Source organism: Stylophora pistillata, chromosome 5 (genome assembly GCF_964205215.1).
Source record: "Stylophora pistillata chromosome 5, jaStyPist1.2, whole genome shotgun sequence".
Lineage (NCBI taxonomy): Eukaryota > Metazoa > Cnidaria > Anthozoa > Scleractinia > Pocilloporidae > Stylophora > Stylophora pistillata.
Genome location: NC_142523.1, coordinates 30,594,159 through 30,652,695, shown reverse-complemented (window position 1 = coordinate 30,652,695; position 58,537 = coordinate 30,594,159). Strand labels below are relative to the sequence as shown.

Here is a 58,537-nt window from a genome sequence, read left to right as displayed (position 1 = left end):
AGGTATTTATTCATACTCGAAATTTATGGAGCTTGTCAGGCACCTAGCTTAGATAGCTAATGAATAGAGTAGAAAATAAATGAAAATATAATACTAAAAAGTTACAATAAAAGTTCAGAGATGATAAGTAAAATATAAGGTTAACTAATTAATTAATTAATCAATCAATTAATAACATTATTAAATACACTAATATAACTATATACATGCTACTGAAAAGATAGAGTACTAAAACTACATATAGAGTAAGAATTACTTTAATTCTAAGAACTACAAAGGGTACAATTACATACGTCAAAAGTAATTTTCCTGATACGTGTTACAAACTCTTTAAGTGTTCGTGAAGTTCTTAAGTCATTATTTAAAGAGTTCCAGATTTTTGGACCAAAGTACCTGAAAGTGTTTAGCCCATGCTTAGTAGTGTTGACTCTGGGTTGTACAAGAATCAGTTCGCCACGTAGGTTGTGTGAGTTGTTTACTTACAGGGACCAATGGGTACTGCTTGCGTCTTTGTGTTGTTGATCACCAGATGATTCTCTCGAAACCACGATGATGACCGCTCAAGACCATTATTCACTACAAATTCGAGAACCATGGGCGAGACGTCTGAGGCATACATAGTTGTGTCGTCGGCGTATAACCTCAGAGATACATCCGGTATGGCGTAGTTCAAGTCATTTATATAAATGTTAAACAGCAGCGGTCCGAGGAGGGACCCTTGGGGAACGCCCACCATTACTTCTGAGTAGTTGGAGTAAACACGGGACAACTTAACTCGCTGTCTTCGCCCCAAAAAGTAGGAAGAAATCAAGTTTAATGCAGACGGAGAGGAGCCATACGCTTTTAATTTAGCCAATAGGAGGTTATGGTTAATAGAATCAAATGCTTTGGACAGGTCCACTGTCACGGCTATAACCGCCTCCCTTTTGTAAAGGCTTCGCCTCCAGTCCTTAGTCATCTTCAAGAGTGCGGTGCAAAAAGAGCGTTTCTTCAAGAACCCAGATAGATTCGGAGAAAGATGTTCATGGAAAGCGCCGTACAGCTGGTCAAACATAACCTTCTCGTACACTTTAGAAATGGCGGTAAGAATGTAAACAGGACGATATTTTTCTTTGCGTGTATCCTCATCTTTTTTAACTATTGGTGTCAAGTTCCCACTCTTCCATTCGGTTGGCCATGATTGGTTCATAATCAGATAGTTGATCAGCTGTGTAATCTCCTCCGTTAGGATGGGAGCAATGAGCCTTAAGAGACGCGGTGAAATTCAATCTCCGCCAACAGCCTTCCGGGGATTTAGATTGTCTAAGATTTGACGAACATAGCCACAGCTCACAGGTTGGAAGACAAACTGATCTAGCAGCATTTTGCTAGCGATTAGATTTAAACTTGGATGATCGTTGAAGTCATTTTCACGGTGATTTGTTGAAACTACATTGGCGAAATAGCTATTAAACATTTCCACCACCTGCCTGGGTTCCGTCGTGACCACACCGTTCTGAACAAGAGTTATGTTACTTAGTTTATTTATGCCAAAGTTAGGAAGAAGAGGCTTCATTTTCTTCCAAAACTCACCAGGATGTTTCGCTCCCGATGCCGTGTCGTAACAAAATTTACTTATTCCTTTGCGCTTAAGTAAAATTACTTTATTACGTTGTTGCTTACAAGCAAGAGCGTTGTTGATTAACTACGTTGCTTTATTATGCTGTTGCTTATGATGAAATGAATTACGGCCGCGCTAAAGCACGGATGACATCAGATATCAGGGGGCGTGTCAAAAGTTCCTAAGCTAAAACTGGGTACTGAATGACATAATTATCGGTTATCTATTCATTTCCTGGTGCTCACGGGAAGAATTTGGTTAACAGTCAAGCGCTTCTTTTGTTTGAGATCATTTCCTTCACTCTCGTGACCTTAACATTTGATTCAAGAGTGGAAATATTGTAAATGTAATTAGAAGTTAGTCACTTTTAGGGATCGAAGGGTTAATTCAAGAGTGCTTTTTTGACATTTGATTCACTTTCCTTGCCAAGCTTCAGTTTCATTTTAGTTATGGATATCTCTTGCTGGTCCGCATTATCTCCAACCCTACCCTTTGCAGTCTGCAGTTTTTCTATTTGATCGTTATGCTCGTTGATCTTGTTCATTAAATTTGTTACACCAGATTGAAGCCAACCGCCTTCGTTGCTCAGCCTGGAGATTGCACATTTTACCTCGGCATCTTTTCTATTTCAAAGAGGAAATCAGAGAAGAAAAACCGGTTGAACTTCTTTGATCAAATGTTTGAGATTGTCAAACATGTTGCTGCGCATGTTCATAAAATGAAGGCTAGGCTACCCATTGATATTCACCTTGGCTCTGAATAGCCTTTTTAACCTTTTAAACTATAACATCAGAATACATATTCTCCATACTGTTTTCTATTCATTTTTTAAGACTCTGTCAAGGAGAATTTGCTCAACAATCAATTTCAAGAGCTTCTCCAAATGGTGACCATTTCCTATATTCCTGTGACGTTAATGCATAATTCGGGGGTGATACTGTAAGGAGAAATACGAGGCAGTCATTCTTAAGTTAGAGGTCCAAGGACTCAACGTTTTGGTTTTGTTTTTTGAGGGTCCCAGTCAAAATAGGCTCGTTTTCTATTCCGTTCACCGTAATATCGAGAGCGTAAATAATAGTGAGTGACTTATTTGTTAAACTTTATTCAGTATTACAAATCAAGAGGGGATTTAATAAAGGAACACCTACCGATCCCTTTTTTTTTTCTTTCTTCCTGAAGAAATAGAACAACAAGCAATAAATCATAATGCATGTGTACTAATAGCAAGGGGAACGATTTTATATACATTTTTATATTCGCGAACTTCAAATTTCCTCTAATTTTTCTTTCCAATACATGTTCTGTTGATGCTTCTTTCTTAAGGAATTGATTTGTGATTGATTTAACTGCCCTGGCTGCGCTCAGTCCACCATTCTTCAACCTTTAAAAGAAAGTGCAAAATATAGGGATCTAAGCGACGCATGCGCACCGAAATTTCACTGCACACCAGCATGTTTACAAATCCACAAGCCGTGTTCTTTGAGGAAGGGCTGGGCTTTACTATTCTGACACCAAATTCAATTGACGAATAAAAGTGTTACATTCCGCAACTTACACGTAAAGTTTGGTTTACTCTACTGCTTTCTTTTTGTACAACTTTAAACGTCGTACTCATCGCAAGCAGATTCTCTCGGTCTTTCTTCAACACAGATTATTAAACTGCTTACAGTACAGATTATTAAACTGAAAATGGAGTGTTAATTTCATTTACTCCATTTTCACTGCATTAGTTTGCAGTGGGGAGGGGCTAGAAAAGAACATACAAGCTATACGTGCTAGTCCACCCTCCCGCCCATCCCACCCCAGGGGAGGACATCCATCACACAGTAATCTCGTGAGTGGGAAATTAACGTCTCCTACCCCAACCCTGCAGGAGACGTGACCTCCATTTATTCGTCCCTATCCGAGAAAACTAGAATATCTGACCATTTCTTGATGTTACAGAAAGGTAGCAAATTCTTCTCAATTATTTTAAGACCCTGAGTGTTGGTCCGGCCGGGGCTCGAGCCCTAGACCTCCCGCACAACAGTCCAGCGCTCTTTTCATTGAGCTAACCGGGGGACGGTGTAAGGCGAATGTAAGGCGGTGTAAGGCGAGTGTTCGACAGACAATTTCGAGATAATTTTTGCGAACAAGAACTTTGACTGAAAATTTCTGTAGCCTGACAACATTACCATTGCTGACTGAAAATAAACGACAAAAACTTCACGCAACATCCATTGCATCTGAGGCTGAATTCATCTTAGATGGAGCATCATCATTGGCTACGAACTCGAGTCATGAAGGTCATCTGTACAATTTTTTTTTTTTTTTTTTTCACCTGGAAAATCGTCAAGTGAAATATCTAGAAAACAAATTAAGAAAGATCTGGGCCCCATTGTTCAAAGGGTAGTTAACGTATACCCACAGATGCAAGCCGTCACAATTATCCAGTAGATCACCTTATCCAACCTTCGAGCTGCGACATGAAGGTAACACAGAACGCAGATAACTAGGAATCGTTAAAAGCTTTCTCACTTCTTATTCATCTATTCTTCTGATTCCCTCGTTTCTTTCAACTGGGAAAGAGGAAAATAAGTCAGTAAATTCAGAGAACAAGGAAGGAATACTATCGTAGTAGCGAAGTTCATACCTCTCTGTTTAAATGCTTGGCCAAAATTTCGGCATCTCTTACTTTTCAAGACAGCAGAAGAAAACATATCAGTGCACTATAGCCCAACCTTAGCAAAAGTACTATAAAATCATTTTTTTTTTAACGAATGTCCGCTGTATCTCAAACCTTTAAGCTACGTGAGTCTTACAGCCAATAACATCACGGAAAAACTGAGCGACATTTTACATAAACTGGACTAACAACATTCTACTGACAACAACTGTTCACTTGAATCTGATGATCACTTCCGCACAGGTTGTCAAAACGTCAGTCACCACCACCGACAAACAGTCCTTCTCAGGACTACACTCTCCCGGATGATCGCACTACACTTTCACAATCCTCTAAATATAGTTTAACCCGCTCGCTCGTGTGATTGATCAGACCGTTTTGTTGTCCTTTTTTTAAAGTATTTTTTTCTACTCGCCCTCCTCGATGATACTGAATATTGGTGATAAAGTTTTTGTTCTTTAACCTAAATTTGAAATGACTCTGAGTTGGGCCTAAAACATAGGTATGCCCACGAACATAAACTATATTGTTTTATTAATGAGATGCAATGAATATAAGAAGTTCTTATATTTTGAACTGCGGTATTAGATACGTTTGATGCACGATCCTCGCAGTAGATAGCGCTATTTATGCAATAGCGAAAATAAACTTGACACTCACCGAGCTTGCCGAATAACTTTCTTATCAAGTTCAGAAGTGGTGAGTTCTTGTTCTGCCAAAGCTACTTTTGAAGCCCGGCAGTGGAACGAAGAAATGTTTAGATTCCTCGTCTTGCATCAAAGGAGACGAAAACCTTAAACACTGATCTGATTTCAAAAACAAGTATGCATTTAAGTCTCTTCTGAAAACCAAATAGTAGTTTATAAGAGTTATCATTGTCCAATGTTTGAGGAAAATTTAAAAAATTAGGAGATACCGCGGAATAAAATCTATCGTCTATTCAAACTGGCCGCAAAGGCGTGGGATTTATCTTAAGGGACCTAATCATATCCAAAGATATCCGAAGACTACCGAGGATGTTGCAAAAACTTCTGATATCCCGAGAAGTTCTGATGCAGCCTCATCTCTTACGCTCTCCACTACAATAAGCTTGAGGCCCGATTGTACCCGAAGACACCCATAGGTTTTCATGGACGTTTTAAAAATTCCAAAGACGTATGAGTTTTTTCAAGTGACTCGATCATATCCGAGGACACCCGAACACTTCCGAAGATATTTCCAAAATTTTTGATGACATCCCCAAGAGTTCGGATGCAACAACAACCATTGCGCTATATACTATGATTTAGCCTGAGACCCTATCATATTTAGAGACACCCGAAGACTTGCGAAGATGTTCCGAAAACTCCGAATGATATCCCGAAGAGTTCTGATGCAACCCTATCTCTTGCGCTATGTAATGCACCTCAGTCAAAGACCACATTATATCAGGAGACACTCGAACACTTCCGAGGACGTCTTATAATTTTAAGTTTTTGCAAAAACTGATCTCCAGTACTACTTCGTACATTACTTTAGCTTAGGTTAAGCCTATACACACGCGATTTGCTGTTGAAGATTTTCGATTTCCTTCTTCTGGTCTTCAGCAGTTTTTGTTAGATCCTTGTATTAAAAAAAACTTTAGTATAATCTCAGAGCTGAGCAAAGAGTTTCCGGCAATCTGATTGGTCGAGCGGTTCCTTATATGACGTTATATAAACCGCTCCACGCGGCTTATATAAAATGTTCAAATAAAATGTTAATAAATGTTACTATAATGTTATGATTTTAGAAATTTCTCTGTTGCTCAGTTCTGAAATTATACTAAAACAATTATTGCCTGAGGCTCGGTGAATATTGTCTAATAATCCCCTCGACTTTGTCTCGGGGATTATTCGACAATATTCCCTTCGCCTTCGGCGAATAATTTTTAAATATTAGAGCATGCTGTAGTTTGTTTGTTTGCTTGTTTATTATTATTTTATAGAACATTAAAAGCAAATTTACACAACCCGCATATAGCATTAGCTAGTCTTGGCGGGTATTAGTAATAAATAAGTAAATACTACACATTGCAAGCTAAAGAAGTTTCATTACCACAACAAACTAAAGAGATTTTACAATAAACTAAAGAGATTTCATTAATATAATATTATTGGGGTTATAAGCCATGCATCAGTTTACTACATTATAAGCTAAAAGATACGTACAATTGTCATACAAATTAAATGCAATAAAATTACTAGTGAGTTAAAACAAGACATAATAATCAAATACAGTTGGGGAAGTATTTGCAATGCTCTAACGCCAAGCGCCGGAATGCCTTTAACACTTATTGAAGGTTTCATCCTTTTAAAAGATACCGTAGAAATTGGAAACAGTTATATAAAGAATTATTTATGAGGAGAAAATTCAAGCGACATAAATGCAATGGAAACTACATTCAGGTACATGATATATCTCTTTCTGAAACAGGGTTGAACCCGAAATTCTTTAATATTCATATAAGCACCCACCAAGTGTCCCTATTCCTTAGCCATACAGCATCAATAACCTTAATCTTTAGATTGTCCTTCCAGGATGGCTGACTAGAAGATTTTGAAAAATATGAAAAAAGAAAATTAAACACCGGCTTAAGTATTGAAAAAGAAAACCCCGAAGATTTTGCATGAAAGGGAAAGAGTTTGTGTATTGCAAAGAAGAGACTTTGGTAAAGGGGAAAGTAGTTAATCAGAATTTTCCTTTAATGTCTTTAGAAGACTTAACAGAGACATAATCTTAGTCCAACGACTGCTGACCGGAAGTTTATGCCCATTACCGGAAGTGATTTTGTGTTACAGTATTATCCGCTGCATGATCTGTTTCTTTAACCTTTTTTCTTCACTTTTTCCGCAGCACTCTGCTAAGGGGCTGTCACCTCGCATTCTGTGGACTGAAAATGCCACAAAAAATTTAATTTCCACCTTACTTTTTACAACCTGCCGCATATCGCTGACTCATTAGCGAACTTTTACATTCAAAGAAAGTTTAAGAAACAAACTATCTTACAGACCTCGTTCTCGGCTAAGTCCTCCGAAAATAATTTTTTTTTTTAATAATAGCTTTGTTTGAAAACCAGTTACAAACTGTTTTGAGGAATTTTCCACTGCGTTAGGAATATGTCCGCGCTCGCTGGTTCAACAAACACCTAGGAATGTCTGTCGTTTTCTTCACTTTATTACAGTCATACTTTCGCTCATCTCAACCGTTGTAATCAGTCTTCCTTAATGTTACAAAATTACCTAGTTTTATTGCTATCACAAGTAAACGCCCTAGATACGTACATCCGACCACAAACCTAAACTGTCAAACATTCATCATTGTTTCTTAATTCGTGATCTAAGACTTGTGCACGACACTTATTTCCTTAGCGTTGACTGCTTTACCTTGTTCGACACGAAAATGACCGAATATAATCCGATTACAATCTTTAACCACCACTAGTGATTCGTGACAGGAACCAAAAGACCACAGCTGCTATTCGACACGGATGTGCTTGGAACACGCAATACACGTTTCTGCATGCAAGCGCACTTGAATTACAAGAAACAGACGTGCTTGAACCTTATTTAAAAAAAAAAACTGTAGGAAATGATACTTCAGCTTTTCACGACAAACTGTACAAATGTTAAATTTACCTGTTCTTTAGTAGCCTGGATCTCTCCTGAGAAATAAAAACGAAACGTGCAATTAATGAGGAGAAAAAAAGTTTTCTTTCGGCAAAAAAATAAACTTAAAAAAGAAAAAATCGGCAATAACAGTACAAAATTCCACCAACCTTCTTGAATTGAAGCCATTGTCGGTCAACACTCTTTGTTACTCTCCTTGATTTTAAATAACTTCGCAAAAATCAGAGAGGAAAATCTCCCAGCCCGATTCGCTCAAAACGCAGTCGGATTCTGAAAAAAAAAACATGTAGTCATGACGTCCTGGCGTTGCAATGGACTTCATATGCCATATTAGGAAAACGCAGGGCTTGCGCGAGCTTGTTGTCACGTCATCTTGATAAATTGCTGGTAACGAAAGGTCTCAAATATTACGATTTGTAAATTAATGACATTTTATGATCATCACCCCAAGCTCGAGGGTACTTTCCGTAGGGTACGTTCAAGATGGATATCCAGACTCTATTTCGCTTTATGCATGTCAGTTAAATTTCGACGCCTCTGTTAACATTTCCTTTACTTTGAATCAAAAGTTTGTGAGTTTTCTTGATGGATTTTATCGCGACTACATCAGTGCAATTTAAAGATTCTCGTTTCTAGAATAAAGTATTCGTATTTCCAACGAGCGCATATACATATTTATTACTCAGACGACAACACACTCCCGCACAGGCCTGTTACGTCAAACAGCCTCAATTTCAAGTCTGCCTGGAGTTTCACCTGGTGCTAAGGTTAATGAAAAGCTGAAAGATAGATAGAGGAGCTGCGAACACCATGGCCGTATTAGAAAAGATTATTCCTCTGTTTCTCACAATTTTAGCAACAGTGAAGGCTCAAGGTAAGGGTAAATGTGTATTAAGAACCCTATAATAATATAGTGGTGGCTACGAAGAAACTTTACTTGTCATGCGAGAACTTCTGAAACAAATCTCATTGTGCAAATGAAACTTGAGAGGAAAGCCACAAAAACATGCCGGTTTACTGAATGCAGAGCTGGAAATAACAGTCGGTCATCGGACATTGACCGACAAAACTTTGAATATGTCCGGCCAATTTCACATTATGATGGGACATGATGTCCGAACATTTCACCGACACAGAATGTCTGAGCTATATTGGAAAGGTAACTCATAAAGCAGGGGTATTGCAAATAAATCGCCCTTTAATGCCTTGCGTGCATCACGAAATGCTGTTAGCATTTGATATATGTACCCTCAAGTCTCGCACGGTAATGCCCTTTACAATGGCAAAGGCTGGTCAAAAAAATAGTTATAAGTTTAATGTTAACTAGTGGCCTGTTCAAATGATTTATAAAACAAGTTTTATTTAATGACTACGCAATAATTTCAATAGTATTAATTGCCTTTAAGCAGATGCTAGATGAATGCGCAAGAAAAACAAAACAAACGCTTTTCGTCGATCAGTCACGTTGCAAATATTGGCTGTCACTTTGTGTTCTTTCAAGGTAACGGAACTTTTTTCAATTGTGAAGGCGAAGAAAAACCCAAGCGATTTTATAAAGTTTTTGCATGTTTGGTCAACTCTGAAAACGATTGATGTAAAACAAGATGTGCGCGAATGACATATGAAAAGGAGATAATAATCTGCACGTGAAGTTGCACTAGCGATGCATAAATTATAGACTGCACTAGCGATGAATAAATTATAGTCTGCGGTAGCAACTCGTAAAAGTATTTTTAATAAAGGATAAACTTAGACTGGACAAAATATTTTCGGGGAAAGGATTTGTTTTCAAACTGTTTGCGAAATTAAAAGCTGAATTTCAGGTCGCCAACACCTGTAATGAATATTTCGTGAGGAAATAAAGTCTTGACCAGCCAGACAGCGCGTCGCCAAGTGTTTATTCATTAACATTTAAATTACTCGAATTTACGTCTTGTATTCACAAGTGAAAAAGGTTAAAATAGTAATGAACAAATCATTCGGACCGGTTTATTCATAACCAAATAAGGAAACACGTAACGTGACAAGTGACGTAGGACAACTTATCGTAACATCTCCCTCTTTTGGGGCAAGCTAACTTCCAAAAGTAAACATATGAACATAAATGAAATGTGTTCCAATTGAAAAGGAGATGAATAAAACAAAATTTAAAAAAAGTACAAAACAAAACAAATGGAACTTCATACAGGACTGAAAGTCGAAAGTCCTTATCAAAGTTACTGTCCAATAGTCAGTTTTTCTAACTGATGAAGACTTCGAGTTCGCTTGAGCTGAAGTCAATTTTCATACGATAAACTACTCAACAAGGTCACTGAACCTCGAGGGTGGCTTTACAACTCTGTGCGAGTTTTCTTCAATGGAACAGTCTGTGGTGTCAATATTGGCTTCGGTTCATGATTAGCTGAATTAACATCTTGCTTTGAAGGCTGGTTTACATTCTTTGAAAGCTGGCTGTCACTGCTTTCAACTAGTTTGTGCTGTTCTGCTAATGGTTGTGCAGCTGGCTTGAGAAATTCCCGATTTCGACGTAATATTTGATTGTCTGAACTAGTTTTTACTACATAGGACCTGTCTGAAACTTCTCAATACAGGCGCCGGTTTTCCACCTTTGATTCCTCTGAAGAGATGCCACTCTTATGTCTTGCCCAACTTGTAATTCTGGTAGGGTGCGCGACGTGCGGTCATGGTACCACGTAGCCTTTTGCCTTTTCAAATTAAGCTCTGCATTAACATTTTCCGGAATCTTGGGGTACCGTAGGTTAGAAGTTAAGGGTAGTAAGGTTATGGTGCGTCTAGACATCAATGTCTGTGCAGGGCTACTTTCGAGGGACTCTGTTGGTGTGTTGCGTTGGTTCGATAGGGCTAACTACGGGTCTTTGTTGTCGTTGAGAGGTTTTCTGAACAAAGACTTGAAAATTTTCACAGCAGACTCTGCCTTTCCGTTGGATCTGCGATGATGCGGGGAAGACGATACGTGAGTGAACTCCTAATCGACTGAAAACTGATGGAACTCATGGCTTGTAAACTGAGGAGCGTTGTCAGTAGTTAGTGTGTCTGGAATGCTGTGTCGGCTGAACTGTTCCTTAGAATAATTCAATCACGGAACTGGAAGTGTTTTCCTCCAATTTCGGCACTTCCTTGAAATCTGAGTAGTAGTCAACAAGCACGATGTATTCTTTGTCATGAAATCTGAAATGGTCAGCAGCTGCTCAACTCCACGGGCGGTTAGGAAGTTCATGGCTTTGCATTAGAAGCTTCTGATTTTTAGCATAAAATTCGTTGCAAATTGAACATTGTTTGGTTTGGTTACTACCTTTTGCATTCATACCATGCTAGAGTACAGTGTCTTTAGCTTTACGCAGGCAAGTTTCTACTCCTAAATGCCTGGAATGACTTCTGGATTTGACTTCAGGTCTCAGTAACTTAGCCGGGGATGACTACTCTCGAGCCTTTGAAAAGAACACCATTGTGTACTGAAAGTTCGTCGCGGAAAGAGTATTACTCCCGGATCTTGATTGGTACATGATCTTTCTGCATTGGCCATCCGGTCAGAATTGTGGTTCTTAGTGTCCCCAGAGTATCGTCGTGACTTGTGCTACGCTGCAATTAATCCAGTCTTTCTGGCGTGACCTTCAGGGCTTGCATAGGTTTATTTATAACCAAATAAGGAAACAGGACTTAAGACATTGCTTTTATTTTTTCCCGGCATATCAGTTTACTATAAAGTACTGATATCGAACGAAAAAAAATACTTCAGTGGAGAGTTTCCGTGCAGTATCATGAAGAAAAACTGCATAATGAAGTGATCATGCTCAAGACTGATAATGAGATAAAAAAATTAATTGCAGTTCTTGAAAATCATTATTCTAGTGAATTTTATCATGCTAAATAATTTTAATGAAGTTTTTGTTATATCCGGAATAATCAAGGTCGAGGTAAGTGTTATCAGATGAAGCCGAAGGCTGAGGCTGATAACACTAACCGAGACCTTGATTATTCCGGGTATCACAAAAACCGAATCCAATAATTGATTCATCATACATTCTTTTAGTATTTTCCGAATCTTTATCTTCAAGTAATTTCTCAATTTCTCCCTGGGTCGATGAAGCGAATGGAGAAGCTATTCTTACTTCGCTGTCCGTGAACTTGACATTGCTCCACCGGAAATCACGTATTGCGCGCGCAACCTACAGATTATTCACTAATCTGTAGGTACAGATTAGTGAATGATCTATAGGTTGCGCTGTTTCCCAGAATTAACTGTAGGCGTTTAGCCAATGAGAAGATAGATGGTGACTACAATGTATAATAATGCTAATTAATGTCCGGTCAAATCTACAAGATGTCCGATCAAAATAAAGATTTGAAAGGAAGTATGTTCTGTTAATAGAGAAAAATTACTTTCAGCACAGTGGATGTGTTGGTGAAGTTAAATCAGTGCATTCACCTCACCTGAGGCTGAAACCTTTGAAGAGAACCGAAGCTTTCGTCCAGATGATTTGCGATCTCATATCAGCATTGCTTTTTAATTTCTTTGAAGCTTTGTGAGCGTATAACTGTCGTAATGTACGAATAAATTTCGATCTCTCGATGCATTTTACGAGCTTTCTCTAGCGAAAACCTCGCAGTTTTTTTTCTTTTTTTGTGGTTACAAATGGAAGGTGGTGTCTTGAATCTTATATGTTGATTTTGAAGTTTTAAAAGTTTAGGATGAACTGATCGCAAAAATCTAAAAGCGTGACTGAGTACTATCACCACATACGTAATTGTGTTGTTTGTTCTACGAAATTTCAGTAGCTCGTTGGCCTTAAGATCGTATACATGAATTTGGAAGTGAAAGATGTTTGAGGTCGTATTTGTGAAATTTAAGACTGTTTTTATGCGCTAAGAATTTTTACGCCATTACATAGACTTTAAGATATACTAATTTGAAAATCACATTTTTTTGCTGTGCTGGAATTCTGAGATCGCAATATTTTTTTGTCAAAGCGTTGCTATAGTCTTGCTCAAACTTTTCATGTCATGATGGATTAAAATACATGGTTTCAGTGTGGCAGGGACGATTTTTAAAAAAAATTGTCATTGAAAATGACACAACTTGCGATGTTACTGTTTTTGGATCTGTGTTTGGGCAGTTACTAAATAACAATACCTGATAACGGAATGATCTAGAAATTTTTATGCGCGTTATTCGAACTTTGAACAAAAAGCAGTGTGAATTATTTGGAGTGATCTACTTGTGCACTTTGCCTTACAATTTTTTAAATATCAATTAGAGATAGCTTAGGTATGGTTACATTGTGCGTTACAGCTTCGTAAGGTACAATATGGGCAAAAATATATTACAGCTTCAAATTAACATCTGTCCGGCCCCATGCAGAAAAGCACCCCAGTTTCTCATTTCTAGATACAAATATACATGTACATGCAGTTTAATAGATGTAAGTGTACATTTTTTCTTTTTCGTTTTTTTTCTTTGTTTTCCAGGGGAACCACCATTTGCAATTATAGAACCTTTCCCAGAGAACATCTACCTACTAGAGTACAGCTCAGCAAGCGTTACTTGCATTGCATTTGATGCATCTGGTAAACTTCAACCAGATAGAATAGAGTTTCATAGGAGAGATGATCTTAACCGATACAGAAAGTTAGAGGGGGATAGATTTTTGTTTAATCAAAGAACAGAGAATATAAGTGAGTATATCTTTGTATTACAGATAATGTATCTGGCTCTAGAAAACAAAACAAAACAAAACAAAACAAAACAAAACAACCTCTGGATCTCAGACTTTACTCCCAAAGCAGGATTCTTAAAATCGTCATAAATAGTGTGAACGAGGTTGAGTCATGATTTCCCTCCTGAATCATATGTGACCCATGAATTTTATTTCCTTAAGTTTGTCAGAATATCAAGATTTTCCTGAAACCTCGCACATATAACAAGAGAGATTTGAACTTTTCCTTTCTTGGATACTTGATGCCATGATAATTTTTTATCAATTTGTGCCTGGAATGGGATCAGGACCCCCCTCCCCTCCCCTCCTCTTCCCTCCACCTTCCCTTCCCTCCCCCTCCCCCTCCCCTCCCCTCCCTCTCCCCTCCCCCTCCCCTCCCCCTCCCCTCCCCCCTCTATAATCTGTACAGTACAAAGCCATATTCTTCTCCTCCTGCAAACAAGTTAATTGCTTTCGTTGTAGGAGGAAACATTAAATTGTACACTACCATGACTTTGAAGAATGCAACAATTCAGGATGACAGTCAGTACGGTTATCTTGGAAGCTATGAATGCCATGCTTTTGCGAAAAATGGAAGCTCAAAAAAGAGGCATGGCTTTAGTGTTAGCGTTATTACAAGTAAGTCTATGCATTTCAGATGAGATTTCACTACTTTGTACTCTCACATCATAAATAAGTCTATTATGTATGTCGTGTCTATCCACATAGTATAGAATTGAGTAAAAATAAACTGTCAGAAAACAGAAGGAAATGCAGGGGATGGGGGTAACTTTTCTGAAGACTGGCATCTTATTGAGGGGAAAAACACTACTGCTATCTCCTTTAAACCACTGAGAATAGGATGAGCTGTTAAGTTGTAGTGTGGTTACTTGCCATTGTTCAGAGTCAAAGTTCCTGTTATTTTTCACTTTGAATGTGCAATTTACATGTAGGGTGAGTGATCGTCAAAAAGTTATGCCCTCATCTTAAATGGCAAAGCATCTTTTTATAAAAATCCTTTTGCAGCAAAATATTTCTATAAGCCATCTCCATTCCAACTGGGAAACAAATTGTATCTGTTAACAGAAAAATCTATCCACCTGATGCTTGAGTTTTTGGCCAATAATCTTCATCTTTGTAACGGCTGCCACGCCTTTTGCCTACTGTTAAGAAGACGTTAACAAACTTGTGCACGCGCGACTCGTGTGTGCGTGCTTTGAGATTACGAAGTAATATCGTAAGCAAATCACACGGACCCTTTTTTAACATTGACGTGTGTGATTTTTAGAGGAGAGTAGTTGAAGTTTTTAGTTTATCATTTGGCGGTTTGCTTAATGGTTGTTGTCATATTTACCGTAAGACTACAGTTTTCTGTGTTAGAGTAAAAGTGTCTGTTTGGATTTCCCGTTTCTCTTCCGAATACCTACCTTATATTGAAGTTTGTTTTGGTTCAATTCTTAGAAGCGGGACTGTTATGTAAGTGCTAATGTTCCTTTCCTTGAGCTTATATATAGTTCGTTTGTGAGTTTGTTTGAGGTTTTAGCTAGCTTTGCATCTTGCCTTTATATCTATTGAGGTTTTAGCTAGCTTTGCATCTTGCCTTTATATTGGAATCTTTGGAATGTTGGTTTGTCTATTCGCATTTAGCTGAGCTTCTTCCTTATAAAATCATATTTCAGTTTATGATAAGTACTTGGATACCACGACTACGTTAAATAAAACGATTCAAGGCTTGTCCGTAAAATATATCCTCACTTCATAGTGTGTCTTCATTTGCGAAACTCATAGTTGTCGAAATTTTGCTTGGCTTGTGTCGGCCACTACAATCTTCATGTAATGGTTTACACATTCTTGCATTTCAGGAAATGAAATTCCAACAGTGAAAGTCTCAGTTTCCAGTGTTCTTAATCCAGATGATGGCATTATAATATTCTGTAACCTAACTAGAAGAGGAAATGAAAACAGCACCCCACTGAAGAGGATTTCCTGGTTTAAAGATGGGAAGTTGTTGCAGAGTGTGCGGAATCCAGATCCAGATGTGAAACAGGACTTTTTAGCCCCACTAAAGCTTACAAAGGTTGATGTCCAAGACGGGGGAAAGTACACCTGCCTTTTGGAAGTAAAGCTGAGGCATATTAAGGAGTACAACGTTACAGATTACACAGTTATTAAGAGTAAGTACAATGAACTATTGCAGCAAGACCTCATAAGTAATTCTTGTTACTGTCTGCCATTCAATTCTTCTGCTAGCTGTTACTTCGGCGAATTTAGTAATGGATCAACTAATAATCCCCTTATTGATATTTTTCTTTCTTCTCATGACTTGTCAGTGTGATTTTGTATTCATTTGATACTGTGAAGAGAAAGTTCTGTCTTAATCACTCACGGGAGTTTAAAGGGGTAAAAGAGCTGCATTGTACATTTTGTATGGCCACTAAGAATCTGCTTGGGCTAATAAGCATTCAATCAATTCTGTAATACCCTGCTTGTTAAAAGCCATACCATTATTAAACAAAAATTAAAGTACCCTGACTGCCAATAGCCATACCATTATTAAATAGAAAGTAAAGTACCCATGATGAAAACACAGTTTTATAATTTAATTTATCTCTAGAAATACCTGTATCAGCATCTGATTATCTGATTAGAAATGTAAATCTCTCATCATAGCTAGTTTAGAAAATTTGTTATAATTACATCATAGCTAACACCTTTAAACTGATAAATTGCTTTGTATGAACCTAGTGATCCCAGAATATTTGTTGTTTAACTCTTGTCATGAGAAGGAAAAAACATCTTGCTTCAGTTGTTGGCTGAATAGACTGAGTTTTAAATTTGTATGGAGAGGTTACATTGCAGTCACTTCTGGGAGTTGAAGGGAAAGCATTTGGTCGAGTGAGACATTTTCCTTGGTACAGCATACCTGGGAAGGTTCATTCAGCTTTAGAGATCACAAAATTTTAAGGCTACCCAGTACAGTGTCCTGGTGAAATTTCAATGGCCCAATTTTTACATTACATATACTGTACATAGACGGCATGTCGATCTCTATCTGCCATTTTTTCCTTGTAAGCCAAGGTAAATGTGCATGTATGTCTTGTCGTTAATCAAAGATTGCACCCCTAACTTTGACAATTCAAGCCTTACCTGGTCATTGATTTATTCTAGTTGCACCTTGGCTTCCCAAGCCAAAGGAAGACATTGAAGAGAAGGCTTCTAAAGGAAGCGATGTGTCATTTGAGTGCGCTGCACAAGGATTTCCTTTGGAGGTAGAATGGAAGGTGAAGAAGAAGAATAAAGACACTGTTCAGGCTTGCATAAGTAAGCTTTAAAGATGCTCATTTCATCAAGGGCCCCTTAAAAACAGTTCTGAGCACAATCTTTGTAGATTGGTCATCATCTGCCAATATAAGTTATTTATTATCTTTATTTATTTTTTGTGATCAAACAGAGACAGTCAGAGAAATTATCTGTTCTGGACTAAATGAATTTGTCTAACTTTACCTTGAATAAAGGCTGATAGTTTCGAAAGAAACTGTTTGGGGCTGCGTCGGTGGGAGTAACGAAATAATTTGGACTAACGGGCTAACGCTCGAAACGTCAGCTTTTGGAATCGTTACGGTGGCCAATTTACCACTTCAACTTTGTTGATATATCCATATAACTTTACTTTGGCTGTGTTTCTTGTCAGATGGATCAGGTGGACACTACAAGATTCATCAAGCCACATTTGGCCCATCAATTCTGACCATATCTGGAGTGAATTATACCGATCGTGGATTTTATTACTGTTGTTTTCCTTCAAACTGCTCCCAAAATGTAGAAGACAAATGCCAGCGATTCATTCTTCGTGTCAGAGGTGAGGCTCAACGTGTGCTTCGATAATTTTACTTGCCTAACACTTTATACCCTAACACCGACAACATCTAGATTCTTTATTCTCTCCTCTATACATTTCCTTTTCTACTGACGAGGAGAATTTGTCAAAAAATCAAGAAACTCTTTAGTTGGTGATCATTTCCTTAGTTCTCGTCACCTTGATGTTTGATTCAGGGTGGTCTTGTAAGGAGAAATTACATTCTATGTGTAGATGCTTAAGTTTCTGTGAGGGGTCGGAGGATTATGTCATGGTTTGCATTTACAATTTTGTTTTCCTCAGAATTATCACTGTCAGCTGCATTTACATCTAGTAGCAAACAGGTAATGTTATTATTATCATTATTATTAGTGTGATCATAGCCATTGCAATTTCCTCAAATGGGATCAGTGCTTTTGTTGCTTTATTTTTCACTTATTATTCCTTTGCAGGGTTGTAATCGGACAGTGTAATCAGATGGTTGGCTGTAATCAGACAGCTAAAGCAGCCAATCAAACTAAGTCCACTCAGCTTAGATATCCACCAATGCCAGACAGAATTGATCGCAATAACCATAGCAACAACCATGCTTGTACTTACAGCTTTACTTTTGAGATTGACAAATCAGACTCCTACTCCGCATGTTTGTCTGATTTCGTTAATCACTGGTACGATTACAGACCCAATTGGAATCTAATTGGTCATTTTACCATTATTTATCATTATAATAATTATCATTATTAAAAACTAGATCATTGGATAATGCTATTTAAGACGTTTTATTGGCTTAGCCATTATTGTATATGAGCCAATATACCATAATCTACAAATATGGTAAGCGTACGCGTCAGCTTAAAATCAAAAGGGAGCTAAAAAATCCGGTTTCTACTTACAAAATAATAATTTCTTGGGGGCGTTTTTAATAAAACAATTATTCCACTCGCGCATGTTGGATATGAGATGATTATAGTCAACTCGGCGCTACGCACCTCGTTGGCTCTCTATCATCTCATATCCAACGCGCGCTCGTGGAATAATTGTTAATGGTTAACACCACAGCGTACACTATTGAGCTATGGATGCACTTTTTTTTTTTTTTTGTTTTAATACAGCATTGTTTATTACACTTACACATGTACTTACACTATAATTACTTTTTACACCATGTTTAAACTACATTAACTTACACTACTTGCAATACATATATAACAATACAGTTACACTAGTCAAATTTAATTACAGTTGATCTATTTACCACATTATTGTTTGCATGTTATTTGTCGAGTAACTACTGAGAATTGTGTTTGCTATTTAAACTACAAGGGAATTGATTTTCCAGAAATTAATAAACTGTTAGATAAAAAAGATAGCGAAGAGGTCAAAAGACAATACAATTTTATAACGACAGAAAAAATTTCCATTTGTTCCTGAACTCCTTCTCGTTATTACAAGTGACAGCAATATATTTTTCTAGATAAATTTTGTCGCGCACAAGTGAGACGAAATCATCGAAACGGCAATTTATGGTATTTAAAGCGTTAACATATAAAAAATATTTGCCTAGAATAATGAGATGGTTGAGGGCTAAACAGTAGGTGTGACAGCGAATAATTCCGAACATAATCTCCAGTTCTGACAGTGACAGTTTCATATTACTAGAGGTTGAGTACCACTCCTGGAATCTATTCCAAAAAGAACTTGCTTGCTTACAGTTTATAAACAAATGCCAGACGGTCTGGTGCTCAGATGGACAAAACGGACAGGAGGGCGATGCAACTTTTTTCATTTTATGTAACAAGCTATTCGTTGGTAAAATTCGGTGAATAATTTTGTATTGAAACATTGTCAATTTAATTTCTCTCGTGGCTTTGAATGGTAGGAGGTAGATTTTGTTCAAGTCACTTTTCTCGATGCCAGACATTAAAAGTTTTTTCTCAGAAGTTGGTGGCGGTAGATCTTCGAGGTTAAGCAGGATACTGTATATTGCTTTACATGAGAGTGAACAGGTTGAGGTAGGAGGCGTAACTAGGTCTTGGGAATTTTCTTGCAATAGTTTTTTCCAATGTCCCGCGTGCATCATTACTCAATAGTGTACGCTGTGGTGTTTACCATTTGTTAATTGTCATCATCTTCGGCATTATCCATATCACTATGATTATCAGTAACTATATTAATACTCTTTTGGTTATTTTGACTATTATCAGCATTTTAGTTCTTCAAAATCCCAGTTGCTTTCATTTGATTCAAATTATAATTGAATGATGGCATTTCTTAGCACAACATATTATGTGATTGCAAGTTATACTACAGGTATCACAGTCCTAAAAAGTCACTCAGCCTCCCGTAGGTTTTGTTCAACAAATGGTTTGACCTGTCACTGTTATCTTGTTCTAATTTGAATATATCGACAAAGTTGAAATGGTAAATTGGCCACCGTTACGATTATAAAAGCTGATGTTTCGAGCGTTAGCCCTTCGTCGGAACTGTTATCATGTTGTTTCATTGATTGCTTTTTTTGTTTTGTTTTAACAGATCCATTGGGCCCTTTGTGGCCTTTTATTGGTATCGTTGTTAAAGCCCTTGTTCTTTTGTTAATCATCTTCATTGCTGAAAAGCGAAAGAAGGATGTGATGTCGCACAAACCTTATTGAGTGATTTTTACCATGATATCTCTAATTATTTTTAATAATTACTGTTCTTCTAGACCCTTCTATCATCAAGCGACTTCTCGTCCAGTTAATCGTTCCAATAAAACTGTATTAGTTGTTATGTTTTTTTGTATACCGCTTTGATCTTCTTCTTTCCATCTACGCATTTGCAATATTTACACCTTTGGTTTTCGGGCACAAACAATAAACGAAGAAAGGTGTCGTTACTGCAGCATGCTCAGCATCATCTAAATATTCACGTTTTCGTTTGTCGTTTGCTGAATAAGAGTAACAAAATCTCTATTATTTCAACACTAGGATGTGCCTTAACACGTTTATCTTAATTATTTTTCAAAGTTCTTTCGCTCCACAAAAGTCTGGAAAATTCTTCGCTAGCGTGAGTGCGATAACCATACTTAGCGTAAAAGAAGTGAGAAGGAGGGTAAGATGGAGCTTACCCAAACCCCTCCCTCCCTGTTTCACATTTAATTACAATTCCTTAAGTTTTATTTGCTTCTATGCCAGCTCCAAAGAGTATTGTACACCGCAACGTGATGCGCTCTAGAAACAAAATAATAAAATTATCATCATTATTATTAAGCGATAGTTCCCTCCAAATGCGGATTTACTTGAAATCGTTGCCAGTGGTTTGTCAACCACACACAAACAGAAACACTGAAACAAAAAAATTACCTGCGTAAGGCAACTGAAAAGAGATTAATTAAGAAAGAAAACCAACGCAAGGAAAATATGAACGTTCTTCTCGTAGTCTGTATACAATAACAAAGCGCTAAAACCGACATGTACACGATAACCGCAGATTACATTAGCTTGAAGTCAGCGTGAATGAAAAATCTGAATTGTGTTGCGAGGGGACCGGCAGTAAGAGCGCGAACGAGTCAAGTATCGTTGAAATATTTTCTGCTGCAGTTCTCTTCGTTAACTTGACACTTGAAACAAACACGCTTGTGATCAGTCAAGCCATTGAGGCGGATCGTAAGTAGTTGGAAAATTAAAATCGGAATGGGGACAGGAATTTCATTATTATTGGCCTTAAAAAATATAGTTTTCCCAGTCTATTGAAGCTTGTATTTGAATTTTTTTCAAATAGCCATTCGAGTTCATTGGCTAAGTTGATAGTTGCACCCTGCAGGCTATCTATCAATTGTTTTACTGACAACAATTAATGTAATTCACTTAATTTGTTATCAATGATGTTTTATCTACATCATCATCCCAAAGAAAACTTACGCTTAAATGTACTTTGAACCGTCAATCTATATCTTTTTTAACCTTCTTTCCCTTGACAGTATTATGGAAATTTCAGGCTGATAGCCAAATAGCGTCACGAAATCTTTATTGCCGAACTAAGTCGTAATCGTTGTTCAACTGTTCTATAGACTCCCATGACCGTGGCCAAGAGAATTTCAGTATTTAATGGCCATTGGCAACTGGTCAATGACTGTTATTTTGCTGTTTTGAGGAAAATGTAAATAAAAGCAGAAAAGAAACGGCTACCATAACAAATTCGCGCAAAGTAGGTTACACAAAATAATTATTTGGCCATTTACCTGCTAAACGTGCGTCTTTGAAAGAACGCGAATTCTCCACAAAGTTGAATCAATTTTTTTACGTTACCTCACTCAGTTACAAAAGTAATGAGTTGAAGAAAAACTTGAGTTAAGCTGCTTAACGTTAGTTCGAAAACAATCAATTGACATTCGCATTATCTCTTGTTTGCAAGAAGAACAGAACTGACAACAGGCCGGGAAGTACGACGTAAATCATCGCATTACAATCACTGATATCATTGGAGAATAATTAACAATTGGTTCATGCTTTGGCGTGCACTATCGAGTTATGGAGCACGCGGGAAGTTTGGAGAGCACGAAAGAGGCGTAAGAGTTGCCCGAGGCGATAGCCGAGGGCGACTCTAGCTTCTTGAGTGCTCTCCAAACTTCCCACGTGCTTCATAACTCGATAGTGCACGGCTGAAAGCATGAAACAATTGTTTTAGAACATAGCTGGTGGAATTGTGCATCAAATCCGAGGCGAAAAACGGACAACAATATCAGTTAAAGCGAATCGTGACGGCGCTGATGCCAAGTCTCCTTTTCCGTTGCTTTTCTCTTTTTCAATGAACGCTTTTCATTCCAATAATGTATTCATGTTTTTCTCGTTGCCATGCACCAACCAATAACGTAGCTACATTTTCTGCCTTTAAAAGCACACACAATCCACAATTCCTCTATTCGCTCCGACGAAGGGCTAACGCTCGAAACGTCAGCTTTTGTAATCATTACGGTGGCCAATTTACCATTTCAACTTTGTTGATATATCAAAATTTTCTCTTTTTCTGCCTCATTTAAGAACTCTAGCCCAAGGGAAAGGTCAAAACATTGTCTTCGTTTTCGGACTAGTAGGCCGAGTTTCTGTTTGTATCCATTGTTGTCGCGAAATATATTATTTTTCCCGCGCTAACAATCGGCCGCTCGCGTGAGATAAAAAATTATGGCTAAGCGATTTGCTGACGCTGTCAGCGTGCACTATCGGGATTTTGAGCACGCTTACAAATATTGAATTTGATTGCGCGGTTCTGCTAGCTATGTTCTAACAAAAATTTATCACTCCTTTTTTTATTCAGGTTTATTTGTGAGAAAGCCGAAAGCTTAATGTAAATAATTTTCAAACATGAGGAGTTTGCGGTAATCTTATGGCAGGTTTTTCTGAGGAGCAGAGACAGTGCATGGAAAAGAATTAAGTGGAAAGGAAGGTTGTACACCTAGGTTAAGAAGTAAGGGATACACCTCTGACTCGTGTCAGTCAGTAACAGGCGAAACTTGAAATGGAAATCGAAAATTGGTGTCAGCATTTAGAATACTCTAGCCGGAGGAAAAAAGGGGAAAAAAGGGCCGGAATAGGATAAAATAAACTCACAAGTAACGAATGAAACGAATTTAGAACACAAGCGGCATTGATCATTTAGAAGCTAAGGTTTTTCGTGTATTTTGATTTATGCGCAAGTGATAGGAAAACAGTTGGTATCTGAATTTTAATGAACAAAAGGTATCGGAATTTTCGCATAGAAACGACTGAGACCTGAAAGAAACTGTTTCATCCCTCAAACATAATAGCGTGAATACAAAAATGCCCTTTTCCGAGGATTTTTTCGTTCTCGAACACTGTATAAGCTAAGTTATAAGCTTCTATAGAACTTATTCCAGACTATTGCACAATCCAGAAAGAGGGAGCTAACGATATGATTTTGTCAAATCTGATAGAGGTAGAAATAATAAATGATCCATCATATTTAAAATAATTTGAATATATCAACAAAGTTGAAATGATAAATTGGCCACCGTTACGGTTATAAAAGCTGACGTTTCGAGCGTTAGCCCTTCGTCGGAGCGAATAGAGGAATTGTGGGTTGTGTGTGCTTTTAAAGGCAGAAAATGGAGCTACGTTATTCAGTTGGTGGGAACATGGCAACAAGAAAAAAATGAATAAATTAGTGGGATGAAAAGCGTTCGTTGATACCTGTGGGATTTAGACTGCCGGTTTTAAGACTGAAAGTTCCAAGTCATTTCTAACGCAGAAAGGTTAACTTTTGCGAAATAAAGTGCCCTAAATAAAAGTATCGTATCATCTTTCGCAGGTTCAAATCAACAAAACTATTTTTTTGTTCCGTTAAGCAAAATTTTCCCGATATTACTACGAAATAAAAAAAAGATCAAGCAAAGACTGTTGGTTATATGACTAGTTTATTTTAAGTTGACTTTTATCCAATGATTTATCGTTTTGTTTAAAAAAGTTAAATTCTTAAACTATTTGTTTAAAGGTTTACTTTCGCGAAATAAAGTGCCCTAAATAAACGTATCCTATCATCTTTCACAGGTTCAAATCGACAAAACTATTTTTTTGTTCCGTTAAGCAAAATTTTCCCAATATTACAGCGAAATACAAAAAAAATCAAGCAAAGACTGTTGGTTCTTTGACTAATTTTTAAGTTGACTTTTATCCAATGATTTATCGTTTTGTTTAAACAAAATCAAATTCTTACAATATTTGTTTTCTTTTCGATACAAAGTGCTGGACATGGATGCAAATTGCAATCTTTACCTTAAACACAACAGCACTGCTCTGCAAGAACGAAGTCATCAAACGATTGATGAATGGAAAATATTCGCAGAGGCGAATTCGAACTCGGTATGACGTACGTGAGTTTACTCTACAAATAATAGAAAATGTTAAACTAAGTTTCCTATTTCACCCGAAATCAGAAATTTTTTTGTTCCAAAATTTTTCCCAAACCCAAAAAATTTCTCCTCATCAAAAAAGTGTCGATGCAAAAAAAAATAATGGGGATTTGAAAACTATGTAGTTTGTGCCAAATTGATATAAAATGTGTCAAAGATCAAATTATACAAAGTTACGATTGTAAAAATAGAATAAACATTCAGAATAAATCCTTGTAAATTTTGAAAGGGAAAAAGAAAAACATTATCTGATTAATAAGGTTTCGATAAAAATACGATGTAGTCGTATTCGCCCAACCAGACTGATTGAAGCGAAAGTAGCCAAGCTAAATTTATCAAGCTGCATCCTAGAAGCCTAAATTTTTCGCCAACATTCCAATACAATACAATATTCTTTATCGGCGAAGGTGACGTGATTAACCCAATGAGTTATCTAACTTACGGCCTTCGAACCCACCCATCCCACCGCAGGGGAGGACATCTATGACACAGTATACTCGTGCGTGGGAAATTAACGTCTCCTACCCCTACCATTTATTCGTCCCTATCCAAGAAGACTAGAAAATCTAACCATTTCTTGATGTTATAGGAAATCTTTCAAAGATCAATCACCAATGATGGTTTTAAAGTATTCGCAGAATGAGCTGAATTTCTTCTTTTTTTTTTATCACAGGACTAAAGAGGACATTCTCAGTGTTAAACTGCAAAGATCTCAACCAGAATCCCAATCAGCCTTGTCAGGCGTCTATTGGATAGATCCTGATGGTGGTTCTCATAACAACGCGTTCCAGGTTTACCTCGACCAACGGAAGGACGGAGGGGGCTGGACGCTTGTTGTTTTCAGTATCCAAAACAGTTCCGTTATGCGAGACTCAACATGAGGCCGTGAACTTTGCTTTGCGGCGCAGCATTGGTAAGGAATTCCTCATCAAGAGTAACATCAACAACTGGATCGCATGCAAAGAAGGCACCGGTAGCTTAGTGCAGTGGAAGGCGGGATCACTTTCTTGTAAACTGGTGAAGCAGGTCTCTAAGCAGTGCGATGGAAAAGTACCAAAATCCTTCGTATTCTATACCGGTGGACCTTCCCTCAATGCTGGAAGTCTATATTACTACTTTGATGGAAACACAAAGAGTAGTTGGCCTACCCATAATCCTTGTGGTGCAAATCGATAAAACCAGTTAAAAAAACGCGCCAAACCCACACGGAACCATTTTTGAGCGTTGAAATTCCGCTGATATGACAGTTTTAAAGAACTTAATTGTAGATTTGTGAGCTGCATAACTCAGTGAAATCTTGTGGTTAGTAGTTTGAAAACTAACAAAGATGGGCGTTTGATTTATAGGATGTCAGTGGCCAACTTTTTAAGCTATATGTGTCCAGAATCAAAAATCCGCCACAACGTTATTTGCCTTGCAAGGTATGTCAATTCAAACCATTCGTCATGATCGCCATGATTCTCGTAGTTTCTGATTTATTTTTACCTCTATGACTTTTTAGCCTCATGCAGCGGAGAACCTAAAGCGAATTAGGCACCTGATCACAGCATCAACCTTACATCTCATTTACCAAGCTTTAGTAAAACCTCACTTTCATTACTGTGACATTGTTTGGGGTAGCTGTGGGAAAACGCTACGAGACAAACTGCAGAAATTGCAGAATAGAGCAGCCCGTGTGTTGACATTCTCTGACTATGATGCTGATGCAACTGAGCTACTCGAGTTTTAAGGGTGGAAAAATCTTGCACGCCAGCAGGAAATCCATAAAGCCACCATGATGTTTAGATGTCTGCACGGGCTAGCTCCAAGGTATCTGTCTTCAAAGTTTACGCGGCGTGACTCTGCTTATGACCTCAGAGACTCTGAAAATAAGCTCAGTGTTCCACTAACGCGTACTAATTATTACAGAGAAAGCTTTAGCTGCAATGGCGCCACATTATGGAACAGTCTACCACGCGATATAAGGAACACAGAGTCTCTGGGGTTATTTAAACGTAAGATCAATGACATTCTTTAAGTCTAACGCACGGCATTCACGGAAAACAGCTTTAGTGTTATAGTATGTAGTTTTAATTCTAGATATCTTAGCTATATGTATTTTTATGGGTTGATGAATTGATCGTGTTTAAATAAAGATTTCACTACATTACATTACATTACCATAATTGTCCAAAACTCTTTGGAAGACCACATCATTTTCAAATAAAAACAACAAATTATTATTATTGTAAACACAACATTTCTTATGTGACTGTAACATACATCATGAGCAGCACAGTTGTAGGACAATTTGTTTATATCAGGTAAAAAAAATACAATGCTTTTTAATTTTCCGAGTTTGATGGCTCCTGGGAAACTTAATTTCCTAGGTCTAAGGTTAAAGGTCAAGTTAAAGCCCCAGGCCGGACTAGCACTCAGAGTCTTGATATAACTGAGGAGCAAATGCTCCTTATACTATGGCATCTGCAAAGGGTTAGACATTCTAGTCTTCTTAGAGAAGGACAATAAACAAAAGGCCCCGTCTGCTGCATCCTCTCTGCATCAGTGAACAGGTGGACTTATTAGTAGCTCATGCCTTCTCGCAAAGTGTATGGAATGTAGCTTCCGATGTTGCGGTCTCGCCTTGTTATTGCTTAAAACAGGCCTCCACTTAAACCATTCATGTTCCCTTTGGGTTCATCCATAATTCGTGATCTATGATTAACGCTGCCTAGATTTTCGGGCCATCGAATCTCTGCCTTCTTATCAGTTTGAATTCAGGTAGCCCTTGCGTTGAAGCAATAGCCAGTAATTATCCATTCAAAGTGCTTTGAAAAATGTTTCTGCTTTTCGTCAAAGTTTGCACAATATACAAATTCATCGAAACACGACATCTTAAACATTCAGACACTGTTTCAGATGTTAATTTGTATTCTGCTTCCATGACAATTGCCTCATGGCACCGATGGCATGTACCTTATCAATAACATCCTCGGAGACCCAGGAGCTGTGAGTCGATTTCAAGAAGAGCTCCTGGGGACATTGTCTTACAAGACTAGTTCCAAACGGTCGCAGTCGTTCTGGCATCTGATTGGTGCTAGAAAATCTTTGTGTTTTTCTGCCCAATCAGAGTGAAGTGTGCTTTCGTGCGTTTTAACGCGGAGATCGACAAGAAGCTCAGTTGCTCGCCATGTTTGTTGGGCCGTGCGACGAAGCTCTGCTCGAGGTGAAAAGTTTCAGTCTCAGCACACAATGTAAGAGAAATCGATCAGATTGTCCGCAAAAATCTTACCGGAAATTATACTGAATACTTTCGCAGGTATCACAAGAGAACGTGTTTAAAAGTTTGCGAGGTTGGTATGAAACATAATGGTAGCAGGCGTTACATCTCGTCTAACGTTTAAAGCGACATAATTGGGAACTTTAGCATCACGTTTACGGCAAACCTGAGGAGGTCACGAGACCACCGCTTTGCCGTCACTTTTGCAGTTTGCGGTTCCAGTTTCGACGGGAAGAAGGCGCTCTAGCCGTATGTGACTTACGGGAAGGTTTTTTGGCCACTTAACGAAACAAACTTACGTTTGACACTTTTCGTAAGAATTTTCTACCATTTATGGATCCAAATGTGTTTTTTTTGTGATTAAAAAGACAATGTATTTTGCATGATCTAAATGGAAGAAAGCCGAGTGGCGAAAGAACTTGAAAACAAAATGGCGGCTCAAAGTTCCTCAACATGTGCATGTGAAGAGGCATGCCTTTTAGATAGCCAAACACTTGCCAAGAGGTAATGCTGGCGACCGAAGTGGCCCAGCGAAGGTCAAAATGTCCCGCTGATTATAAGGAAATTCCGAGGGTACTTTCCCCTATTTTTTCGGAAGACAAAAAACCCGTCGTGCTCTCAGGGCGAGCTTGTAGAGAAAGGATGAATGGCCTTATCTCAAAATACCTTGAAGAAGATAAAAAGGCTGTTAAAAGGTAGGCTTCTTCCGCCAAAAGACGTCAACGCCATGCTAAATTCAATTGTGGTGACGTCGGCAAACGAGAAACCTCAAACCGCTAGCAGCCGTTTGCCGTTTGCAGTAAACGCGATGCTAAAGGTCCCTATTACATTGTCGCTTTAAACGTTAGACGAGATGTAAGCTGAAATCTCTCTACATTTTTTGTATAATTTGCTGTTACTGAAATTTTGCCAATCTCGTGAAATTATTTCGTCGCACGGGCCACGCAGGTATGTCGAGGAACTTGCGCTTACGCTTACTTAGCTTTATGTGCACGCCAAAATCCAACCATCGCTTTGTAGCAAAGTCTTTCACAATATGGCCAAGGCTGCAGAGAACGTTAAATTCGTGGACGACCTCCAGTAAGCGCTAAGAGAAACCTTAGCTGTGTTTCCGCCGGGTTAGCGAATTAAAATCTGAACAAAAACGTATTATGGAGAACATCGTGGGAAGGAGAGATGTTATCGGACAGCTACCGACGGGGTTGGAAAGAGTTTAATCTTTCCACTGCGGCCTAGAGTGTTCAAATTCTTGAGCTCGAAAGGCCACGGATTCTCTTCTAGTTCCTTGGTCATTGCCATTTCACCTCTTTTATCGATTGTTGAAGACCAAGTTAAATACCTCAGATCATTGGGAATCGATGCTGCTTTCATTGGGGAAATTGTAAATGTCAGCTTAGTACAGGGTCATCTACCCACATCTAATAAAGTTTCCACGCTTAGCTTTTCTTTTTTTTTTCAACATAGGTTGTAATGTATTTGTGCATACCTTGACAAATGTTCCTCTAGTAGAAACTGAGAAACAGCAACAATTCGATTTTCTTGTTTGAGTACTCTACCCACGGGAAATTTCTATCGATGCCTCTTTGTTACAATTACGTTTCCATGATGTTTCAATTCTATAGCGACAAGTGTCCCAGACTGCACGCGGAAGACGATCGTCTGGTAGAACCTTTTCATTGAAAACTTCAAATATTTTCATGAACTCGCCATTAAGATTTCTTTTTCTCTTAATGGTGATAAAAACAGAAGAGCATACTAGACAACGATCTGAAACATTTTCACCCAGATTATTCATTATTGTAAAAAAAGAAAACCTGAACCTTACCTAAACAACTAACCGAAGGAGATCAGATCTTGGCGCGCACAGAAAGATGCGTAAGCGCCAGTTGCTCGACATACCTGCGTGGCCCGTGCGACGAAATAACTTCACGGGATTGGCAAAGTTTCAGTAACCGCAGATTATACAAAAAATCTAGAGAGATTTCAGCTTACATCTCGTCTAACGTTTAAAGCGACATATTAACGCCTGCAACCATTATGTTTTAACCGAACCTCGCAAACTTTTAAAGTTCTCTTGTGATACCTGGGAAAGTAATCAGTATGATTTCCGGGAAGATTTTCGTGGACAATCTGATCTATTTCTCTTACATTTTACTATAAGTAAAATGTAGAGCCAGCTGAAAGTATATAGGGTTACAAAATTAGGGGGAAACGTGTCTGGAAGACGATGAAGCAGAGAAGATCTTAATCGACTGCGGAGTTGTCTGTGTCAATTTCTATCTACGGTTTTACCTTAGACAACATACATTCGAAAATCTTCCCATCTTCAAAACATACCTAAAGTGCTTTTGGCAAGAAATTTAACGATCTTCGTTCGTGATCAATCTCGAGAGCAAAGACATGAAGCTCTTTTTGTTGTCCGAAGAGAGGTAGATGTTTAGTTTAAATTTCATAATTGGCAAGTCCTGGCCCTTTACGGAAACAACTAAATTACACTCTGACAAAATGTACTTACCAGTGAGACTTATTTCAGTGCCTTGAGGAACACAGTAAGACTGTTAAATACTATTGCTGATGTGACCATCTTTTCACTGCTGTTTTGGATCGTGATGGGCTGGCACGAAGAATAAAGACTCCAGACCGTTTCCTTGCTATCGAAGCGTCCCAATTTACATCGGAGGAAAAAACAAAGCGAAATAAGCGATGAGGTTTTTCATTCACCAAATAAAGAATCGATGTACATCCGTCCGGTTAAGAGACTATACTTCGCGAAATGAATGAAGGACAAATTCCCAAATTGTTTTCTACAAAATGAAATCAACTTAGCTGTTGGTAAATGTTTAAAATGGAGCAGGCCTAAACTCCTTCATAGGGCCGTTAAGTATAACACTTCGCGCACACGAGGATGGATTTGTGACAAAATCCTAAATGGTTCGTACACTGAGCTATAGTCTTGTTGTATACGTACAGACACTTAGTTGCTTCTCAGTCTAGATTACAAATGATCTAGTCTTACTTCTTTGAGGATTTCAGGGACTATTGAAGCGTTGCATCGTTGCATTTCTCCAGAAAAAAGCAAGACTCCTTTCGAAGGTGAACAGGGCACCAAACCGAAAGCCACTAAAGATTATTGCGAATCATACCTGATGACACAGTGTCTATTTTTACACTTGATCTGCGCGTGATCTCATCAGAAATAAAACAGCAGAAGATTGACTTGTTGGGTAAGGTTATAGGGTTAGGAGTGGGAGGGTCATTTAGGAAGTTTCATTGTTTTGGGCTTCAAAGACAAGCCAACCTATTACAGCAGTGTTTAACATGTTTGACAAGTTTTTTTTTTTTTTCCGAAGGAGCGCTTCGCTCGTTGGCGAAAGTTAGAAGGTCCATCGACTTCACACTGCCTTTAAGTCATCGCTATATTCAGGATTGGTGACTTGGGTTGAGTCGGAGGGGAAGAAACACTGTACCCGTGATAGAGCTACAAGACAAGTATTATTATAAGTGGCCCATTATACGTTAAAACAAATATTTATAAACGGAAAACGCAGTTTTTCACCGGAATAAAAGGTCACGTTAACCGGTATCTTCGCAGAGGAAGTCAGCAAAAGACCTTTTATTCTACTCCTTACGGGTAATTAAAAAGTTATTTAAACAGAAACTTTCCACCGCTATAACCAATAACTTTTATTAGGCTTTCTAATACAAAGAAATCGATTTTTGGTGGGGACTTTTTAAAAGATTGGAAATAGAACTATTTTTTTATTTTTTCAATGGGGTCAGTTAGTCCGAGAGTACATAGAAAACATTGCACATCTGAAAATCATTCATTTAGAATCAATAAAAATATCCTTTTACAAGAGGAGGTAGAGAAATAAATTTACTTTTCAGTTTTAATGTGATCTGCATGAAAGAACATAAAGGTGAAAAATTCACCGTGAAAAGTATTTAATAAATCTTCTGGAGCATTGATTCAAGGCTGGTATCCTTAACAAAGTTGAGAAATTCATTCCTGCTACGAAATATTTGCTGATTAATTTCCTAGTCATTGCCACATTTTTGTCACCATTTCTGGCCAATTTCTGCCTGAAGAACCTGTTCCGGACAATCAGTTTGTAAAAGGAAGCATAAAAGTAAACAGCGCTCTTAAAGCAGAGGAGTCAAAAAGCGAGGGAGGTTTGGGTCGAGTCCCTTAATGAACCCGATCCAGGCCTCCCTCTCTTTTTCACTTCTCAGTTCCAATCTTCGCTCCATTTTACCAACTGAATGCCTGGAACAGGCCAATGCCTGAAACACCCTGGTGTCGTTCTAAAGAATTATTTTTGTCTTATCAGCATTAAATTGAAATAATCTGATGTCATACAGAAAGTGAGCCATAAATTTTGGCCACCTAAGTTCATGGGGCCGTCTATTTTCTTCATGCTTCTTAATTACGCAGATTTTTTCATGTCATTCAGTAGTTTGGCTAATATGGCGTACGTATCTCTTCCATTCTTTGACCGCGATTCAGCGTACTGGATAGGACTTGCTTGCAGGCTCAACACCCTTTGCCTGTTGTAACGGATCATCTGCAAAAAAAATTAAGATCAGTTAAATAAAAAACACTGCTCTGGTATTGTTATTTACCTCTTTTTTTGCAGCTTCTGAAATTGAATTGTATGCTTCCTCTGCTTCTTCTTTGGCTTTTTGAAGCTGATAATGGAAAATGCACAAAAACAATTTGGCAATCTTCCATTCTAGCATTCGACATGATTCTTCAGAAGCTCAACATGACCTTCAAGTGATAAATGTCAATTGCAAGTATATATATCTTAATGGAGGTTTTGTTGTATAGTATCGCTGAGTATTTTTACGAGTTGTACCATATTTTGACGTCAGCCCGTAGGGCGAGTCAAAATACAAACAACGTGTAAAAATAATCAGCAATATAAACACACAACAAAACGTTAAATAAGAGATGTATTATCCAACACGCCACATTGTTATTTCATTGCGGGCCAATTTCGCGGATATTTCTGGAGTACAAATATCGTGTGATATTTGTACTCGTCTCGCGCGTTATTTGTACTCTACGAAGCACATTTGGATAATAAAAGTACATCCTTACATGTTAAGGCAAATACTCAATCACGAGCAACAGAATGAGGGGAAAAGTACCAAAGGAATGTATATCACGTGCAAAACACAAGTTTGTTTGAATCTTACCGCTTCTTGGTTCTTAGGTTTGGCTTTTTCCAGTGCTTTTGTTGCATTCTCAAACTCTACCAGTCTACAAGTACGACGGAAAAGCATCTCCTACAGGGTAGGAAGTGGACGAAACAAAAAATGCGTTAGAAAGTTAAAATGTTCATCTTGGGACTGTAAAAAAAATGGAATAACCAGGTTACAAAAGTTAGGGTGTTGCATTTGCGATCCCGAAGTCCCAAATTTCAGCTCTACTGATAGTTCCATATTCAATTCTTCCACTAAGCATTGTAATTAAAAACTATTCAAGTTAGTTAACCTCTCTGTTCCACCATTTCAGCCTTTGTTTACAAATTTTCCCCCAAGTAACTAGACAGGAGAGCAGTACAAAAATAAAATACTCTAACTCCAGAGGTAATACAATACAACAGTTCTGTTTTCTGAAGGTGCTACAGACAGAGAGGTAGAGCCCTGTCCACTTGTTCACAACATGACCATGATCTTATCCCAGCCGACCCCAAAGCCGAAAAAAGGTTTATCACCTTACCCACCACTGCCCCACCCCCCCCCCCCACCACCAAAGCCGAACCCCCTGAAAAATTATACCCAAGTCTACTAAAAACATTTCACAAACCTTGGCAGCATCCATATATGTGGAATAAAGTTCTAAAGTAAAACCTAGAGTGTTGTCGTCATTAGTAGACATGACATCCAGTGATTCCTGGAGAAATGATCACACACAAAGACAAAAACAAAACAAAATTGATGAAACTTCTGGAATTGAGGAACACTGCCATTAAGGGTATAAGATTCCCTAAAAAAAGGCTTCCATACCAGACAATTAGATTTAGATGTTCAATTCCTTTATTCTCATTAGCTTCAAACAATATTCAGTTGTGATCCTGTAAGGAGAATTTTCATTGTAGATCAGGGTTAACACTTCCACAACAGATCTACACATAATTTTCAAGCTAGTACTGCAAATGGGATATAAGCTTTGGCAGGATGAGCCAAGATGGTTGGAGGGACCAGAACTACAATGTAGCATTGGAGTTGTGGTAAAACAGTGTTTATTGGTATAATGGCAAAAAAACATCATCCAAATCATGTCTGGTTCACTATTGCTATAAATTATTACTAACAATTTATGTATTTTCATATTTAATCAATACATCTGTTTGTTCCATATTTTTCTAATATTTAACTCTTTGGGCCAACTTCCAATGGGCAAGCAATAGTGGACCAGACATGATTTGGATGATGTATTGGCAATTTCAGAAAAAGAACAAAAACCCTTTTAGTTCCTTGGTGCTGTTATCATTACCAGCAGATGCCATCATGATGCCAGAGCTAAAATCATTCACTGCTTAGATGTAACACCAGTATCTGAGGTTGACAAAGAAATTCAAAATCACCATTATGATACTTTAACATATTAAGTATAATTCTGCCAGGGTAAAACTGTCATCATACATCATTATACATTGTTATACAACAAGAACTTCATCATTAATAATAACACTTCAAGTATATTTTGACTTGGATGTTCTTCTGATATCAACATTTTGGCCATAATTTCTTTCTAAAATTATACCAGACTGGACCATAGACTAAAGTGAGATTTCAGGGTGAAATTTACCACGGTCAGCCTAGCTGACAACCATAATGCAGATTATACATTGTAGTAAAGAAAGATTGCTATGTCGTTGCTGACTGTGTAGCATTTTGGTAAAGTTCTAATAACGAAAAAAAAAAAAGAATTCACTAGAAGAATCTCAAAATTGACAACACTTAGAGCCAAAAACTAAATCTCACTTTCCTCTTGAAGCACCCTCTTATCACAGACCTGTGCTGTTTGGTGTAAATTAAACCAAATCGACAAAATCACAAATATATTGTTTATTTATTACCAAAAAAAGAAAAACTTCACAAATTTACACATTAATGGCTTTCCAATCACAATTTCCTGCAGAGTTGACATTTTAGAATACCCTAAATTTTCCCCTCAAAGACCCCAGAGCAAACCAACAATGGGGATGAACTCTCTCCTTTAACCACAAGATGCAGAGGATGCAGAGCATCCAAGCCCAGACTAACTTGTTGGAAGGCAACCATTTATGCCAACTCTGATGCATGAGTGATCACAATATAATTACTCCTTACAATGTCATTACTGGTTAAAATGATAATATCAGGCAGACATTGAGTGATGAGAATAGGGAATACTATCAATTAAGGAAATATCAGCTGATCCAATACCAAATTCTCTTAACTAATATCAAAAGAATTGTATAGAAAAAGTCAAGAGAATTCCTAAAGAGATCTGAAAGGGGAAGGGTTAGCCAGCTGAGCCTTCCAAATAATATTCATTTTAGTGAATCATAATGCCTCCCTAGGGTAAATTTTCAGTTGGTGCCAGTCATTAAAATAATATTTATTCCTTACTAACACTGACCCTATATGTCTCTTTGGGAAGTGGTGTCTACTCTTCCACACTATCTCTTCTTTTCTGAAATTCTTCATCAAGATCCTAACCAGGAGGAATAACTTCTAATTATTTTTATTTCTAAAAACAGGCCAAGTCATTCTGGTAAAGGTTAAATTCAAAAGAAAGTTAAGTCATATGTGGGCGGGTCCTCATTATATGCACTTTGGCTGGAGTGTTTTCTGAACCCTTTAATCCCTAACAGTGATTGGAATATAATTTCTCCTTACAATATCACCCCTGAATCAGACATTAAGGCCAGGAGAATAAAGGAAATGATCACCAACTGGAGAAGCTCTTGATTGTTGAACAAATTCTCTTTGTCAGCACCTTAAGAAATGTATAGAGAACAGTATGGAGAATATACATACTGATGTTAGGGTGTAAAGGGTTAATGCCCACAGGAAAGAATGAGGCCTACAGCAACATGAGCTGGTGAGAGGTTGATCTGCCAGGGCAGGAGGTTTCACACTGATAAGGAAGGCCCAAGGATTTCAACAAAAGCTGGTTACTGGCTTATGGAAAAGTTTAATGAAACACCTGAAGATCTCTCATCATAAATTAGGTACAGACCCCCAACAAATCATTCCCAAACTTGTCTTAAATCTTCTTGCAGGCAGAGAAATGTGCATCAAAGAACCATCTCTCTGTACCCCGGCACAAACTACAATTCATATTTTACAACCCTGAATGGGATGTACACGGTATGTAATCATAAACTTTAAGATATTCCAGTAATATTATGATAATTCTACAAACTTAAAATAAAAAAATCAAAGCTGCAATTGAAACAAAAAACATTAGTAGAAAACCACTTTAAACATTTTTTAACTGTGACTATGATGTCAAAAATCATCCACAGCTCGCGATAAACTTGTCATTTAAGACATTTTTTCACTTTGCTTGTAACTGGTGGCTATATGTAAGTTAGAATAAAAAAAGGTGTTTATACTTTTAGTGAGCATAAGAGATGCCATAGACAACTGGTTAACCTACTGGTCTAAATAGAAAAGCAAGAGGGTTTATTACTCAGAGAGAGGAGTTTGATCATGATCATTATCAAACTTCATTTTGCCAAGTTGCAGCAGACACTAATGTGTGGTTACAATAAAATCATCCAGGTATAGGCACACAATCAGCAAGAAAATTGTTTGCACATTACCACTGAAATGGAAATAATTATTCTGGAATATTTGGCATACCAAGTATATCCCTTGTACCCCCACTTTCACCTCCTCTTTTCCTCTTCAATGTTGCACTTTGTTTTATATATTATTTGTTTTTGTTTTTCTTTTTACAACATTGGTGACTGGTGGAAAGTGAGTGTTGCAAGAAACTGTAGTTCTCCTAAATGCTTCCTTGACAGTGGCTCCATGAATTTCGTATGTTAATTAATTTTTATATCTTGTAGGCCCCTCATTATCTTTTAACTTCCAAGATCTGATTGTAAATTCTCCCCTTTAGTTGCTATACTCATTCCCTTGTAAATTAGTTTCAACAATTTGTTGTTTAAAGATCAAGATGACAACCTCTACCAGATAACTTTTAGTATTCTCATTACCTGTTTACTGGGGAATGTTTGGAGGTTATAGGGAGAGGTTACATGTTAATCACTTCTTAGAGTTCAAAGATTAGAAGGGAACCCAAACTAGCATGTCTTTTTCCAGTATAAACAACAACAACGACAATTTAACATTTATACAGCGCAAACTACTATAGAGATAATCAGTTGCGCTTTACAATGAGTTAAGGTGAGATCGGACGTCAGAATTCATCAGGCGCAATATGCAGCCACTTCAGTCCATGTATTAAGTGATCTCACCTTCCCTCACCAATTCACCCTTGATTAGACACTACACAAAGATAGACCACAACACCGGGCACTACGTGTCCGACTCTTTTTATCGTCCCTATCTGAGAAGACTAGAAAGTCTAACCATTTGTAGATAAAACTTCATGACACTTATCAATTATAGGATAAACACGCAAATCATGGAGTTTAAAATACTATAGGCTTCATTTTGCCATGGTATGACTGTTGATTAACATGACTACATACCCCATGTTCACAGATATCTCTGCCAAACACCTGTAAGAGTATCATTGGTTATTATTTGAGAGACTCACGTTTTCCTCTTTCAGAAACTTTTGCAAAACTTCATCTCTTGAAAATGCCGGGTGGACCACAACAAGTTGAAGAAATCTGAAGAAAACCAAAAAAATATAGTTACATATTTTTCAAAAATATAAAATTTTGCATATTATAACATTTTGAGATGTGGCTAGCCATATACTATGTATGCATGTGAATCAACATTATTTGTTAGAAAGTAAATTCCATGTTAATTCAGAGAAAAAACTATTATTAATATTGACTCCTTTGTCTTCTTCACTTTCATTGACCTGTTAAGGCAAAAATAGCAAAGATAGATCAACGTTGCTTGATTCTGGGCACCGTTAACTCTTTACATCCTAAAGTCATTATGTTTATTCTCCATACTCATTTCGTTAGGTTTCCTGTGGTTCTGGTAAAGAGAATTTGTTTCACGATCAGGAGCTTTCTCAATTGATGATCATTTACCTCATTCTCGTAACCTTTTAGTGCGATTCAGCAAAGACAAAGTAGAGTGACACTCTTATAGAAAGTAAAGCAGTTAAATTGAGGTCAGGATACCATTTCCTTAAGGATAACCTGGGGTAAATTTCTATTAAATCAAAGATAATTAAACGTTGTGAATTTACAATGCTGGTTTAAATGGTGAATTTTGCGATCTCACCTGAATAGAGTGAATGGCAATCGAGAATGAAGGGAAAAATATGGATAGGGCACGTGTGCTGGCCTTAGCCTACACAGCAGGCGTAATTAGGAAAAGCAAATACTCTGAGTTTTCTTAGAGAAAAAATGTCCGCCATCATTGATTCTAATGGAGCGGAAAGCTGGGGAAAGAAAGAAATTTTTACCAAAGAGCAAAGAGTACCAAGGGGGCCTGTGACGGTTAAAAATAAGGATAAGAGCCTGGGTGGGAGGGTGAGTCTTCTCCCCTTCCCCAAACCTACCCCCACCGTCCACTTTGACTCCAAAGCAGCGTGGTAGCCTCACGGAACAGCGTACGCACGTCAGTAAAATTTCAGACATGCGCAGATGACGTCCCGTGTTGTGTTTACTTTTCCCATCTACGCGTTAAAACTTAACCGTTGAATATCTTATCAAAACACAAAGTCTCTGGTAGTTTAATACTTAAACCGCGAAGACTGCAACGCAGTTAAGGATTCTACCGTTTTATTTTTTTTCTTTTCATCGACTTAGTGGTAGAAATGCTATTTTTTCGTACTGTTGTGTCATTCACTGCGCGTGGTGTTTATTATTTGGAATTTCGAAACGGACAAGTTGAAGAATTGGCATCGTAGTTTCAAGGCAAATTGAGGTTTGGAGCCCACTGTTGTTCGTATTAAAGTTATTTTCATCTTTTTAACGCGCGTTCGAGATGTAATGGAGGAATGAAATAAACTATATCGACTGAGTAAAGCAAGCGCACGATGCTCGAGGTAAGATTATAAACTATGTTATCTTGATCCTATCTTGGGGGTGTTGGTGGTAATAAGTCGATTAGCTTACATTCAATATCGCACACCCGAGATCGAGAGTGAACTGCGGTTTATTCGTCAACAGGAACCAAGAGCAGTTAATTATCAATCACTTCTCGGGTACTCGTTTGTACTATTGATGATGTTAATTGACTGATATCGATTGTGAAATCAATGCTTATTTCTTTTGGGCGCTTTGAATGTGGAGGATCGACCATTTCACTGATTCTTTTTCGACCACACTGCATATTCATATTTGTGTTGGTCCAGATTTAGAGGCTATGACAAGTTGTCTGTATGTGAAAAAAAATTCCATCGTTGTAGATATTTAATAAAACGTTTAAAGGGGAGAGAGGATTCATTACGGGTCAGATTTGTACTACTTATCTTTTACACGGAATAAGGAAATTAAGACAGGATAATGAACTTTGCACATTTTTAACAGTTCCAGTGTTTAAATCTAATCTATTACTGTTATACATTGTACGCTAACTGTATGTAACACAACATTGGCTGCATCACTTAGCTTTGCCCTTCCTGTTCAAAATGATTCACTTAATGTACAAGAACACCTATAAACAAGTATAAACAAGTCATGTACTTATCACATTAATAGTTACCTACTGCCAATGATATGTTTAATTATACAAGTCATGTGCAACATTATAATGATATAATCTACATGTAGTTAAATATTACATTTAGTATGGTCTTAAATTGCTGTAGTGAAGTGACAGCATTTCAATGTTTGTTTAATATTCTACTAGGCTACAGTTATATAGAACAATTTAAAATCAGATGCATTACAGCTTCATTTACCTACTGTTCATTTTGAATGTAATGTTCAATTCATTTACTTCAAGATCCAATACAACATGATTAAATACATGCATGTCTCAGCTTTGGCTCCATGCACTTTGCTTATACCCTGCAAAACCAGTTACAATATTGCAAAGCTAACATGCTACATACACTAAAACTGATATTGAGCTCTTTTCACTTAACTAAAGTGGCATATACAACATGCTTTTATCAGGTTAGTTCTAACATGTTGCATTGAAACATTTATTAATTTTTAGATGTGTCTCTGTGTGTAAAAATGCATTCATGTTGAGATACATTTACTTCATGCAGTGTGGGTCAGTGAAATCAGATCTTATGTACAAATCTAAAATGTTTAAAAATTACTGAGCCACCCTCATGACTACTTTATTCTTCATGTGTAGGCAATGGCATAATATGTATAGTCATGTGGGACCTGGAAAGACAAGTAGTTGGAGGTTGGAAGACATTTGGAAGGTTTTGTAAACACAACTGGCATTCTCTTGGTAGATCATAAATTGGAAGCTCCTCCCCATAGTTCCACACCATTAGTGCTGCTAGCTGCATGAGTCTTGGAACTTGTCCATCAGGTGTACTGGTAACTCCCTCAATTACTGTTGGGCTGAATGACCTTTGTCCCTCCAGTGCAGATATTCCCTTGGCAGAAGCTTTACAGTGAAGTTTAAGTTTGCAACCATCAGCTTTTAGTGACTGAATCATATCTGGTAAGTCATTGTTTACTTTCTGTTCTATCCAAGCTTTAGGGTAAACATCCTTTGCTGGAAGTGGCTCATGTGTGCTGTTTTCTCTAATCTTGTTTAAGTTCTTTCTTGCCTTTTGCAAAGGGTCTGTGGTGAGTATTTGGGCATATTCTTTCATTCTTTCTTCACGAACTTCACGTGCGGCTTCTGTGGTCCTGGTGTTGGTTTTTCCACTGTGTAGAATGTTCTCAACAAATGTGATTGAGGCCTATTCTGATAGCTCTGACATGTTATTATTAAGATACATTTGTGAAAGGTTGATCTGTCTTTCTGCAAGAAGATTGTTTACAGGAAGGCTGAAAATGTGCTTGGCGTAGAACTCGAACAGCTTTGGAGTGGCTTCCTTTACTTATGAGTGAGCTCTGTTGTGATAAAGCCATTTCTTTGATCTCACATAGCAATTGGGGTTCCTTTAGTTTCCAAAGAGTGGCCCATTTAATTAATCCAACTCTGTCCTTTAAGAGACCAACGTGAGAATGCAATGTCCATGAACATGAAAGGGATTGTTCACTGACTTCTCTTTTTGATTTTCAGATCTGACTGGAATTCCAAGAAGCTTTAAAACCGAATGCCAGAAATGACTTTGGTATCTCTGATCAGCTCCCATGCCAAAAAAACTTAGGAAAAGTTAACCACTCTGCTCCATGATCTTTGATTACTTTAATTGCTTCTTGTAACATTAACCTCTGCACTTGTTTGTAAAAATGGTCAATAGCTGCAGGGTCTTTCAATGACATCTTTACCTGTTGTGATGTTAAAGAAAAATGTTCTGATGAAGACTTCAACATTTCACTTAAAGTTTCATGGTGTTTCAAACAGTTGCTGGCCATAACAGTGCTAGCTAACCACATGAAAAACCAAGTTCTGCATCACTAGCTTGGGATGTGTTCAGAGATGGGATGATAAAGTTGTCAAGGAATTCAAACAAAAACTTGATTTCAACTTGGATCATAGGACTTGAGCTCATCTTACTGACATCTTGCCAAATAGTTTGGTGGCTATCTGATTTTGGCAATCTTTCAAGGAGATGCTCAGCAAGCTGTAAACAAGCTTTTCCATACTTAAGATACCACTGGAGAGTCTCACGATAATATGTCCAACTTGTGTCAATGAGTGTCTGAGGAAGGGGTGGCTCTTTACTAAGAATACCTAGAGAAACATACATAACTTTGTATTGGCTTGGACGCTCATATATCTTAGAGCCAAGATATTTTATATAGTAATTGCAAAACATGGGGGTTACTCATGTCACCCTTTGCCCCAAACCCAGCCTGGCACATTCTTCTCAGCATTATGTTTACTACATGTGGGTAGCATCCTACAAAAAAACATTTCCTTTCCAAAAATGTTGGTGTTGCTTGCTAAGAGACCATTTACTTTTCCCTTTTGGGTAGAGGGATTGTCTCCAACCAACCCCGAAACATTGGTGATGTCATATTCATTTTTCACAACGTGATAATCCATGTCAGACTGGTGTTTTCTGGACCCGCTTGCTGTAAGGCTGTTTGCTAGGACATAAGCACGGGGCTTGCTCTCTATAGGGCACCAGGTGTGAACACCCACTATGTGCCTCTCTTCTCCTCCTTTGTGGGAGTCATCGCTCCAGAAATGAAAATCGTACTTGGAGTTTGAAAAGCGCTTCAGTAAAGTTATATAATTTGGATATATCAACAAAGTTGAAATGGTAAATTGGCCACCGTAACAATTACAAAAGCTGACGTTTCGAGCGTTAGCCCTGCGTCGGAGCGAAGGGCTAATGCTCGAAATGTCAGCTTTTGTAATCGTTACGGTGGCCAATTTACCATTTCAACTTTGTTGATATATCCAAATTATTTTGTTACTCTCACCGACGCAGCCCCAAACAGTTTCTTTCGAAACTATCGGCCTTTATTCAGTAGAATTAGTTTGTCTGCCTCACCTAAGAGAGAATTCCAGTCAGAACGTGTACTTAGGAAGACAACAAAGTTTGTTGGGGGGCTACAGTCAAACAGAATATTGAAAATCAGATGTAGATAGATAGATAGATAGATAGTTTATTATCAAAAACCTTGCAGCCACAGGCTGAATTACGTTTGATTTACAATAAAATATATACTACAAAAAATACATGGCTAAGAAGAACTAATTAAAAAGACAAAAATATATAATTAAGAGAAAAACAATATTACATCATTGCTTTATGGACATAGTGATGGATAAAACTATTTCGAGTACGAATGGTGTGGAGGCGCCGTGTAGTAAAAGAGTGCTGACTCCTTAAATTGACTTCGCACTCATTCTTGGGAGGTAGTAAGCTATAGAGCTTGTGCGAGGGATTAGACAGGATGGAATTAAAAAGCTTATCACATAAGAACTCGCGGCGGTTGTGTAAGGGAACTAGACCAGTCAAAAGAAGCGCCTCATTGTACGAACAATCTGGATAGATAATACGTAAAGCTCGCCTTTGACATCTCTCAAGACCTACTGAAAGGTATTGCGGGAGGCTATGATGATAAACAGGGCATGCATATTCAGTGACAGGCCTAATACAAGTCAAATAGAAGAGCAAAAGTTCCTCCGACTTGACCTGTGCACGCTTAAGCTGACGCAAAAAATACAGGCGCTTGTTTACTTTCTTTACAACTTCGGATACGTGATTATTCCACGTGAGATCGCAAGATATCTGCAAACCTAAGATCTTTGCTTGCTCTACACACTCTAAGTCCTGATCATTAACCTTAATTGGATCAAAGTTCTTTCTAGAGTGACTGAATGTTATGCGCAGTTCCTTGCACTTGGTTTCATTTAATTGGAACTTGTCAGCAGAAGCTTGCGTCGCGAGTTCGTCAACCGCTTGTTGGACTTTGCTGACCTCAGACTTCATGACTGTTTCAGAAATAGTGGAGTCATCGACATATTTCCACATGTCTGTACCCGGGATGATGAGGTCGTTTATCATAATAGTAAATAACCAGGGGCCAAGTTTTGTGCCCTGTGGGACCCCTGATGGGATGGCCCCCCACTCCGAGTAACAGTCCTGACTAAGTTTAACACGCTGTCGGCGACAGGACAGAAAGTCCACTATCCAGTCAATTATTCCGCTTGGAAGATCGTATGAAATGAGCTTCTGAACTAGGATCTGATGGTCAATGAGGTCAAACGCCTTGCGGAAGTCAAAGAGGATGGTTCTGACAGTTGCACCGTTCCCATCCGTAGCACTAAGCCATGAGTGGACCATGCTTATTAGTGCTTGTGTCGTACTGGAACCTGGCACAGTCCCAAACTGCCGTACATCCACTTTCGCCAACACAACAGGCTTGAGGAAACTCTCCACGACGAAATCTTCAGCAACCTTAGAAAGCACGGGAGTTAGGGATATTGGACGTAGATGTTTGTTTACATCGTGTATTGGATTCTGCTTTGGTACTGGAGTGATGTTAGCGTCCTTCCAAGACTGAGGCAACCGTGCTTCCTTAAACGAACAGTTAAGGATATCAGTCACAGGTAGTGCTAGTAAATCTGCATTCTCTTTAAGAAGCCAACCGGGGATTCCGTCCGGACCGGTTGCTTTAGTTGGATTTAAGGCGGATAGCTTCTTTAATGCAGCAATTCACATTTCCATTAAACAGTTAACGATGCAATAGTTTGCTTGATATGTTCATGTTTTGATATATATATATATGATAAAGTTAGGCCTCACGGAAAGGTACTTCACCCATGGAAATCGTAACCCCATGAAAATCTCAGACATGCGCAGATTACATTACTTTGTAGCACTGCTTGAGAAAAAGAACGCGGGCTCGTGCCGTGAGTTGTTTACATCAAAGTTACAGATTTTGTTAATTAAATCGCCGGCCGACTTGCCGACGATGAGACCTGATGGCACGTAAAAGAGCTCACGGCAGCCAGTTTTCTTGCAAAAATCAGCCACCAGTCAAAAAGAAGCCGAGAAAATATGCGAATTATTCCGAAGAAATAGAAAAAAGCAGCGTTGCAGTGCAAGTGTGCAGCTTTTTAAGTGAAGGAAAACTCGATCGACCCGAGAGAGAGTGTAAGGGTTTGAAATCCGAAAACGCCAATCTAAAAGGAACAGTTAAAACCCTAAGACACAGTCTAGGCAAGTGTTTTTCCGGAGGGAATGGAAATGCAAACACTTGCAAATGTCTACGAATACTACTGCAGATTGTCTGAGCCACCAATTACGCTGACTGATTTTCACTCCCATTCTGAAATTTCGCCGGTTACAACTTGCTCGATCGTAGTTGATAACACTTTTAAATAGTATTAATCCTAAACCGATAACAATCTCACCAAACAGAAGCCGAAAAAAAAAAAACCTCTCGAATGTTAAGGTAGAGTAGTCGATATGGCCGCATAGTCAGTAATAAATGTACAGGTAAGTTAATTTTTCGGGCAGCAAATCATAACCACGCGTATCTTAAAGTGTCATACAGTATCGAGAGTTTTGAGTGAAGTTTTAAGGCTTAAGTTGGAAGTTCTAACAGACATAAACAAAATTATCTGCACACGGACCGCCGTGGAAACGTAATAGTAATGACTTCCGCACAGGTTGTCGAAACGTCAGTCACTGCCACCGACAACAGTCCTTCTCAGGACTACACTCACCCGGACGATCAGACTACACCTTCACACGTTTATGGCTTGTGTCAGATACATGCAACATGTATCTTTGTTATCTTATCAAAACACACCTGTAGCATTACCACTTACAGACTACAGATTGCCCGCGTTCTTTTTCTCAAGCAGTGCTACAAAGTAATGTAATCTGCGCATGTCTGAGATTTTCATGGGGTTACGATTTCCATGGGTGAAGTACCTTTCCGTGAGGCCTAACTTTATCATATATATATATATCAAAACATGAACATATCAAGCAAACTATTGCATCGTTAACTGTTTAATGGAAATGTGAATTGCTGCATTAAGGCATGGTTTACATACTAAACTGCATCGTATATAACAAGAACACTTTGAGCGAAATGTAACATTGTTAACTGTTTAATGGAAATTGTCTCTATGTAAATTGCAGCATCAGCCCTTTACACTGGATCTATATCAGATAAAGAAATAACTAGAGTTTCAGGAATATTAGATCTTTTAGAACCTGGAGACACTGTGATGGCTGACAAGGGCTTTGACATAGGTGATATGCTAAGGGAAAAAGGGATAAGTTTAAACCTGCCTCCATTTCCTCGTTACAGTGGCCAATTTAGTGCTCAACAAGTCCAAGAGACAAAGCAAATTGCCAAACTGCGAATCCATGTTGAGAGGGCAATACGGAAAATTAAAGAGTTCCACATTTTTGATTCACATATCCCTCTCAACCTAATGGGTACAATTAATCAAATTTACACAGTAGTTTGCTTATTAGTGAACTTCCAGGGACCACTGATGTCATCAGCATAAGGATAGATAATACATGAGAAAAACATAGTTAGCCCACTTTACTTTATGGTAAACATTGTGGAAAGCCTACAACCACAATTTTGTCAAAGGTATTAGATAGTGTACAATCAATATTGCTCAATACTGTGACAAATCCAGGCTATGCCTTAGGCAATAAAAGGTCATGCAACAAGAAACAATTATTGGTTCATTGTAAATAACTTTAGAGATTGATCAATACTTTTAAGGGAGTATAGTTACAAGAAATTTGCCAGGATGAATTTTTATTTCATTGTACAACTGCAAACATGTTTCTTGAAGACCCAACAGTTCATTATTAAACATTTATATCTGTAGTTGTTGAATTTTATTCAATCCATGCAAAGACTTCAATTTTTTTCATCCCCCTTATATACATTAGTGGTATTAAAATCTTGTAAGAGTGGGAATATCTCTTCAATAGTATGTGTTAATGCAGTTTCTTTGTATTGAGAAACTAAAATAAAAGAAAACATCTTAATCAGAGTTCTAAGTGTTACAAAACCTTGACACAGTAATAGATTACTGCAGAATCATCAAGTCTTGAGGACAATACACTTAAGCTTGAACATGCATAACCAACTTATTGTTGTTCATTTAATTTCTTTTAAGTTCATTCTGTGTACAAATAATAATGATAATACTAGCTAGTATGTACTTGAAACAGGAATTATTAGGAGTTTGCACATTTCAAGGTTCCTATTACTTCCAGTAAAAATAAAAAAAAAAAGGCATCCACATTGTCTTTGGCAATCTGAAAAAATTCTGCATCATAATAAATTCTTTCACAGAAGAAAGTTGTCTCATTGATATAACAGAAAAAGTCATTCCATTCCAGTCCAGAAAGGCCCAACTGACACTGCACTTGGTAATAGTATTCATGGTTTCTCTTCAGTGACAGCTGCTTGGTTACTGGGTTTTTGTAAATATAAGGTACTCCATCAAAATCAGTTAAGCCTTCCTTGACAACTTTGGTTTCGAAAAGTCCAAATGGGAAGTAACCATTCTCCTCAGCTGAGCAGTCATACACTTTCCTATCTGGCGAACAACCAAGCCATGGTGACCTAGGGTTTATTATCAGCCCAGATGGAAACAAATTGACCTTTCCCTGTTTTGCAGTATTAGCATATACCATCGCAGCAACAGGCTCCATGTCGATACCTCTTTGCATGTCTGTAGTAACCACTCGCCGGCTTGGATTCAGCTGGGTGACCAGTGATTCAAAATTTGTTTTCCTTTTGGCAACTTTTCCAAACTTGCTCGCTGTTATCCGTTTTTCTCGGAGATGATACCACATCTCATTATTACTCTGTGAGATTGTCTGTTGTTCCAGCTGGATTGCAGTATCTCTAGTTAACCCCAGAGAACCTAGAGCAGCTTGCTTTTCAGCACTTAAACCAACTGAAACATTGTTAGTAAATCTTTCACCAGCTGTTTCAAGCAGCAGATCTGGAAAAAGTTTACAAGAGTAGTCCTTAATGATATACTCTTTTGATAGTTTTTGTTGGTATGAAAGTACACTGCCCCGAGCAGCATTACCGAAAAAAGGAGCAACTGGAGATATTGATGGCATTTTACTAGCTGATGGTAACACAGTTGCCATAAGTGGTTGTGGCTTGAGAGATGTCATCATTTCAGCATGCATTAGGGGGTAAACAGTTGTAGGACTGTACAGGGTACTTTTAACAAACTTGGTGTAATCTGCCCCTGCTTCTGGCTTCTTAACCATTACATCTTGAATAGCCTTGTTTGCAATCTTTCTCTGTCGAGGAACACTCCACATCTGTGGCAGGCTAGTGCAAGTAAGTTCATCTGGCAGCGATTTTAGCCCAAGATGTTTGCAGTGCGACATGTAAAAGAGCAATCCAACCACATGATGACAGTATCCACTAGCTCCTGTCACACAGGAACACTTTCCACAAATGCTCTTGTCTGCTAGGCCAATCTGTACACTGTGTATGTGTGGTGGCTCACTCTTTTTCATAGATCTGTAGCACTTTGAGGTTACTTTGACATGGTTAGCAGAATACTGAACTGCAAAAAACAAGACTCAGTTTAGTAATGCTTTTGTCCAGAAAGCACTGCAATAATGTTAACTAAAGATAAAAAATATATTTTGTAAACTGTCATCTACTGAAAGCTTAATCAAGTAGCATTCATCTTTCTTGGTTGCATGTACAGTGTTAACGCAACCAAAAATTTAAAAAACAGGCTATTGTTTAACTTAGAACCGCAAATATCTCCAAATTAATTATATACTTTACCTAAACAAAACAATATTCGAGTTGTTAATTCTGGACAAATTTTAATTTTCTATGTTATGAAATTTTCTTGGTATTTTGATCTTAAGCTTATTTGTATATATATTTATTTTGTAGTCATTTAGTCCACAAGGATTTCCTCTACCTTAATATTAAATAACACCCGACGATTTTATTTAAAGTTATATTTGCACAATTAGAATTTAGGATATCCCAGACTTTACTTACGTTTCTTATCGTGAAGGTAGCCAGGTTCAGCGAAAAACTCGTAGGCTTTCCTGGTATGTTCGCATCCCGACGCATTCTGAGCAAAACTTTCAACTTCTCCGAAAGAAATACCAGGAAATTTGCTCAAATCTCTGGACTCCACACCTGTTAATATAAGAAAAATTATTCGAGTTCGCCCTGAACAACGAGACTGCAATCAAATATGCTAGCACTTTTGTTGTGAGCAAGAAGCCTAGCTCCAATTACAGAAACTCACCTTCGCGTTCAGTCGAAAGAGCTTGGCTACCAGCAGTCGCCATATAATGCAAAACTATCCACCCTGAAATTCAAACCAAACTATCACTCAATATTTTCGTTCTAAAGGCTTAAATATCCGTGTAACACAGCACTAAAGTCGAATGAATCACAGCGATTTTTGGGTAACGTTGACGCCATTGCTATCGCTTCAAGCGAGCACGTGCTAAAACTTCACGAGTCTGAAATTCGGCCTTTGGTGACTGATTTCAGTCCAAGACTAGTTCAGTTGTATGTAAAAATTCTAAAGAGATATTGTCCTATTGTTTTCTTGTGACATTATGACAAACAAACGCCTTAAGAGACCTTTAACCTTACCTTTGTATCTATTCCGCCCACTCGCGCTTTGTTGGTTGTCAAGGAAAGACTGAATAGCTTGCCCTCCAGTATGGCGTTGCTAAGGGAAAATCAGTCACGTGACGGTTTGTTGCAAAAGGCCTATTTTATTATATTTTACATTGTATTGTAAATACACAATTCAGCTTAGTGGCTGCAAGTTTTTATTTTACGCATAAACTATCTATCCATCTAGGTATCAATTGATCAAACACCAAATTGTATATGGGGAGAATTGAATTTGAGATAAAAGCAAAAAGTACATGATTTTTGTATGTACAGTTAAATTCTCTCAATACTTTAAACAACATAAAGCTGAAATTCTGTGCTACATATTGTTTTAATAGAGTTATGTACAGAGGGCTTTTGACATAAGATGGCCCATGTTTTTGAAAAAGAATTGTAAATTTTAAGTAAATGATATCATTGCATTTATTGCCTTCTCCGCTGTTCACCCCATTGTGTGTATCGTACATTATGATGATACAAGTATTAATTTCTCAGTCTTACATACAAACGTTTTGTGTTTCCTAGGGTTGACGGTCGAATAAATTTTAGTTATAGTTCCACAGACTGCGGAATTGGCACAAGAGGGCAAGTGCGCACGCGTAAAGTGGGAGAGACCCTGTTGCTTAGAATGGTTACTCGCACTGTACGTGTGTGGCAAATCTCAGTCATTTTTGTTTTTTTATTATAGGGCTTAAAGATAGCACAGAAACTGCAATTTTATTTGAAAATACTGTTTTTGTGAAAGCTGTTATGTTAGTGCTGTCGAAAGTTTATTCTTTTTCATCACTGGTATCGGAACAAGTCGTAAGAGACATATTCAGAAGTTTCGTCTATTGATTTTTCCATTTTCATTTATAACATAGCTAAAGCAAAGCGCGCGCTCTGATTGGTTAATTCATCATCTACTATTTGCCTGTGGGTGAATGCTGCTGACGTGAGCAAATGCTAAGACTGTTTTTGCGCGCGCGCTTGTTTTTTCTGATCACGTAAGATTTGCTAAATAAAAGGGAACTCTTGTTACAATGTTGCAATGTTATGTTAATAAAACAAATGCCAAACACCACTGTTTCCTCATGTGGTTTCCGTCTCCGGCATGAAGAAATATATCGTCACAAGACAACCTCTCTTAGAGATGAGAATTAAATTTTATTTCGCGTCCTAACCGCTTTTTTTAAATACAAAACATTCACACTCGCTATGAATAGTTAACAATTATTCCACGAGGGAGCGTTGGATATAAGATGATACATAGCCAACGAGGCGCGTAACGCCGAGTTGGCTATAATCATCTCATATCCAACAAGCGCGAGTGGAATAATTGTTTTATTAAAAACGTTGAATTAAATTAAATTTTATTCAATTTTAATCTGACACGTACGCTTACCATATTTGTAGATTATGGTATATTGGCTGATATACCATATTGGCTAAGCCAATAAATAGTCTTGAATTGCATTATCCAATGATCTAGTTTTTAATAATAATTTTTAGCCCGATCTATAGCTAATTACATATGAATAAAAGAGTGCTGCGTACTGGGAATAACGATCAAAACAATTATGGACTAATTGCAATATGCAATGGCATATTGTAACAACCACAGTTTGTTCATAGTTCTGCTGAACTCTTTCACCGGTTTCTGGATTCAGAGCTTATAAATTAAAGAGGATTTTGGTCGGTATTTCAGGAAGCGTGATTAAACTTTATCGAGTTGCTGGTGTGCAGTTATTTGTTATGAATGAATTTTCGCGCGCTTGTTTTCTCTTGCAGTAAATGGTTTGAACCCGGGGGTAACATGTGAAGGTGTAGTTTGATCGTCCGGGTGAGTGTAGTCCTGAGAAGGACTGTTGTCGGTGGCAGTGACTGACGTTTCAACAACCTGTGCGGAAGTCATCATCAGAGTCAAGTGAATGATTGTTGTCAGTAGAATGTTCTTATTCCAGTTCGTGTGAAATGATCGGTTGGTTTTGCCGTGATGTTATTGGCTGTAAGACTCAAGTGACGTAAGTCGGTCGTGATTGGTCTGTTTCGATCTGTCGGTAAAGTTAGGTCGTTCTTTTTCGGTCGTTTGTGATGTTTATGTCGTGAATGAGTCGTTTGCATGGAGCGGGTAGTTGTTGACATCTGTTTAGGGGAGTCTGTTCTAAGTTAGTAAACCAGCTTTCCAGAGTCAGTCGTTGAAAATACTCAGTGCTGTAGGTTAGGCATTGCGCAGAGTCCCAGTCAATGTTGTGGTTGGTAAGTCGATGGTGTTCAGCAATGTGATTGCTGACATCACCTTTCCTCGTCGCCCGTCTGTGTTCAGTCAGTCTTGTTGTGAGGTTTCTGCCAGTCTCACCGATGTAGGAGGCTTGGCAGTCGGAACAATTGATCTTATAAATCGTTCCCTGTCTGTTCCTCGGTTCGTCTTTGTCTTTAACGTTGGTTAGTAACTGACGTAGTGTGGTGATGGGTTTGTGGGCGACGCGGATATTGAAGGGTAGTAAGATGCGCGAGATGTTTTCAGACATGCCTTTTATGTACGGTATGGTTGCTGTAGTCGTAGGGGTTGCGGTGTCGTTTGTTTCGGTAGTGGTAGTGGGTCGGTGAGTGTTTCGTCGGATGAAGTCGTTGTTGTAGTTGTTCTTCGTGAAAACACGGTGAAGGTATTTGTTCTCGTCGGATAAGCTGTCTGTCGAGTCGCATACTAGTTGTGTGCGTCGTGTTAGATTTCTGATAGTTGTGGCTTTGTGTGATGTAGGGTTGTAGGATGACTCGTCTAGTAATCTGTCGGTGTGTGTCGGTTTCCTGTAATCTGTCGTCCGTAATGAGTTGTCGTTGTGGCTTACCAAGCAGCCTAGAAAAGGAAGTTTGCCATTTTCTTCGACCTCTCTGGTAAACTGTATGTCAGTGTTTTGTTCATTAAGGTGGCGGTGGAATGCGTCAATTTCGTCGTGTCGAAGGGCGGTGAAGGTGTCGTCAACGTAACGTAACCAAAGCGGTATCGTTTGTCGGCAAGTCGAAAGGGCGCGTTCCTCGATGTTCTGCATCACAATTTCTGCTATAACAACAGAAACTGGAGACCCCATGGCAGTGCCGTGTAACTGTTTGTAGTGTTTACCGTTGTACTGAAAGTAAGTAGACGTTAGGCAAATGTTTAGCAAGTCCATAATGTCGTCTGTCGGTAGCGGTAGTGGGTCGGTAAATTGTCGGATTGCAGTCTCAGTGCATTGTAATGCCAATTGAAGTGGAATATTTGTGAACAGTGATTTCACATCGAATGACACTAGTGTTGAGGGGTTTTACCACTCGCTTGGCAAATTAACAAGAGATACTGAGACTCTGTAATTTTCTTCTTTATTCTCTCTCTTGTTCCACTGCTTATTTCTACTACTTTCAGCAAGGAGTGCTCCAGTATTAAATACAAAAATCACAGACATGTTTGGGTTAGCTAACCGTGGGAACTTCCAAAACAGGATGTTCAGTGTGGGTAAAACTCAAGGTCAGTTTTACCAACTCAAACATGACCACCTAGCAAACTAGTTATCTTCAACCATAACAAGGAATTAAAATGTCTAGCACGGTAAGTGCTGAGCCAAGTTCAAGCACACACTAAAAATAAATGATCAAAACTATAGATTCATCAAAATAGCACGTAGGGGCGAAAAGGCGAGACTTAATAAAACAAAAGGTAAACCTAAAAATGCTTGAAATATCGAGCCTTGAAAACGCTCTACAACACTAGTTTGTAGTCGTCAGGTATCTGAACAGTCTTGGTAGCGTTAATGAAGTCTTCAGTGGATTGTAGTTTATGTCTGGATTTGTCGGTTAGCGGTTGTAGTATTGTCGTCAGGTACTTGGATAGTTGTTATGTGGGAGAGCCACAGAACAACAACAACAACAACCTTTATTTATGTGTCAAATCTAAAATAGCAGTTATACAACCACTAACTGGGGACACTAAATACTACCTAAAAATTTGAGAAATTTAAAAATAAAACAATATATATGTACAATTTAAAATCTAACCTAAGTCTTACATAAAAGGCAGTTTTCACATTTACTATCAGTCAATTTAGAAACAAGGTCTATTCTACGTATGTTACATTTAAAAGATGATATGGATGTCAGTTCTCTTACATTTCTTGGTACAATTGCCCATATTTTGGGTCCCATATATCTAAGCGAATGTTTTCCAAAAGTGACAGTATTAAATCTAGGTATACCAAAATCATTATTACGCAGTGTGTACCTAAGTTGTGGAATTTGAAAAAGGCTACATATGTAATTAGGAGATAAATTGTTCTTTACCTTATACATAAGAATGGCTATATCCTGTAGTCTTCTGTTCTGCAGTGTACTTAGGTTAGCCATGTCTAATAATTTATCATAACTACTCGCCTTATCACAGTAAACTGCCCTAAGTGCCCTTTCTTGAATACGTTCCAATTTTCTAGTATCACTCGCCCTACAAAAATGCCAGACAAGATGGCTGTATGTTAAATACGGAAGAATGGCTGCCTTAAACAACTTCAGCTTGGTGTCTGTTGGTATCATATTCCTGAGCAGTGTCTGTTGGTATCATATTCCTGAACAGAAAGAAACAATAGGTCGCATCGGGAAACCAGGTTTGTGTAGTTTCGGCAAGCCGAAGAGTTTCGGTGGCTGTGGTACCGAGCACCTCAGTCGATAGTACCGTTGGGTGTCAAAGGCGTTCGTTTTCTTGAGTGTCAGTAGTTTACTGTTGAGTTTACGTTGAAGTGCGGGAGTTGGGTCACGTTTGAGTTCTTCGTAGGTTCGTTTGTCGTTAACTAGTGCGTCCATTTGGTCGTGATAGTCAGTTTTCTGCATAACAACAGTAACTCGTCTTTTGTCGGCTGGTAGGATAACTATCTTCTCGTCGTTTCTCAGTCGTTTCAGTGCGCGTTGTTCGTCTTTAGTCAAGTTGCTGTCATTTAGTGACGTTGATTGTATAGTGGAGGCAATTCTGCTTCTGATGTTATCCTTGGTCGGCTCTTGTTTTCTCTTATCATGTAAGACTACACAAAACATTTTTTTGTGATGTAGCTCAATAAAAGGACTTCTGTTCCTCTAATGTATCAATGTTATGTTATAAAACAAATGCTGAACGCCATAGCATGCACTATTGAGCTATGGATGCACTTGGGAGGTTTGCTAAGCACTCAAGAAGCTAGAGTTGCACTCGGCTATCGCCTCGAGCGACTCTTACGCTTCTTTCGTGCTTAGCAACCTCCCGCGTGCATCCATAACTCAATAGTATACGCTATGCCGTTCACCATTTGTTAATTCAAGCTTAAAAGAATACTCTCTCGCCTGTGATGAATTTTTGAGAAAAGACGGATAACAACTTCAATAAAAATAAATCTTTTGAAAAAAAGGGTAAATCTTATGTTGTTTTCGTTTAAATTTGAAACTTTTCTCAACGCGTGGTTCGAGCGTAGGACTTTGCCCCCCAAAGGAAGTGACGTTGAAGGGAGAACACATTTAACTTCCGTTCAGATTTCTTTCACAAGAGCACCGAGATTTCTTCAATAAAAAACGCACCCCAAAAATACAATAATACCGCAACGATGTGTGGCCAGTGGATGTTCCAATACGCGTAGCGATGGAGTAAGCCTTCATAAATGACTCGAAGATTCTAATTTCGCTCGGTTATGGACGAGAGCCTGTAAAACACGCGGTCCGATTTTGAGAACCCAACAAACTGTAGCCGTCTGTGCAGCATTCACTACTTCACTGCAGATTCTTTTGAGGAACAGTCGGTTCTGGCGAAATCTATGGGTTTAAAGATGAAAGCCCTTTCTAAAATACAATGCTGTTCCCTTAATTTTTTATATTAATCCGCCTGTAAAAAAGAAACAAGGGCTCGAGCACGAAAAAAAACCTCTCATCTTCACAAGTCGTGACACTAGCGCGGGATTATCAAAACAAAATCGACAAGAACTACGTGGAACATACAGAAAACGGAAAACTGCAAAGGGGTATGTATTACCTGTAAAAGAAATATAAACCTGTCCTACTCACACCTCTGAACCTGCAAAACACTTGCGGGAAAATCCATCACATTCTTTCACTTGGCGTGTTCTCCCCTCAGCAGAAACATTCCACAAGCGTAGGATCGTCGAGGGGCTAATGATCCAACAATTCCACCCCAGTTTGAACAAACAAGTCATTTCTTATGTCTCCAAACTTTTCCCATCGGGAATCACATAAGATATGTATGTATGTACAGAAGGTCAACACTTTCAACCCTGATGATGACAAACAGCCGAAAACGTTTGGTTTTAGCATTTTAATAACTTTTCTTAATCTCTTTAGCCTTGCATATATAATATCAAATATGAACCTGTATTCACTGAATGAAAAATGTAGCAAAAAGCTCTTTCAAACTTATAACTAAACTTATTTACCCAGTGCGTGTTCCAGATCCTCGATGCACATATATAAAATGAACAGCTCTCCCTTTCCAAAGAGAGTTACCGAACAATTAGGTTTTGCATCGGTAGAATTCTCACCCCAAGCTCAAGATGTCAACACCCAAACTCCCAAAATAGAGAAAGATGTCTCTGTGCAATTTCGGAGCAGTCGTACCGCTAGAGGCAAATTTAGTCACTTGAAAATACATAAAAATACAAATCTGTTGTGACAGTAGTTTGGCCGTCCCGAAGAAAGTAACCAAACCGCACGCTAAAATAACTTGGCAGGTTGTCCGACGTCCGTTCCAGTAAAGAGTAAAAGCACACAACGCACTTCGCTCAAGGAGTTTATTACGTCGACCCCGGTTCAGAGTGAGGAGGAAAATTTGGATCAAGAGGAAGAAGGTGAAGAAGAAGTAAAAGAATGAGGAATTACGCAGGTTTAAGATTTACATAACACGTGCAGCGAATGTGAAAGAATAGCTTTATTGTGTTAAAAACAAATGCCGGTCTAATCAAGTTGAGGTCCTACATTTTTAAGGCCAAACACTGCTGCATTTCTCAAATCTAACGATCACTTCACTTTGTGAAGTGACAAACGAAGAGATTTCGCCGAAAAGCGAAAATTGTAACTCAGAGAAATCGCTTACCAGTCTGTTTCGTAATCGCTCGAATGGATCGGCTTAATCTGGTTCTTTCGAGGAGTCAGAACTAGCCTCACTGTCTTAAGGCTCAAACACATATATGGTTCAGTTCCTTGAGCGTCTGCACTCTCGATCACCGACCATGAATCCGAAAAGGAAAACTCGAATCTCCAGAGTTGGACTCCAGTACGATCGCTCGTTTTTTTTCAGTTCTCCTATTACGTCATTGATTACGTGTTTAACTGAGCCTGCGAACAGGCTCCCGGCTTGGAGGGCGCGAAGCAGGGGAAGGAAGGGGAAGGTTTCTGTGTCCCCACGTCTGATTAAACGGGGAGCCTGTTCGCAGGCTATGTTTAACTAGGAGCCATTTCAACTTCCGGTCATTGAATTGAGTGAGTTTCGCGCTTTTGCACCAGGATTTCAATCGAATGAAAGGTTTTAGGGAACTTTTTCTTCTTCCAGTAGTTGTTTTGGCAAAATATCTACATTTCAATCAAATGTTAAAATTTGGTGGAGAGTAGCCCTTTAATGCCTGAGTATTTAAATGCTAGACCATCGAAAGTCACGAAGATTATAGATTACTCCGTGAGGTAGATATGATAGGAGATGGGAAAGGAAGGGGGAAAAAAGGGAAAGAGTACCAGATTACCTCCCTTCCAGGCAGTTTCTCCCCCCTTTCTCCTCCCCCAAGTTACACCTGCCACAAATTGTGAGACAAACTGTCTTTGAATTATCAAAAACGATCTTTTGAAGTTTAATTTTTTTGGCGTAAACGAAGATGAGGTATTTAGTGTTAGAAAGATCGATGCAATTATGGTTTGTGTGTGTGTGTGTCTCTGTGTGTGTGTCTGTGTGTGTGTCTGCGTGTGTGTCTGTGTGTGTGTGTGTGTGTTTACCGCCATGTTTGATCGCCATGTTTGCTAGTAGAAAGATATCGTAACCAAACTCATAATTTTTTTTGCAGCTTGTACCTGAATAACAGTCGGCCGGTTGTGAAACCAACAGTTTGCCCTTCTTTAGCTAAACTTTGTTTTAGCTATCTTCAATTCAGCCAAATTTTGAGAACTGCGTCAACAAGGTTTTATATCAACAATGGAAAACACTATCATCCCACTTATGCACAAATTTAGATTGTAGAAAATCTTGGGAGATTCAAGGAAGACTTCCTTTAGCCCTCTACGCTCCCTGAACATCGGTAGGCATGTTCCCCATACTGTGTGCTTTACATTACTGATGGTACTGACGCGAAGAAATTTTTTTTTTTACAATCCAGAGCTTCATTCAGTTGAGATCATTTTCTTTTTACTCATAACCGTAGCGTTTGATTTAGAAGTGATATTGTAAGGGGAAACTAGATGTTAGTGACTGAGGTTGAAGAGTTTATTAACCGGCTCAATTTATTTTCAGTTATGTTGATTCTTTATTTCGAAACATGATATCAACGTATTTGTTATACTTGATTAATCCTTTATTGTATGTACAATATTTAAAACGGTATTGAGCAGCCTTTTTGACAGCAGGGAGCGCAATCGTAGCCCTCTTGTCACCCTTTTTCTCTGTCACGCAATATTGATTTTGCACCGTTGTGTGACGGAAAAAGTGGATTAAAATCGGGCTTTCTCTAAGATACATATTGAAATAATGATTAGAATAGAAAGTTTCTTTCAACTCGATTGTAAATGCCTTGAAGCTAAAACAAAAAAAAAATTAAAAAGATTCAGTGACTGTTTAGATCCTTCTTAGTGTTAAGATGTTTAGCATGGAAATGATCGCATACTTCAAGGCTTAACCTTACAAATGAGGTATGTAACATTTTAGTGTGTTTCATGGAGAATTCCGTTGGCTGAAATGTCCCATGTAAAGAAGCGGGGGCTGCTTTTCAGGAGGTGAACTAACGTGAAAGATACATTGGATACCTTTTAGTTTCGCGCTATCGAGGTGATGGAAGTTTCAACTGAGACAGAGATGAGAGCGGGGCAGTTTTGTCCAGGAGCTCAATAACGGTGAAAATATCAAGGATAAGATCATTGTATTTGTCGTTTAGAGCAATTTCAATCGAATGTCGTAATTTCACTTTTAGTTCTCATTGGCTCTTAGGAACTTTCCTTTCTTCTGATTTGCTGTTTTAAATTCCTTGATTTGGTTTCTCAACACTCGATCTGAAAGTGCTCCGATTCAAAATTACTGGAATGCATTCAACATTTGTGAAAGGTCAGGTGCAAAACATCAAACACTAAGTTAGAACCAAGTAATCTGTCGCTACTTTTCTATCCATTCACTTTCATCAACATGGCGACAAGCTCATTTTTTATTATAACATAACCAAAGTAAAGCGCGCGCTCTGATTGGTCAATTTAGCGTCCCCCATTTGCCCATGGGTGTACGCTGCTGACGTGAGCAAATGCAAAGACTATTTTTCCGCGCGCGCTTGTTTTTTCTGGTCACG

At 38.3% G+C, this 58,537-nt stretch overlaps 2 protein-coding genes, 3 long non-coding RNA genes and 1 pseudogene across 14 annotated transcripts; 2 read left to right on the top strand and 4 right to left on the bottom strand.

Annotated features, from left to right (window-relative positions):
* Nucleotides 1-5,924: 5,924 nt before the first annotated feature.
* Nucleotides 5,925-8,342, bottom strand: LOC148731406 (uncharacterized). The gene is made up of 3 exons (XR_016001671.1): nt 8,062-8,342; nt 7,922-7,947; nt 5,925-7,176 (listed from the first exon to the last, which is right to left on the bottom strand). It is a non-coding gene; the product is annotated as an uncharacterized LOC148731406 (long non-coding RNA).
* Nucleotides 8,343-8,648: 306 nt separating this feature from the next.
* On the top strand, nt 8,649-20,253 carry LOC148731405 (neural cell adhesion molecule 1-B-like). 2 transcript variants are annotated; one of them, XM_088761115.1, is made up of 8 exons: nt 8,649-8,786; nt 13,400-13,606; nt 14,110-14,265; nt 15,489-15,800; nt 16,795-16,947; nt 17,318-17,485; nt 17,786-17,826; nt 20,015-20,253. In XM_088761115.1, exons 1-8 carry the CDS (start codon nt 8,723-8,725, stop codon nt 20,075-20,077), a joined length of 1,164 nt encoding a protein of 387 aa, XP_088617241.1. In that variant the 5' UTR covers nt 8,649-8,722; the 3' UTR covers nt 20,078-20,253. The 2 variants fall into 2 exon arrangements, with proteins under 2 accessions (XP_088617241.1, XP_088617242.1); XM_088761116.1 differs by lacking the exon at nt 20,015-20,253 and adding an exon at nt 17,935-19,422.
* A 144-nt stretch (nt 20,254-20,397) lies between these two features.
* On the top strand, nt 20,398-26,728 carry LOC148731404 (uncharacterized; annotated as a pseudogene). The gene is made up of 2 exons (XR_016001645.1): nt 20,398-24,336; nt 25,060-26,728. The product of XR_016001645.1 is annotated as an uncharacterized LOC148731404 (transcript).
* LOC148731403 (uncharacterized) lies at nt 26,582-30,830 on the bottom strand. The gene is made up of 2 exons (XR_016001673.1): nt 30,161-30,830; nt 26,582-27,582 (listed from the first exon to the last, which is right to left on the bottom strand). It is a non-coding gene; the product is annotated as an uncharacterized LOC148731403 (long non-coding RNA).
* A 620-nt stretch (nt 30,831-31,450) lies between these two features.
* On the bottom strand, nt 31,451-38,392 carry LOC148731402 (sorting nexin-5-like). Of its 8 annotated transcripts, XM_088761174.1 has the most exons (9): nt 38,089-38,389; nt 37,439-37,514; nt 35,282-36,227; nt 34,151-34,212; nt 33,661-33,728; nt 33,461-33,547; nt 32,848-32,937; nt 32,269-32,334; nt 31,451-32,210 (listed from the first exon to the last, which is right to left on the bottom strand). In XM_088761174.1, the coding sequence occupies exons 6-9, from the start codon at nt 33,530-33,532 to the stop codon at nt 32,073-32,075; spliced, it is 366 nt and encodes a 121-aa protein (XP_088617300.1). In that variant the 5' UTR covers nt 33,533-33,547; nt 33,661-33,728; nt 34,151-34,212; nt 35,282-36,227; nt 37,439-37,514; nt 38,089-38,389; the 3' UTR covers nt 31,451-32,072. The 8 variants fall into 8 exon arrangements, with proteins under 8 accessions (XP_088617300.1, XP_088617299.1, XP_088617296.1 ...); XM_088761173.1 differs by lacking the exon at nt 33,661-33,728; XM_088761170.1 differs by having other exon boundaries at nt 33,461-34,212; nt 38,089-38,388.
* A 9,992-nt stretch (nt 38,393-48,384) lies between these two features.
* Nucleotides 48,385-49,127, bottom strand: LOC148731401 (uncharacterized). The gene is made up of 3 exons (XR_016000977.1): nt 49,005-49,127; nt 48,649-48,711; nt 48,385-48,536 (listed from the first exon to the last, which is right to left on the bottom strand). It is a non-coding gene; the product is annotated as an uncharacterized LOC148731401 (long non-coding RNA).
* Between the last annotated feature and the right edge of the window lie 9,410 nt (nt 49,128-58,537).

Excerpts from the sequence above, each read along its gene's own strand:
- LOC148731405 (XM_088761115.1), top strand. The coding sequence starts at position 8,723 with ATGGCCGTATTAGAAAAGATTATTCCTCTGTTTCTCACAATTTTAGCA. Across the intron at positions 8,787-13,399 it reads AGCAACAGTGAAGGCTCAAG|GGGAACCACCATTTGCAATT; the intron begins GTAAGGGTAAAT and ends TTTGTTTTCCAG. Across the intron at positions 13,607-14,109 it reads TCAAAGAACAGAGAATATAA|GAGGAAACATTAAATTGTAC; the intron begins GTGAGTATATCT and ends CTTTCGTTGTAG.
- LOC148731402 (XM_088761174.1), bottom strand. The coding sequence starts at position 33,532 with ATGTCTACTAATGACGACAACACTCTAGGTTTTACTTTAGAACTTTAT. Across the intron at positions 32,938-33,460 it reads CATATATGGATGCTGCCAAG|GAGATGCTTTTCCGTCGTAC; the intron begins GTTTGTGAAATG and ends CCTACCCTGTAG. Across the intron at positions 32,335-32,847 it reads AACCTAAGAACCAAGAAGCG|CTTCAAAAAGCCAAAGAAGA; the intron begins GTAAGATTCAAA and ends TTCCATTATCAG.